Below are 72,089 nucleotides of genomic sequence, written 5' to 3'. Positions count from 1 at the left end.
GAAGCTGTGCCCACAGCTGCCCCCTTCTCCCAGGTGCTCTGTCCCAGGAAGATGAGAGTTTTATCTGTGAGCCCCTGACTGGGGCTGCTGCCTTCCTTTCAGAGATACCCTGCTCAGAGAGGAGGACTCTAGAGAGGCAGTCTGGCTACAGCAGCTTTTGCCGAGCTGGGGTGGGCTCTGTCCAGTCTGAACTTCCCAGTGGCTTTGTTTAGCCTGTGAGGGGAAAACCACCTCAGTAATGGTGGATGCCCCTCCCCCAACCAAGCTTGAGCATCCCAGGTCGACTTCAGATTGCTGTGCTGGCAGTGAGAATTTCAAGCCAGTGGATCTTAGCTTGCTGGGCTCTGTTGGGGTGGGATCTGCTGAGGTAGACCACTTGGCTCCCTGGCTTCAGCCCCCTTTCCAGGGGAGTGAACAGTTCTATCTCGCCAGCATTCCAGGCATCACTGGTGTATAAAAAATGCTCCTGCAGTTAGCTCAATGTCTGTCTAACCAGCTGCCCAGTTTTGTGCTTGAAACCCAGGGCCTTGGTGGTGTAGGCACTGAAGGGAATCTCCTGGTCTGCAGGTGGCAAAGACCACAGGAAAAGTGTAGTATCTGGGCCAAAGTGCACTGTTTCTCAAGGTGCAGTCCCAGAAGGCTTCCCTTGGCTAGGGGAGGGAGTTCCCCAACCCCTTATATTTACCAGGTGAGGTGATGCCCCACCCTGCTTTGACTTGCCCTCCATGGGCTGCACCCAGTGTCTAACCAGCCTCAATGAGATGAGTCAGGTATCTCAGTTGGAAATGCAGAAATCATCCGGCTTCTGAGTTGATCTCACTGGAAGCTGCAGATCTGAGCTGTTCCTATTTGGCCATCTTAAAATGTGATCTTCTTTACTTCATATTAGAATGTGAACTCAATGTGGTAACACTTATTATTATAAACATCTGAAGCACTAATTGACTGTGCTATGTGTTGGAACAGCTAAAATGGGAGAACAATTTAATTATTACTTGCTTAATGTAGTATGTTGTGTATGAAAATATTCTCAAACATATGCTCTTGAAAAAAATAAAAAAATAGATACCTGGTAATGAAAAGGTTGGGAATCCATAATCTAGTCCAAAACTTTACAAAAATGAAATGATAATGATGATTAACATTTAACAAGTGCTTGCTGTGTTACAGGCACTGAGCTAATATCATTTCACTCCACCTCTTACCCTCGCAAAAACTTGGAGGACAGATTTATTAATTTCTTCACTCTACAGACGAAAAGGACTTCAGTAAGGCTTAGAAACTTTAAACGTCTTGCACAGCTAATATTTGTCATGAAGAGGTTATGTGACTTTTGTAGATGCCATGACAATCTAAATTATTCTTATTTTCCAACTGATTGATGTATATTACCACCATTTTATGCTTTTTGCTACTTTGTTTTAGATCAGTCCTGTTAAGGAGAAATGAGTATATTATTCATCCCTTTCTTTCTTTCATATATAGTACCCACTTGCTAGGTAAAATCTCTGATGAAAGCACATTTTTCCTTTGTAATAAAGACAGCAGGATATAGCTTTCCTGATACGGTACCTGACCTCCTTTCTCCACCTCATCTGAAACACTTCCTCTGGCTCTGCCTTCTTGGTAGAAAGCACTAAGGGGGAGATGATGTATAATTACTTGTCTGGTAGGGTTTAAAATTATGTGAACAACTGTCTATCTACAAAAAAAAAAGTGTAGCTATCCATTCTTTCCTCAGTCAGTATATGATAAGAACTTTGGGAAGTGAAAAGAACTTTGAGGTAGTTTGAAATGAATGACCTAGAGATTCAATGATTTATGTCCACTATCTGATTTTCTTTGAGGAAATGACTGATTTCCCAAGCCTGCAAACAAAGAACATGAAACAAACAACAAATTTCAAAGATGAAGCTAAAAACACTCCAGAATCAGAAGGGATATGTTCAGTCCGAGCCAATCGTCACATCTTTAACCCTTCCATCTGTTGATGTACATTAGAAAAAGGAAGAGAGAAAAAAAAATACATCCAGCCTGTTAGCTGAGTAATTTAATTTTCATGTTATTTGTGAGCTGGTGAGGCATGCTTACCTCTCTCTGTGTGTAAGCATTGAGGCTGGCAATTAACCCTGTTCCCTTTAGCAATCAAATTTGTTTGGGGGCTTCACTCAAAGCCATCTCAGACTGAGCACTATGCTAATGACCTATACTGGGCTTGACTACTGTGGAAGTGCAAACGATGGCAGGCAGGATGGTGCGGGCTTTTCATTCCAAAACACCTTTATGTATATAACTCATTAGACCAAACAGAAAAACACAGTGGTTGGAGATATTGTTAAAACGGTATTTTAAAAGTTTCATCTCTGTTTTCTTTTCATTCCAGCTTTATTGAGGCATAACCAAAATAATCTTTGTGATATTTCATGTGTTCTTTATTATGTTTCTCTATGTTTCTGTTTTCCCATATCTCTTTGTGTCTCATTCTAGAAGATTATTTTGGTTATAAAGAAAAACACCTGAATCTTCATTCAAGATGTAAACCCAGATTTGGGGGAGGGAAGATTCTAGAATGTCTCCTCAGAGGCCCTTTTCTCAGCTGTTGAGGATCGCTTTTTAATGTTATAAGAAAAGCATAGCCCTGAGATGTTTGACCAATATGGCTCTCAGGTATATGAGTTTAGAGAACCTCATGTTTTTCATGGGTGTCCAATCTTTTGGCTTCCCTGGGCCACATTAGAAGAAGAACAGTTGTCTTGGGCCACACATAAAAGACACTAATGATAGCTGATGAGCAAAAACAAAACAAAATAAAAAACTAAACAAAACAAAATCCCGTAATATTTTAAGAAAGTTTATGAATTTGCATTGGGTCGCATTCAAAGCTGTACAGGACTGCATGCAGCACACGGGCAACGGGAAGGACACAGTTATTTTAGAGCTTTAATTCATTTTCACCCACAGTTTTGATTACTGGACTGGTAAGATTCTGAATTACTCTCTGCCTCTGTCCACCCCAAATCAGCACAGCTGTGAGGCATGTAAAGTCTTTTCACTTCAGATTTGGTCTACTCACCAGCAGCATCTCCATCACCTAAGAGTTTTGCAAAATGTTCAACATTTGAACATCTACCCCAGACATACCGAATTAGAATGTGCATTTTAACAAGATCCCCAGTGACTCATATACAAATGAAAGACTGAGAAGCACAGGCCTAGAAGACGTCTCCTCCCATTGACAAAGGGTAAAGAAAGGAGGTGTCTCAGAACTTGGAGTAAAAAAACTCTCCTGTGATGATAGAGAGAAAAAGTGTGGTGGGCAAAGAGGGGAGCCTGTGTATATATGTGTGTGTATGTGTGAGAGATAGAGAGAGAGAGATAGATGAAATGAGGTAACAAGATTCACCCGCACAATGAGTCCTGCCTAAAAGTTTTCAGCACATTCTTCATCTCAGCTGCTAGGACTTACTCTTAGTTGACTACTAGGCATATTTACTTTCTATATCCTGCCTGAGATGTTCACAAAATGTCCTAAGTAGCAGGAAAATAACCTGAATTTTTGTTCTTTATCCAAGCACTAGGTTTGACAGAGGTAGTCTGTCTGACATTGCCATCACTGGCCAAGAGTAAGGAAGCTCACTAAAAGTTCTCATGATTATTTGAAGCATGGTTTCAGCCGTGCTATTCTACCAAAAGCAGCACAGATCTCTCTCGATCTTTCGGCATTCTTCATATTACATCATCACACGTAAAACTGTTGATTCTCAGGTTAGAAGGAATCATTTTAAAAAGTACAATTTCTTACCTGATACTGGAATCCCTGTCATAATATAGCTAGTCATTGCCAAACTACACTTGGAAAAAATAAATGAAAGAAAACTCAAAACTCAAAATTCATGCTCATATGCTATTGAACATTTAGTGACATTGCAGCTACCTTATTTGAGAAGGCAGCATTCCACTGATAACATATATCACCCTCCTTTAAGTATGGCATGCTCCTCTTGAAAACAGTTAAACTTCAGAACAACAGTGCAGGAAGGAAAAAAGTCCCTTCATAAACAAATCCTTTTGCATAAATGAAAGAATATATAGTACTCATAAAAATGATAATTAGAGCCTAGCATGAGAAAGATACTCTCATAATAACAGTAATAATAATAGCAATAAAAATACCCTCTGAGATTTACTGATCCAGAGAAAATATTTGCTATTATTATTATTATATTACTGCTAATAATAATAATGGGTTACTTGCTAAGATATTGGGCCTTTGATGTAACTAAGTAAGCATACTTAGAAAGTGCTCCCCTGGAGACATTTCTTCAATTAATAAAGAAGACTGACAGATCTTCTCAAAACCTACTGCCAGGTACAAATTGATTGCCTCCCTGTAATAACTATTTAATTTGCTTTCCAGTACTAATCATGTTGTGCAAATTGTTGGCCTCTGCCATTTAGTGACAAGGCAGATGGTATTTGGATGGACCCAGTTGAGCTGCTCACCAGCCCCACCTCCCACCCTTGGCCTTTTCCTTTCTCCCTTCCCCAACCTTGCCCCTTTCCCCTGCTTGTAACCCAGGCACAGATCTGGGGCTATGTGTTCCTCTAAGAAGATGTTGAATAGCACATTGGCAATGAATGAATAAATTGGTCAGACCTCTAGAGCAGCAGCTATGGGAAGAGGCATCCCTTTGCCATGTATCATGGCCTCTCCCCTTGCTTAAAGAAAAGCTGTAAGTTTACAGTTTGAATTAGTAAGGCCCCATCACAGACACAGATTTAGAGTCATAGAAGGCCAAAGTGGGTAACTTGGTGATTAACAAAAAGTCAATGTCCCAAAAGCAGGGGAAATTGTACCAGGGTGCTGGAGAGGGAGAGGAATTGGCAGTAAATATGATGAAAGCACATGATGGAAACGAACACTGATATATCATTAGGCATATCAGGGAACTCTAGAACACAGTCACCTTTGATGACTGAAGTATAGTTTCCCCAACTCTACCTTGTTACCCATAGCTCCTCTGACTTGTTTGGGGGTATGCTTAGTTTTTGTCTTCTTGCATAGCTTTCATCTTTCTGCTTCACTGGATGAAAGGCCCACAAAGAATCAGGAATATTCAGAGGCATGCATTGTAGTTACGACCACTTATGTTAAAGTTCCCAAATGTACATTCACACCTCTGCATGTCTAGACATACTATTCTGCCATCTTGGTGGAATGTCCTTCACATTCTGAATTATCAAGACTCATTTCAAAGATCCCAGTTCTTACCTGAAGCTTTCTCTTCCTATGCCCTCCTAAGGCAGTGCTTTTTTCACATTCACTTGTTGCTTAGCTAAGAAAGAGCAGACCTTTCAGTCCTACACACAACACCCTCCATGCTATAACCTAAACATAGTTTTCTGTTCCATCTTCTACTACCTCTCCAGACCCATGCTATGGCCATATTTTACTGGACCACATACTTCCCTTTTGTCTGTGCCTTGTCTTTGTACTTTCTTCTGTCAGAAATTTTCTTACAGAGTTCAGTAATCAAATATTACATTTGTTAAAGATATCAGTAAAACCATTTCCTTCTTGAAAATGCTATTGGATGTGATATATCTCTCTATTAAAACTTATATCGCTTATATCATCTACATATATATCTAATTCTTTGGAGACATTAAGAACTACTTGATGGAAGATACTTGAAGACTTTCTGATAATCCCCCACAGAACTTTATTTCTCCTCATGGAACTCATAGTTTGCTTCATGTGATGAACACCATTTCCAAGGACACTTTTTTAAAAGAGGTTTACATAGAAAACGTCATAGCAATGTGAAATGTGAAAAATCTTTTTTAGCTTTAACTTTAAACAAAGTTACTTTCCACTATAAGGAGTTTAAAATTTATTTCCAATTTCCAAGAAATACATGACTGCTGATTTTATCAGTGGGAAATAAGCCAGCAAGGAGACCACAGATACAGGACAAAATGCTCACTTTAGGAGCACAGAGAGGTGTCATGGCATTCAATGATTTCTGAAACTGGTAAAGTGGACAGTACTGAAGAAATGTAAGGCCTGAAGAAGAGTTTCGTTAAGAGAGATTTGGATCTTAAAGATCGTAGTGTGAGAAGTACTTCTGAACCACAGCTCAGTACCAAGCTAATACTGATTACCTAAATGAGATACATTGAAAATGTAATGTTTGCAAAACTGAAGAGTGCATACTTTATTATTATTATTTTTTTTTTGAGATGGAGTTTTTTGCTCTGTCACCCAGGCTGGGTAGCAGTGCCACCATCTTGGCTCACTGCAACCTCCACCTCCTGGGTTCATGCAATTATCCTGCCTCAGTCTCCATAATAGCTGGGATTACAGAGGCGCCAAGAACAATGCCCAGCTAATTTTTGGATTTTTAGTAAAAATGAGGATTTCACCACGTTGGTTGGGCTGGTCTCAAACTCCTGACCTCAAGTGATCTGCCCACCTCAGTCTCCCAAAGTGCTGGGATTATAGACATGAGCCACCGCACCTGGCCTAAAGAGTACATACTTTAGGATGCTTAGTTACTAAAACACAATTTTTCTTTAAAGTATATGCTTGGAAAGCCAAATACCACAATACCATATGTTCTCACTTATTAGTAGTAGCTAAACAATGGACATACAGAGTGGAATAATAGACATTGGAGACTACAAAATGTGGGAGGGACGTGAAGGTTAGAAGATGACTTATTGGGTAAAATGTTCACTATTCCGAAGTTCCGATGACGGATATACTACAAGCCCAAACTTCACCACTATGGAATATATGCATGTAAGAAATCTGCAGTTGCACTCCCTAAATATATATTTTTAATGAAATATAATCAACACTTAAAATAAATTTAGTTTGAATAAAAACAAAACCAAACAAACAAACAAACAAACAAAAACCAACAAGGGTCTGCTGAATACCTGACATTGACATTGGGAGCAAGCAATTTTGGAAGTGGGATCTCCCTTCAGGGGAAAAGAAGAAAATAAGAAAAAATATAAAAAAGAAGAAAAAATATTATAGAACCCTGAAAAAAATAACCAACCAACCAACAAACAGACAGAAATCAAAACCAAGAAAACCTAACCATATGATGAATACACAGAAGATGGGCAAAAGGTGTTCCCATTCCCAGTGGCAGAAAATTCTATTCTCACTGCCACCATCCCAGTTTAAACTATCTTTTCTTGCCAGGGTCAATGCAGTCATCTACTAACATGTTTCCCCAAACCCTGCCTGGCTTTCAGTAAGTACATACTTCATATAGCCAGAACATTTTTCTGAATGAAAACCCAGCTTATGTCATCACCATCCCCTATATCCTATCCCATTCCTTCAGTCTCCTAGCTTATCCATTTACTCCCTGAAGACGTGTTCAGCCTTTATAGGCACTATAGGTACAGAAATAAAGCAGGATGAGTTACCCTAACCCCCACCTCAACTCCAGTAGCTTATATATTAGGGATCAAGTCCAAATTGCTCGATATGACATACCTGGCTCAGGCAATCTAGAAATGCTTCTCTCTCCAACCTCCTGCCCACTTCCCCTTGGCTTCTCCACTCCATTCTTTCTTTTACCAATACACTCATACTTACTTTTGTTTCTCTATTAGCACTATCCACATTCTCTTTTGACTCCCATTTTTCTCATGAGAGGCTTTTTGTGTTAAAATACCTTTCCTCACCCATCTTAGCCTACATTCCCATGGCTAATTACTACTTCTTTCCTGTATTCCCTTTATCACTCTTTTTTCTTTGTGTGTGTCTGCTTCCTCCAGTAGACTGACAGCTCCCTCAGATAAATCTAGTGTTATTCACTGGTAGGTAACTCATTACTCAGCACAGTATTCGATTTATGATGATGCTCAATAATCATCAATTGGGTGAACCAATTAAAGTTTGACTTTCTGTGGCTGGTTTCTACTATACTAAGGGGAGTAGTTTCTGTATTGTGCCTGAGGTCAGTGACTTTGTTTGGTTCCTACCTCTTCCCAATGGGTGAATACCAGGTACTCAAGAAATATTTATTGAATGAATAAAAGAAAGGATGAATTCAATCAAACCAAAACAAAGAAACCCAATGCTAAAACTATCTCTAGGTCAGGCCACAGTGGCTCACACCTATAATCTCAACACTTTGTGAGGCTAAAATGGAAGGACTGCTTGAGGTCAGCAGTTTGAGACCAGCCTGGGCAACATAGCAAACGCCTCTTGCTATGAAAGAAAGAAAAAGAAAGAAAGAAAGAAAGAAAGAAAGAAAGAAAGAAAGAAAGAAAGAAAGAAAAGAAAGAAAAAGAAAGAAAGAAAGAAAGAAGGGGGGGCGGGAGGGAGGGAGGGAGGGAAGGAAGGAGGGAAGGAAGGGAGAGAGAGAGAAAGAGAGAGAGAGAGAAAGAGAGAAAGAGAGAAAGACAGAAAAAGAAAGAAAGAAAGAAAGAAAGAAAGAAAGAAAAGAAAGAAAATGTCCGCACAAATACAACTGTGATCAGAACTGAAACTGGACATCAAGCATTATTTTGACCAAATAGAAATCTGGAACTTTCTCATAACTTAGGAAAAAAAAGATAATTTTTCTAGCCCCTTTGTGTATACTCCAATTTCCCGTCTCTTCTCATGGCATAGTAAAGGCACTAGAGTTGAAATTGTGAGAACCTCTTCACTTTTAAACCTGAATTATAAAATGTCACATCCACCTGCCTCTGCCAGACACAGGCAACATTAATATAAATGTTTAAAAGGGTCTTCAGAATAGCAGTGGGATGATTTAAAGAGAAGAATAATCAAGGACTGCATCTTAGTAAATAAATCCAAGGTCCAATTTGTTTAGTCTTTCACTCGCATTTTTTAAGGAAAATTAATATTCTTTTTAAAAAGCAAATCAATAAAGACTCTGAACTGCTGACTTAGTATGTGATCTTTGTGACCTACTCCCTGTTCATACGCCCCCTCCCCTTTTGAAATCCCTAATAAAAACTTGCAGGTTTTGCAGCTCAGGGGCATCATGGTCCTACTGATATGTGATGTCGCCCCCAGAGCCCCAGCTGTAAAATTCCTCTCTTTGTACTCTTTCCCTTTATTTCTCAGACTGGCAGACACTTAGGGAAAATAGAAAGAACCTACATTGAAATATTGGGAGCGGGTTCCCCCGATAGTTGATATACATCAGAATAGAGCCACTTGACAGCATAAAACATATGCAGCCAATAAAACAATAACACAATAAAGAAAACAAAGTATCTAGGTAAACATTAACACAATTACTGTAATGGTGCCTCACATCTCAATATTAATATTGAACACAAATGGCCTAAATGCTCCACGTAAAAGATACAGATTGGAAGAGTGGATGAAAAATTAGAAACCAATTATCTTCTGTCTTCAAGAGATTCATTTAACATGTAAGGATTCATATAAACTCAATGTAAAAGCAAGGAATATCTTGGAAACAAAATGAGCAGGAGTAGCTATTCTTATATCATATAAAACAGACCTTAAAGCAACAATAGTACAAATAATAATAATAATACAAGGAATGTCATTATATAATGAGAAAAGGATCAATCCAACAAGAATATGTTTCAATCCAAAATTTACATGCACCTAACACTGGAGCTCCCAGATTTATAAAGTAAGTACTACTAGACCTAAGAAATGAGATAGCGGCCGGGCGCGGTGGCTCAAGCCTGTAATCCCAGCACTTTGGGAGGCCCAGACGGGCGGATCACAAGGTCAGGAGATCGAGACCATCCTGGCTAACACGGTGAAACCCCATCTCTACTAAAAAAAAAATACAAAAAAAACTAGCCGGGCGAGGTGGCGGGCGCCTGTGGTCCCAGCTACTCGGGAGGCTGAGGCAGGAGAATGGCGTGAACCCGGGAGACGGAGCTTGCAGTGAGCTGAGATCCGGCCACAGCACTCCAGCCTGGGCGACAGAGCGAGACTCAGTCTCAAAAAAAAAAAAAAAAAAAAAAAAAAAAAAAAAAAAGAAATGAGATAGCAACACAATAATAGTGGGGGACTTCAACACTCCACTGAAAGCATTAGACAGATCATCGAGAATGTCAACAAAGAAACAATGGACTTTATACTACACTCTAGAACAAATAGACCTAACAGATATTTACAAAATATTCTACCAAAGAACTGCAGAATATACATTATTCTAATCAGCACATAGAACATTCTTCAGGATAGACCATAGGATAGGCCAAAAAAGAAATCTTAATAAATGTTAAAAAAAATTATCAAAATCATATCAAGTATCTGCTTATACCACAATGAGAAAAAAGTAGAAATCAACTCCAAAAGGAACTCTGAAAACTATACAAATAAATGGAAATTAAATAATTGGCTTCTGGATGATTTGAGGTTTAACAATGGCATTGAGATGAAAATTTAAAAGATTGACAATAGTGACACGAGTTATCAAAACCTCTGGGATACAGCAAAAGCAGTGCTAAGAGGAAAGTTTATAGCATTAAATGCCTACATAAAAAAGTCTGAAAGATCAAACATTGGCAACCTAATGTTACATCTCATGAAACTAGAGGAACAAACTAAACCAAAGCTAGCAGAAGAAAATAACAAAGATCAGAAGAGAGCTAAATGAAATTGGAACAAAAATACAAAAATCAGTGAAACAAAAAGTTGATTATTTGAAAAGATAAACAAAATGGATAGACCTTTAGCTAGCTTAACAAAGAAGAGAGAAGATTCAAATAAACTCAATTAGAAATGAAGCTGGAGACATTACAACCAATACAACAAAAATGAAAAGATTAATCAAGACTATTATGAACACCTCTATGCACACAAACTAGAAAACTTAGAGGAAATGGATAAATTCCTGGAAATATAAAACCCTACTAGATTAAATCAGGAAGAAATAGAAACACTAACAGACCAATAACAAGCAGTAAGATCAAGTCAGTAATTAAAAAAAAATGCCAAACAAAAAATGCCAATGGCCAGATGAATTCACAGCTGAATTCTACCAGACATTCAAAGAAAAATTTGTACCAATATTACTGAAACTATTCCAGAAGATTGAGAAAGAAAGAATCATCCCTAATTTATTTTTAGGAAGCCAGTATTACCCTGACACCAAAATCAGGGAAGGGCTTAACAGAAAAAGAAAACTATAGGCCAATATCCCTAATAAACATAGATGCAAAAATCTTCAACAAAATACTAGCTAATCCAATCAAACAGCACCTCAAAAAGATAATCCTTTATGATTAAGTAAATTTCATTTCAGAAATGAAGGGATGGTTTAACATATGCAAGTCAATAAATGTGTCCATGATACATGACATAAACAGAATTAAAAACAAAAACCATATGATCATCTCAATAGAAACAAAAAGGCATTCAATAAAATCCAGAATCCTTTCATAACAAAAATTCTCAATAAACTAGGAATACAAGGGACTTAAAATAATAAAAGCCATTTATGACAAATCCACAGATAAAATCACACTGAATGGAAAGGCTGAAAGCATTAACCCTGAGAACTGAAACAAGACAAAGATTCCCACTTTCATCATTTCTATTCTGCTTAGTGCTGTATGTTCTAGCCAGGGCAATCAGGCAAGAGAAGGAAATAAAGGGCTTCCAAACTGGATAGGAGAAACTCAACTATCACTACTCACCAATTATATGATTGTATACCTGGAAATCCCTACAGAGTACTCCAAAAGACCCCTAGGTTTGATAAACAAGTTCTGTAAAGTCTCGGGTTACAACATCAATGTGTCACTAGCACTGCTAGTCACCAACAATGACCAAGCTGAGAATCAAATCAAGAACTCACTCCCTTTTACAACAGCTGCAAAAAAGTAAATGAAATAACTAGGAATATACTTAACCAAGGAGATGAAAAAGCTCTACAAAGAGAAACACAAAAGACTACTAAAAAATTAATTTGTGCAGCAGCAATAGAAAAAAGAAAACACTACTAAAATAAATTGAAAAAGACACAAACAAATGAAACACACCCCATATTTATGAATTGAAAGAATAGCATGAAAATGACTTTGATGCCCAAAGCAATTTTCAAATTCAATGCAACTCCTATCAAAATACCAACATCATTTTACACAGAAACAGAAAATAAGGCAATCCTAAAATTCATATGGAACCAAGAAAGAGCCCCAAATAGCCAAATCAATCTAAGTAAAAAGAAGAAATTTGGAGGCATCACATTACCTGGACTTCAAATTATACTACAAGGCTATAGCTACTAGAACAGCATGGACTCTTATAAAAATAGACACATAGACCAAAGGAACAAAAACCAAAATCATATGATCATCTCAATAGACACGGAACAAATATTCAAGAAAATGGAACAGAATAGAGAACCTAGAAATAAAGCCAAATATTTACAACCAACTCATCTTCAGCAAAGCATAAAAAAAAAATTGGGAAAAGAACACCCTATTTAATAAATGGTACTGGGAAAACTGTATAGCTACATGTAGAAGAATGAAACTGGATCCCTATCTCTTACCTTATACAAAAATAAACTCAACATGGATTTAAGACTTAAATCTAAAACTTGAAACCATAAAAATTCTAGAAGATAACCTGGGAAAAACTCTTCTGGAAGTTGGCCTAGACAAAGAATTTGTGACTAAGACCCCAAAAACAAAAGCAACTAAAACAAAAATAAACAAATGGGACCTAATTAAACTAAAAAGCTTCTGTACAGCAAAAGAAATAATCATAAGAATAAACAGACATCCCACAGAATGGGAGAAAATATTTGCAAACTATCGATTTGACAATGGACTAGATATCCCAAATCTACAAGGAACTCAAGAAAAATCAGCAAGAAAAAAAACAAATAGACATCAAAATGTAGACAAATGACATGAATAGACATTTCTCAAAAGAAAATGTACAAATGGACAACATCTATATGAAAAAATGCTAACGTCACTCATAGTCAGGGAAATGCAAATTAAAACCACGATGAGGTACCATCTTACTCCTGCAAGAATGGCCATTATTAAAAAGTCAAAAAGCAATAGATATTGGCATGGATGTGGTGAAAAGGGACCACTTATAGACTCCTGGTGGGAATGTAAATTACTACGACCTCTATGGAAAACAATATGGAGATTTCTTAAAGAAGAAAGTAGATCTATCATTCAATTCAGCAATCCCACTACTGAGTACCTACCCAAAGGAAAAGAAGTCACTATATTAGAAAGAGACTTGCATATGTATGTTTATTGCAGAACAATTTACAATTGCAAAGATGGAACCAATCTAAATGCCCATCAACCAATGAGAAATAAAGAAAATGTGGTATGTATAAACAATTGAGTGCTACAGCCATAAATATGTATGAAGTAATGTATTTTGCAGCAACATGGATGGAGCTGGTGGCAATTACTCTAGGTGAGAAAAACTAAATGCTGTATGCTCTCCTTTATAAGTGGGAGCTAAACTATGGGTATGCAAAGGCATACTGAGTGGTATGGAGACTCATAAAGGGAGTCTCAGGAGGGATAAAAATCAAAATATTGTGTACAATGTACACTACCTGGGTGACAGGTGCACTAAAATCTCAGACCTCACCACTATATAATTCATCCATCTAACCAAAAGCCACTTATACCCCAACAGCTATTGAAATTTTAAAAATTAAAAACAACTTTAGGGTAGCCTTAAAAAATAACAGAAGAACCATTTACTACTTCATATCAATATATTCCTTGGTCTAATTATAGGAAGAAATAATGAGATAAAACTTCAGTAATTTAGGTTTTCCTTGCTTCTAGAAGCTCCTTTTGGCACCATCATTTGTTCATAAATTTAAGCCTTTCCCTTCTACATTTTTTTTTTCTCTCTCCAAATACAATCCTTGGCTGGGTGTAGTGGTTCACGCCTGTAATCCCAGCACTTTGGGAGGTTTAGGAAGGAGAACTGCTTGAGCCCAGGCGTTTGGGAGGAACCTGTGCAACATGGCGAGACCCCATCTCTAATTAATTTTTTTTTTTAATTCTTCCATTGAATATTAACCAAGGTTGTGAGACAATGTCTCAACTTATACAAGCTACAGGAAACACATAAACACAATCATACACACATACTCTAAAGCATATTAACTTTTATCTCAGAATGAATACATATTATAATAATATAATTGATAGTACTTTGTTTCATTTTTACATATTTCATGCTATTATAAGAACTGCATATGCATTATCCTGTGTAATCTTACTCATAAACAGGGATTATTGTTCCCATTTTACAGATTAGGCGATTGAGGATAAGGCTATACAAACTTGCCCAAAGTCGTGTGGGTATACATGGTAGGACTACAGTTAGAACCCAGTTATGCCTGACCAAGTATTAAGCATTTTTCTAGTTTCTAGGAGATTTTTTCACAAAGTAAGTGTCCAAAAAATCCTTGTTGAATCACTGAATGCTGAAGCAGTAGAAAAGCAACAAAAATGCTATATTGTAAAATAAACTCCTGGAAAAGTTTAGCAACCAGACTTTGAAAGAGCCGTTACAACAGAATCCCTTGTGATTAGGCCTATATAGGTTTGTGAAAGACCCTGAAGCAGCTTTGCAGAAACTGCACCAAACATGCAGTGGCGAATTCTGAAGAGGTTTTGAACACATTTTTATTGCCACAGAAGAGGAAATCGAATTTTTAGTCATAATTCATCTAATAAAGCAATCCAAGTTTTTGCTCTACGGAGACTTTAGGGGGAAAGAAGAATAAAAGTGTCACAGATGCCATCTGTACAAAACTTCAAGGCTTTGACCAAAATGTAATGCCATTGTTTAGTAAGAGGCACTGGGGTAGCAAATTCCAAGGACTATGTGTACGATTCTCTCATGTTAGTTTAGGCTTTCAAAAGACATCTGGATCACATTTCAGTATTCCCATCACCATCACTAGCTTAACACACACATGCACTTCTACCTGGAAATTTTCAAAGCTTTATCAATAAATGTACTGTTGGTTCTATACCTTTGCTCTTCAAAGTGTTTTCCACAGACTGGCAGTATTCACATCATCTGGGAGACTGTGAGAAATGCAGCTGCTCAGGCGTCACCCCCAAACTACTGAATCAGAATCCGCATTTTAACATGAGCCCCCAGTAATTCATGCGGACAGTCAAGCTTGGGAAACATTGACCTGTAGAAGGATCTGACCAAGGCTTTTCCTGCAGGTGCTAAAGCACAGAGTAATGAGCTACCAAGAGGAACATCTACAGTCATTTCAGCCATGTGCTGATTTCACTGATGATCAGCAATTCAGTTTCATGTGAGACTGAAACAGGGTCTTGCAACCTTCTTTCACTTCCTGTGACAATGCAGTGTCCAAGCACACTCTGGGTATTCAGTGTGGTGGGTTCACTTACAGTGCTGAAGTCCTTGATTTGCATCATGAAAACACACCCATTGCATTCTTTCAGATGCCTACCTTCTCTAGGAAGATATTTCTGTCCCATTCTAAAGAATTAACATACGTGCATCAAAGCACTAATTTGTTTAAGTCGTAGTGCTACAGTTTGCTTAGATAGCTTACATTGCTTTGTATTTATCTCAACTTGATTAGATCCTTTGAAATTGGGCTTTGTAATCTACCATTATTTAAGAGGAAGAGGGGAGAGCTGGAGAAAAGTAAGTATTGGAGGGAATTCAAGTCTACTTTGGCCTTCATTTCTTATTTTGTGTTTTTAATTTTTTCCTGAAGAAAAACTATGCTTGGATTTCCCCTAATTACATGAGGATTCCAAACCTTTGTTCCTGATGGAAAATCAAACTGCGGGAGCTGGAGTCATGTTTGAAAATGAAAAAGAAGCAAATCTTGCTCCACTGTGAATGGGAGCTGGTCCAGCAGATTTGCAATCCGTCCTCATCTCAGGACTTCAGTCAGGTTTGTGAACACTACCACAGCTGTGCAAATCTTGGGGTAGAGAAAGAAGGACTAAGCACTTTCTGTTTGCCTCCTGTGGCTTTTGTTTCATTTAGGTTCCTGTCCTATAAGCTTCACTTCGTAACGCCAAGGGTAGGGAAAAGACATTCAAAGTGGAATTTGCTCAGAACCACAGCATTTCTCCTCATTTTCAGGTCACAACTGAAATTGGGTTTTAATGTGAAATTTGCCTTAGGCTCAGCAGATGGTTCTCAAATATCACAAGCAACAGTTTGCCTTGTGTACAGTGATGTGGCTATAAGTAAGCATAAAATTTCAAGGGGACAAATGTTGTGTCCTAACCTGCCCTTTTTCTCTGTCTCCTGTTCCTCTCATTTTCTTTTTTTTTTTCTTTCTGTTTATATTATTTGGTGCTGCAACATACTTTGCTGCATTGAGCCCATATTAATCATACGTGATTATGACAGGTGAGTATGGTTGGAAGAAAAAAAGGAAACATCTATGCTATACTTAGTGGGCTCAGATCATATGCTAATTTTTCTCTCTCTTTAAAAATAAATTTCCTTTAAAAATTTGGGGTGAAAAGGTAAGCAAATTGTATAGTGGATTTATTTACTGGAGTGACGTTCCTGATAATTCTCATCTTTAAATCTTCCTGCAGCTGCACTCCCAACGTTTTCGGACATCAATATTAATGTTCCGGGATCCTGGCAGTAGCTAGTAGAGGTGGCATTTCATAATTCAGATGTAAAAATTAAAAGTCAAGTAAGTGCTAGAGGGGGTTTACAGTAGTAGAGTACATCCATCCAATTGCTGATGGAAAGCCCTTCAGAAAGCCAGCCTTTCCCAGCCCTCCCTTAGCAAGGGAATGCAACATTACCAGGTAAATAATGGTGGCCCCCAAATTCACTCTCCTTCCTTATTTGAAGAAAAAGTAACTATAAAGGGCAGAGTAAGTTTCCAGAAATATTTCAGAGCTGTAATGACTCAAACTTTGAGAAGCTTCCATCAGATCCCCAGTCATTGCACATGGGGATAGGGCTTTGACAAGTTCCACCTGAAAACAAAGCTTGAGCAACAGATGCACGAGATTAGGTGCTGCTTTAGGCAGCAGGGAGTTAACTTCACCAGATAGTCCAGCAGTTTGCCTCTGATTCCTATTGGTAGATAACTCCACGGAAAAAAAGTCTCACAATCCCGCTCACTAGTCATCTGTGCTAAAGTCTTAAAGCTTTTGTGAAAAATCTGTCTGTTAATGTTATATGTTGTAGGGAATCCAGATCCTCAATTCTCTGCAGAGAGAAAGACTACCTCATCATTATTCTCTTCATATTATTCTTTTCTTCCTTCAAAATGAAGTAGACATTTGCGTTTGAGAGATGCAGGAACTTGGAAAGAGTATAAGAATAATTTAATTAAAATGCAAAGAAATGCGCATTAAATAAAAATAATTTAAAAAGACAACCCACTATAAATTCAACACTATGAGTCTACGCAGTGAAAGAAAGATAGCCACACCCAATGTTATCAGCATGTCTTACTAGAGTTATTGCCTTTCTCCGGTGATCTGATATTATTGTAGGGTGGAAACAAAAGTAAAAGAAGGTAGAAAAAAGAAAAAAGTGTTCTGTCTTTAATTTCCTTATTTCTCCTAGTATTTTTTGTTTGTTGCTCGTTTGGGGTGTTGCAGTTGTTTTATTTTCATATTTGCTTGTCTCTTTTAAAGACGAGTAAGTGGCCTCTTGTTAATTCTAGCCAAGGTTCTATTTCTTGACCACTTCTTGACATTATTTAAGATGGAAGTCTTAAGTCTCCTTCAAAAACAGTTGATTTCTACAGAAACTGTTGGCTAATGGCTACATCCAAATATTTATTAGAGAACTGATTGTGCGAGAAATTTTCCATAGTTACTTAAAAACCTTTATTTTAAATGAGGCTTTTTTTTTTTTTCCCCTAAAAAAGGATATGGCCATAACAGGTGTTCTACAATTTTTTTTTTTCATTACTCCTAAAATAGGTAAGCACCTTTTGCTTGCTATTCACTTCATTCTGGTAATTTCTGTCGTAATCATGGCTAAAGTGATTTTTCTAAAGAACCAAAGCATGAATTGCTTTTTGTCTTTGTCTTCTGTTTTATTTTCTTTTTAAAAACTTTGCAAATGTGGTTTTATTTCCTATGACTCCAAGGCCTTAAGCAACTTGTGAGGCCAAACAATTTATGAGGGAGAGCATACAGACAAATTTTCATAAGTTACAATAATTCCAAAGCTTGAAAAAAAATAAAATGTAAAAGAAAGATGAAAACAGCCTGTTCATTAGCCTGTTTCACGTCTGGATGGAGACTATCATTAAATTTTAGTTGCTTTATATTTTGCAGGGCAGGTCTCTCAGTTTAAAAAACAAACACTTTCAGGGCCGGGCGCGGTGGCTCAAGCCTGTAATCCCAGCACTTTGGGAGGCCGAGACGGGCGGATCACGAGGTCGGGAGATCGAGACCATCCTGGCTAACATGGTGAAACCCCGTCTCTACTAAAAAATACAAAAAAAAAAAATAAACTAGCCGGGCGAGGTGGCGGGCGCCTGTAGTCCCAGCTACTGGGGAGGCTGAGGCAGGAGAATGGCGGGAACCCGGGGGGCGGAGCTTGCAGTGAGCTGAGATCCGGCCACTGCACTCCAGCCTGGGCGGCAGAGCGAGACTCCGTCTCAAAAAAAAAAAACAAACACTTTCTAACCTGTCTTTTAAGCCTCTCATGAATAAGAATCCAGGGACCCAGGAAGCTTATAATCACCGCAGGCAGTGTTTGTGCTAACCAAAGTATGGCAAGGAGGCCAATTCAGTGAAGCACTGCAAATATTTGTGTGGCTCAAAGAAGCAAGGGGATGTCCCTGGTTGGGAGCAAGTCTGTAAAACAAGGTGAACAAAAGACTGTACGAAGCTTCAGGAAATAAAATGGAAGATGAGTAGCTGAAAGGGGAGACACAAAGAGTTTGAATTCCAACTTGGATTTAGATTTTATGTGCAGACAGTTCAAAATGCATTCAGAGATGAAACCCTTTCATAGTTTTTGCAAAGAACAATAAAATAACTTTAGACTTCAAACATCCTGAGAGATGCTCCTACTCATGTCAGATTCTGGCCTCCTTCCACCACTTACCCTGTCCTATCTGATGTACCTTCATAGTCTTCAGGCACCACAACAGACTGCTCACCACCTACATACGCTTACATATGTGAAGGCAGAGAAGAGAAATTTTGGTGACTCTTGCAGAAATGAAGAAGAGACTAAAACAATAAAGCTATGCTTACTGGGATTATACTTACTGAGATTAATCTGTGTAGCTATGCAATTTATTTTTTATTCATTTGATGTTTTTTTGAGTGTGATGATTTTAAATAATAAAATGCACAATTCACATTATTTGATTAGCTCAATAAAAATTGCCCTCATTTTAGGGTAAGTATCAACATGGAATCTAAAGGGCGGTATCTAGTTTTCTTTGGCTCCAGTGAGCATATTTGTCTTCCACAATGAAATATGGCAATGGTAATGTACTGCTCTCCTGAGTTCGCTTGTTTAAATAATTTCCCCTCACCTTCTCATGCAAGGCATCAAAGAGCACAACAGGCAGCTGCCACTTTGGGGACCTCTTTAGTATTGCTGCCATTTCTCTTCAGTATGCACAGCCATCTTTCCCTCGACTTCCTGAAGGTGCACTCAATGTTATTACAGTCCCGCCACAATAGTAGTCAAAGAGTTTGCTGCGGTTCAGTGAAATCTGGGGATGTTTCATCATCCACATAGATATCAGGGAGATTGGCAAAAACATGCCATAGATTTCTTGGCTGTAAAAGATTAAATAAACGTAGGCTCCAGTGATACAGCTGGCTTTCTGAAATAATGGGGACAATGTTCTTTGCCAAACAGTCTGATTTCTAGGTCTATACAGAAATTTGTATCCGAATTTGCATTATAGCCCCATGGAAACAGTTTGGGTTTCTAGATAGAGAGTGTGTTAGGTCAGAGAATAAGCGACAATTGGCTTACCAAAATACAAGTCTTTCCCAATAGTCAGGATAATGTAGAATAAGTTTTCCTTGTGATAAAGTATTAGATGTGCTTTCACTGTTGTTTGGCGTAATTGTAATTCCAAGCATGCCTCAAGTCAAAATAGAGCATTGTTAATTCTTCAAAAATTATGCAATAACTCCAAGCAGCAGGCTGTTGAGCATTAGGGTTCTAGAGCCAGGAAGACTTGACCTCAAGTCCCAGTCTTAACATTTACAAACTTGGTGACTTTGGACAAGTTAATAGACTTCTCTTGGTGTCAGTTTTCTCTTATATAAATGGAAATAATTGTAATTTCTGTCAACGTTGTTGTGAGGATCAAGTAATATCATGCCTAACACAACATTTCATGGTTCTTTGACATTTAGTAATTGCTGAGATAAACAGTAGCAGGAATTAGCTAGAAAGTGTCTTATATTTTCTAGTATTTAGCTGAAATCCCTAAAAGCTGTAGCTAAAAATCTGCCTTAAGCCCTATTACTTTAATTCAATATTGAACAAATAATGAAGGGGCAGAAAAGCATGTCAATGATAATTATCTTAAAAAGATATTTGTTCATCTTTGAACTTGATACTTGATGATTTTCACCATAGAACAATGAATTCATTTCAACCATCTATCCAACAAATCTGTACTGAGAAATTCCTGTTTACAAGACAAAACAATAGGATCCCTTTCCTGTGTGTTCCATGCCTAGTATCTGACATATCACATACAAAATAGAATCCATATCCATAAAAATCTCCATGTGCACTAAAGCTAACTGAAAGCAGTGATTTCATTTTGATTTCTAGGATCTCCAGGAAATAAAATATGTGTATTTTCAAGAAATGAATGACCTTGGAAATATCAAGTATTTCCAATGATAAAATAGACATTTATGAGTCAAATGATAAAGGTCATGTAACAGTAAATCCTACACAACATTCTCTGTTTACTGTAATTTGAAGAACTCTGCAAAAGGTAGAATCATTAATACAGTAATTTTTACACTGAGCTTTCCAAGGCACTAGAATTTCAATAGGAGGTGACTTGGGAATTGGAGTTGAGCAGGGGAGGCTCTGGATCCCTTATCCCCACTTCATTCAAAGCAGCTCATCCTCATAACGGTTTTATATACTAGGTTCTATTTTTTTTTTCTTTTAAAAAAGAGTTCAGCTGCTTAAAAAAAGAAAAAAAGTTTGAAAACCACATTAAGAAAGTTCAATTCAGTGACCTTTTTTTAACTTTTTCAAAGCCTACCTGTCACAAAATTTACAACAGTTTAATATTTCAGCATTGTGTCAAAGGCTGCTCTAAAGTTAACATTAAAGCCTAACCAGTGTATAACATTCATCTTGTCTGCTTGTTCTGCCCAGGAATCGTTGTATTTACATATTCCGGGCGAGGGCAAGGAATTGCCCATCTTACAGAGGCATGCACTGTACTTGAAAACAAATCCAGTAACTACATTAGTGTGTGTGTGTTTACACCATTGGAAGAAAGAGGGTGAAATGCACATATAAAACATTACATATATTTTTTAAGGTTTCTTTTTCTGCTTCAAATTTTTTAGCTTAAGTAGATCTTCATAATAACTTTATAAAAATACCTATAAATAACTATAAAAATCCCTATAAATATCTATAAAAATCCCTAACACTGTTGCAAAGATACAAGCACACGTTCTCTATTACCTCTCTCTAGGCTTTATTCATTCATTCCCTCATTATCCACATAATAAATTTGCAGAGTTCCCATCACATTCTAGAGACAGCAGAATGAAGAAATGAATAGGCAACATGTAGAAATAGATAGAACACAGGCTTTGGGGTAAGAGCAGTCATCGTGGGAGTCTCATTTCAGCAATTATGAATTATGTGCACTTTAATATGTGACTTATTCTCACCAAATTTCTTTACTCATCTGAAATAGGGCTTTGGAATACTGTCGTCATAGAGTTTTGATGATTAGATGTGGAAATATATTTTCAGTAATTTACGTCCATTACTTAGCACAAAATAATAACTAGTAAGGATTATTTGTTCGTTGAAAGGCTGTTTAAGGCCATGAAATACAACCACATCTCTGCTCCAACCCATGAAGGAATACCCAGGTGGCAGTGCATTTGTGATACTACATATTTGGAAAAAGGCCTTGAAGCAGTCTCCATTGCTTTCAACTTCTTAGGGAAAATTGTGCTGTCTCCAAGCACTTAGTAAATTAATAAAACTCTAACTTAGTTTAGAAACATACTTAGTATAAATTGGCCTTTATTATAGAAACGAGTGCCATGTGAACCCAGGTGTAAAGCAGAGACGGTTCCAAAATGCTCTACAAATATGGTTTCTAAAAGTGATAATATGAAAGATTAATCTAAATTGATACTTTTCCCAGTACAGGAGCAATTCCCTGGGAGTGACTTAGGAGTTTTAGGCCATCATCATCAGGATAAGAGCTAACACACTGAAGCAATAATGACTAAATGGTACCCTGAGTTATTAATGCAATTTCTAAAAGGGCCTAGCTCATTATGAGGATATGGCTATCAAACAAGGGAAATTTGGCTCCATAATACTTGCACGTGTTGCATATTTTTAATGTTTGGGCCCAAAAACCTGCGAATGCATTTGGCTTACTGTTTGGGCTTGTCTGGTGTATGTTTTCCATTGCTGCAACTTCTATTCTGCTAACAAGTTACCCAAAACTTAGTAGCTTAAAACAGTACACATTATGTTAGTGTTCTGTAGGACAGAAATCTAATATGGGGCATCAGTATGCTAAACTCAAGGAATTGACTGAGCTGCATTTCTTTCTGGAAACTCTGGGGGAGAATGTTGTCCTCACTCCTTGGCTTTTGCCTCCTTGCTGCACCTTCAAGACCGGCGATGTTGCCTATCTCTGGTCTTTCTTCCTTTGTCACATTTTTCTCTGACTGCATCCAGAAAAAAATTTTCTACTTTTAGAGATGCATGTAATTAGATCAGGCCTACCCAAATAACCCAGGGGGGTTTGAACCATAATCACATCCGCAAAATCTCTTTTGCCATGTAAGGTAACATATTTATGAATTCTAGGGTATGGGACATGCACATCTTTGGAGAGTCATTGTTCTGCCTACCACATATGGCACTAGGGAAACTGGGTTATTATAGAGAGTATTAAATGACATATGGCTACAGGCCTTCTGAATGTCCCATTGTGTACATCCCTTAAGGAAGATGTGAATTTTTCAGAGAGCTCTCCCACTCGGCATATCTTGTTAAATTTCCCTACATCTGTAAATGAACCAGTTAGACTAAATGGTCACTAGATACTCTTCTAGCTTCAAAGGCTGGGGTCCCCTAAGTCTGTATAGACAAAACTTTATGCACTGTTCCATGACACATTTTGATGATTCAGATTTCAAGGCAAATTAAAGACTCACAAAAAGCAAAATAGGAAAAGAACAGAAAAAGTACTATTTAGATTACATGGATGACCCAGTCTTATGTTCTATGTACCAGCCAGTCCCTACATGCGGTACTGTGTTCCTTTGGCACTGCCACTTTTTAAAGCAACTGCTGACACACTGGAGTGAGCCTACAGGAAAGCAGTCAGGATTTTATTACCATCTCTTTGATTTGAGATATAGTGGAAGAAGCAACAAAAGTTAACTGAGAGAACTGAAATTGGAAAATAGAATAAAGAAGGGGATGTGATATCTGTCTTTAAATAATTGTGCTTATTGAAGAAAAGTGAATTTTATTCTGTGATGCTCTAGAGAGCCAAGGTTGGATCAGTGGGTGGAAAGCACAAGAAGTTTTAATACAAGATGAAACTTTCAAATCATAAGACTTGGAGCAAAATGAAAGCAGCTGTTTGTGGGGGCAGCCACAAATTAGACCATGTATGATTAGACCGTGTGATGCTGGGCTAGATATACTGGAGAAGCAATTCCTCCACTGGTGCAAGCTTTATCTAGTAGTCTTAAAGGTACTCCCCTACCTCCAAATTGCTAGACATTTTATGAATCTGATTACTATAGAGACATTATTTCCATTTCAATAAAAAGTAGATTAAGAAGATAATTATGCAAGATGTTTGATTGACATTATACATAAGAAAGCCATTTCTACTAAGCAAGGGTAGACAGATTTGGAAATACGCTAAGTTCCAGGAAGAAAGAGTTGGCATTACATCATTCTTAAGGAGATGGACTACAGCCACAGAAGCTCCACTACAGGGCTCCTCATGAAATTCCCTTTGAAGGAAAAAAAAAAAAAAAGAAAGCTCAAATACTTTAAAAAAAAAGGTGGGGGGGAATCTACTGGCATAGGGTAATAATGAGACAAAAAGTAGAAAATTAGAAATGAAAGAAATGTAAAATATTTCACCATAGTTCAGAGCTTTATTTACTAGATGGGTAGTTTTTAACTTGTATATATTTCTACATATATTTATGTCTTGTCATGCCATCCTTGGGTACAGCTTTCTGGCATGGCATGGTGGAGATGGAAAACATGAATTTTTAACATTTAACCTGTAACCATAATGTATTTCAAGAAACTCCATAGACATGTCTTGTGGAAGCCTGAGGCTTCCTGCAACTTAGATAAAAACTTGCTGCTCCAGAAAATACTGCCTTTAGCTAAGTTCATTTTATCAATTCCTACGCGAATGGTAGCCAGTAACAACAAACTTTGGCAACTTTTTAAAATAAAAAGTTCACACACACACACACACACACACACACACACACACACACACACAATGACAAACTGGCAGGAGGGGAAAATAAAACGTTAATCTTTTGGATAAATAAAGGACTCTAAGACATTGATTATAAAAGGCTTACAACCCAATTTTTTAAAACATCGGCAAAGACCACATATACAGGCAATTAATAAAAGGAAAACACAAATCACATTTAAATATATGAAGATGACAAATCTTACCTTCCTTAAGCCTATAAAATTGGCAAAATCTAAAAACGTGGTAACAATATTGATGAATTTGTAGAAATAGACATTCACATATATTCTTATATGCTCTTTTATTGAAGACTCTCTGATAATATTTATCAAAATTACAAATAAATATTCTTTGATGAAGTAATCGTAATTTAGAGAATGTATCCTACAGATATACAAGCATATACAAAAAGACATATATAAGGTTACTCACTGCACTTATTTATAATAACACAAGACTGTAAACAAACTAAACAGAGTTGCTAAATACATATGGAAATCCATATAATGAAATACTATGTAGCTTAAAATCAATGCAACAGCATTTCAACCACTGATATAAGATCTCTAGAAAATCTTTCAGATTAAAAAACTGAGATGCAAATCCTTATGCAGAACATTCTACTTTTTATGTAAAATGTATGAAATGATATGCATTCATGTTTGTTTTTATATGCACCAAGAAAAGTCAAAAGTATACACACAAATGAATAAAAATGAGTATTTATGATTCAGTAGATGGTGGCAGGGATGGAGAGACAGTTATTTTATTGTATCACATTTTATACCACATGAATCCATTACCTTTTCAAAAATAAAATTTTAAAAATAATTAAATTGACAATTTCTGACAAGCTGAGGAGATTCAGTAACTATTTACTTTTTTAAAGTAGCCTGTTTCTTTAAAACAAAACAGGTTGAGACCAATGAGAATAAGATTGTATTAAAAATAATGAAAACATAAATTCATGTTGGTGAATGAGAAATATATCATCCTCCCCAATTAATATGGATTAAGTGAGTAATTTTTAAATTCAATTTTGAACTTTCAGATAAGCATGAAAAAGAAAAAAATTATCAAGTTATATAATTCTTGTTATCTGATAAAACACAGGCTACCATTTTTTTCACAATGAATTAAAATTTCCATAACCTACTACATTATCTAGAGATGGAAACAAAACCACAAGTTTTATAAAAGTTTAAGAAAGATTTTATCTTTGAAATATGTAGCAATTTCAAGTCTACAGATTATGCAGAAGCACGAGTCATATAAAACAAATATTAGCGATTTGTACTTCCTAAAATGGGTCATTTCAAGTAGTAAAAATAGCTAATATTTATGTAATTCTCACCATAAGCTACGAAGTGTTAAGTGTGTTTCATAAATGTGTGTGTTACCTGCACAGCAACCATAAGAGCCAGTCACTTAATATTCCTTTATGCAAATGAGGAAACTGAGGCTTAATGGGTAACTTGATGAAATGTACACACCTTTTAAGTGAATAAGGTGAAGGCAAGCCCACAGGTAGCCTCCAGAGGCAAGGCTCCTAGCCACCACACAATGCTGGCACTTATCCAGCATTAAAAAAGTGGGCAGTCTATTTATTGCATCACTTAAGAATTTCTGCATTAGAAGAAACAGAGGTTAAGGTAATAAACTTTCTCATAAACCAGTATAAGCTTGGAATCTGTATTTTAGTAATTTCTCTGTATATTCTGAAATAGCTGGTATAAAGTCCAATGTCGAGAATGGTTGCCTTAGACTTCCTTCTAGAACATATCACTCAACTGGAGTTCTGAAAGGAGCCAAATAGCAGTCACTTCAAGGACACATTGTCACAAGAGCCTGGTGTGCTGCTATTTTCTGTTGTTGAGGAAAGAACGATCCATATGCTTTGGCTACCACACTCTCAGTTGGCAAGGTCAACATTCTATTTTTAAAAGTTTTGAAGGCTGACTTCATTCCACTGTAGGGTCATCTCAACAACTGTTTTCCTCTGTTGACCTTGCACTGTGATAGATTTGTGCAGTATAGTGAAGACACAATCTTTGTCCTTGAGAAGGTAGAGAGTTGTCAACTTGAGCAGATGAGATTTACATACTTTGAAACAATTGAAGAACAACAAAAGACTGCATAATGAAGGGCCAGATTGTGTGGTATGGCTCAGTTAGTTATGAGAACTCAGGTAAGGAATATGATGAAGACCAGCGAGAGAAGGCTTTGCAAAGCTCAGTTAGCCCTGAATGTTAACAGAGGAAGAAGAAGATAACATTGAGGAAATAAAATAACTTCAGAAAATGCTGATAGATGAACATGGTATTTTCAGCAGTTTCAAGGAGTCAACAGAGTGTTCATATTAGTTTATTCATGCATTATTTTATTCTTGTTTTGGTGGCCCACTACATGCATATACTCTGCTAAGAATCCAGAATACAAAGAGGCGTAAGATAGGGTCCTTATTGTCTGAAGATGAAGAGTTTACTTTTAGCTGCGATAGGATTTGTACATGTTGAGAACGGAGATGATGTTTATGGTAGAGGAATAATGGGAGCAAAGGCAGTAAAGCTCACAGAGTGGACAAGGAATGTTGATTGTGGATTAAAATGCAACAGGGATCTGATAAAAGAAACTGCAGAAATGAGACTGCATAGTGTTTTGTTTCATGTTGTGAGGAGTAACAAATACCATAATTCAACATTAATATGAATATTAAGAAATATAATGAGGGCAAAGGAGAGATAGTCAATGTCAGTTGAAATAATCTGGAAATAATCCTTTGGAGTGTGGAAATAATTAAAGGAACAATATAACAGCAACATTCTTAAAGATTAAACTGGAGAATGTAAATACAAAGAACAAAATACAGGATAGAGTGTAGCCTGGGAAGACGTCTAGGAGGCATCAGAAAGAGTCGGGACTGATGTAGCAAGGAGACTAAAGTTAACAGAATTGGGAAGAGATCCTCTAGGATGAAGAATCTATGAGATTTGTGAGTGATCTGACAAACATTAAGAATTGAATTGCCTCAAATTCATTCCCAGGTACTCAAGTCTAGTTTTTATTCAACTTTCTGTGTAGGACAAAAATACGGAAGTCTTTCTGGAAGTAAAATAGTGAGTTCAATCTTACACATCAAGGGCACATGCACACAGGGTGAGATTCCATCTTCAGTATGAATATTTGTCTATATCTGTATTAATTACCTTATGAAAGCTGCATCTCACACTTGCACCTTGCACTTAGTTTTCCATTTTCTACATCTCATGGTTCACCAGACTACAGTTTAATAATTAAAGATAAAGTAACATTGAAAGTGAAATTCTTTGTTTGTTTTTTAACGTTCTAAACTACAATGAGTCAAATCCAGGAGGGAGGTTTAAGTGGGTTGGATGAAAAAATCTCCCAAAGTGATCACATCTAGAAGCATTTCTCAGGAAAGAGTAAAGACCTGATGGATGGTCCAACCCTCTGTGCAGGGTTTGAAATAAGAAGCACATGTTAACTATTTAAAGTGCCTGGGAATGTGATTCTTAATAACAAGACCAGGTGACTGCTAACAAGTCCAGGTGAGAAAAGTAAACAAGCTGTGAATCAAACCCAGTTTACCTATGGAATTAAGAACTTGCTCCCGAAGAACCAGACAGAAAATCCAAAATGGGTCAAAAGCAAAGCAGGAATTTTAGACAGTTTGTGATTACCTCACAAAATAAAGGCTTATATCACAGTGAATTCCATTTTCTGAAGGCTACAGAAAGCACTATGGGCCAGAAAGTGCTGTTCCCTTCCCTTTCCAAACCAAGACCCACAGGAGCCGCTAGAAGTGAATGTACAAAGTGAAACAAGTGGAAGAATAGCATTAATTTTCTGAATTAATTGAGAATATTCAAAACCCCCATGGATCCCGGCAATCATTCCAGTTCTAACACTGAGACCAAGACAAAAGAACTTAAAGCTTAAGTCGGTGTAGTTTGGTCAGACAAAAGCTTCAGTACAGATAGAAGCTTGGCTTCTTGTGCCCAGGCCACTGCCAGCCAGTCTGGGTTGAACTTTAAAACTTAAAAGAGCTATTATCTGAAAATGTGTCTGTTTCTTTATGTTTGTCCTTTCACTTGGGGCTTTGTTTTGTTTTCTTTTTTACTTTTCTAATAAACTTCCCCTTGAAAATGTTCCACCTTGTGATTAGAAAGCTGGAGGGCACAGGCAGGGTGGTGGCAGCTGCCATCTCAGCTGGATAACATTCCCTCCCGTTCTTTTTCCCTAGCAGCTGATGAGGCTGGGGCTGAAACAGACAAGAGGTGAAACCCCTGGAGGAGAGACAGACAGCTGTGATCACTAGTTTCTTCCTGCCTGAGGTGTTCTCTCACTGTAAGGCAACAGTACCTATTTAATGTGAGGTATAATACATATAATCTTTTGTGTTAAAGACTATGAAACTGTGCAGTATCCACTGATAATTTCACTACTGATGAATTGAGCACTGCACAGTTTCTTAGTCTTTAATACAAAACAAGTATTGCTTTTGAACTTGTATTCAAATAATCTGCACCTAAAATAGAGATATTACATATAAACTACATATAAATGATATTGCTAGAATAATGTGTTCTAACATAACATTTTGCCTCAAGCAAATTGCATTCCAGCATATTTATTTCCAATTTCAAATCATGCTGGGAAGGAATATACATCCCTGGGCACTCTATAACCCCAGGTACAATGCATACAGAGAAAGCCCTGAAAGTAGTACTCAGTTTCTTCCATTCATCTGTTGAGCAGTGTTGTTATGTGCCTTTGTGCAAGTTAGAAGTGGCTAGATTTCAGTGTTAGCACAGGGATTATAGGTAAAGTTATTTCTGCATGTTGGTTGGATGGGGTTTTTGTTGAGCCAACTTTCCCCTGATCTCAATGCAAGTGTTGCCTGAGAAAAAGTGGTAGAATTAAGCCTCATAGTTTACAAAACACTTGGACTGTTTTTTTTTTTTTTAATCAAATATATTCACATTCTATTTCATACTGCTGTGACTCTTCTATGCACTAAACTATTATTGACTTTGGAGGTAATGCGGGACATGGAAAAGATGGGGAAAATCCGAAGCAAATTGAAGATCTAGCCAATATCATTATGCGTGAAAGAGCAAATGCTAATGCCTTTTTTTAAGAGCAGAGTCTAATGCATGTCTTGACTATTTGCTCCACTGAGAAATTGAATATTGAGAAATCAATCTTGTAGCTTTACATGAGCTGAGGTTTATGGAATGGGACTGAGCCAAGCTGATATTGTCTGATTTATTTTGCATATAACCTTTTTAATCCTATAAATATGCAATGCAACAGTGAAAGTATTCACTGTTCAATAAAGACTTCTATTGCTTAGAGAAATAGTCAATAAACATCATATTCTTCCTGAGCCAAGATATTATCATTAAAGCCTCTTGAGACTCAGGCTGCCCACACAACCTTTTGGCATAGCTTCTTAAAATAATCACAAGATGCCCAATAAAAAAATTAGACTATGTATCAATACAATCAATAAAAACACCATGTCATTGTATATGTCATTCCCTTGCTGGAGGAGGCAACATTAGCATGATTTTTTGGATGATATAAATGGTAAAGGGGTTCAAGGAAGAATATAAGAACATGTCATCTGAAAACGAAATCAGCATCTTCATTGGGGATCAGCAAGAGAAATGGAGTTTTGTGATACCACATGTATCCTTCTCACGAGGGAACATTACAAAACACCAAAGGGCTTGACAATTATGAGGGGCAGCTCTGTTGTTCAGAACTATATAGATCCCTCCATAAAACGTGTAACTAACTAATAAACATGACCCTTTTCTGGGAGCTTCACGTCTATAGGAGAGCCGGACAAACTCAAGGGACACCACATATCACATAGAGTGTGTTTCCTTATCTTTCAGGATATGTGGCTATAATTAGAGGTAAGCCCAAGCATATACCAACCTATGCAGTGTAATTGTGACAATTACTGAAGAAACTATCATTAACTGAAAGTTTTTGTGAAGGCTATGTGTTCTAGGGAGAGTTTTGAATGAAAAGAACCATAGCTCACAATAAAGACACCATGTGAGACTAGAGGAATTAAACATGTGGAAGGTCATAATACCATAAAAATCCTAGAGGAAAACCTAGGTAGTACCATTCAGGACATAGGCATGGGCAAAGACTTCATGTCTAAAACACCAAAAGCAACGGCAGCAAAAGCCAAAATTGACAAATGGGATCTCATTAAACTAAAGAGCTTCTGCATAGCAAAAGAAACTACCATCAGAGTGAACAGGCAACCTACAGAATGGGAGAACATTTTTGCTATCTACTCATCGGACAAAGGGCTAATATCCAGAACCTACAAAGAACTCAAACAAATTTACAAGAAAAAAAACAAACAACCCCATCAAAAAGTGGGCAAAGGATATGAACAGACATTTCTCAAAAGAAGACATTCAGACAGCCAACAGACACATGAAAAAATGCTCATCATCACTGGCCATCAGAGAAATGCAAATCAAAACCACAATGAGATACCATCTCACACCAGTTAGAATGGCGATCATTAAAAAGTCAGGAAACAACAGGTGCTGGAGAGGATGTGGAGAAATAGGAACACTGTTACACTGTTGGTGGGATTGTAAACTAGTTCAACCATTATGGAAAATAGTATGGCGATTCCTCAAGGATCTAGAACTAGATGTACCATATGACCCAGCCATCCCATTACTGGGTATATACCCAAAGGATTATAAATCATGCTGCTATAAAGACACATGCACACGTATGTTTATTGCAGCACTATTCACAATAGCAAAGACTTGGAATCAACCCAAATGTCCATCAGTGACAGATTGGATTAAGAAAATGTGGCACATATACACCATGGAATACTATGCAGCCATCAAAAAGGATGAGTTTGTGTCCTTTGTAGGGACATGGATGCAGCTGGAAACCATCATTCTTAGCAAACTATCACAAGAACAGAAAACCAAACACCGCATGTTCTCACTCATAGGTGGGAACTGAACAATGAGATCACTTGGACTCAGGAAGGGGAACATCACACACCGGGGCCTATCATGGGGAGGGGGGAGGGGGAAGGGATTGCATTGGGAGTTATACCTGATGTAAATGACGAGTTGATGGGTGCAGCACACCAACATGGCACAAGTATACATATGTAACAAACCTGCACGTTATGCACATGTACCCTACAACTTAAAGTATAATAATAATAAATAAATTAAAAAAAAAAATGTGGAAGGTCACAGTCAAGGATGATAAATTCAGAGTTGGAGGACAGCTAATAGATGGGAGATGAAAACTAAAAGAGGTAAGAAGGAGAAATTAGTAGAGGGCCTGCCTGGAAGCTTAATTAAATTAATAAATCAAACTAATAACTCAAAATATTTGTTAATAAATTAAACTAATAACTCAAAATATTTGTTAAATAATTATCAAATACACATTATATTCTATCATATTAACAAAAATCATTCTCATTTATTGAATCCATGTCATTTCTCAAGCAAGTGTAAATTTTTGTGCACATATTATCTCTTTTGACCATTTCAACACTGAAATAGTATTATTTTTATTTACAGAATAGCAAACTGCATTCAGGGAAATTAAATAACTTCCTAAGGCATTTTGGTTTGATTAAAATAAACAATGAAGAAATGTAAAGCTATTACTAGAGAGTGACAACAATTCAAAGACTCTAGAGGAAGATGCCCTGTTGTTACATTGGGCTAGATCAGAGAGCGCAAGAGGCTTAATAAAAGAAACTTCTAGTAGTTTAAACAAGAAGTGAATGTTGTGCACTGTACCTGGAAAGGCATGTTCTGAGAAACTGCAGGGCAAATACAGCAAGGGCATTGAATCCCTAGTCTAAGCAACAGTTAAAGCTTATAAACTGGTCCATAACTCACCATACAGGATGTTTGATCTAAAAATCCTATAGCATAATGGTTCAAGGCACAGGTTCAGAAGTAAGCTTTCCTAGGCCTGAGTTTTGTCTCTTCCCAATGCAAACTTTGACATCTTTGGCAAGTTATTGGGTTTCTCTAATTGTTAGTTTTCTCCTTGTAAAATATTTATAATTAATAGCCCTATCTCATGGTACTGTTATAAAAATTAAATTAAATCTTTCATGTAAAATGCAGGACACAGGGCTGATTCAGATAAAATGTATTGATAAATGTCAGATATTATTGATATACTATAAACTCAAATCCTCCTCTCCTTTCCATATATTAGTGCCTAGAGAAACACACTGTCCATTCTTCCCTCCCACTCTAAATTCTGTGTCTTTCACAAGTTTTTGTATATGTAGCTACTCTGGTGTGCAAAAATAAAAAGTATACAAAATATTTTGTAAATCACAAGAAGAAAAAACGTACACCATGATCATGTGTGAGTACATGTGCTCACATGTACACTTGCATGCACATACACATTTCAATAAAATATGATTAATGCCATAAGAATTCATATTCTATTCTAATCCATTCTATTTCTTTCATTTCAAAAATAATGGTTGTGACTCACCAAACTGACTTTATGACTCACCCATGGGTGTCAATCACAGTTTGAAAAATATTTCTAAATTTCTCCTTGGGTTAAGCAAGATTATTACAGAGTTGTGAATCTGCATCTCGTTGCCTAGCCCCTAATAGATTTTTTTTTTTAATTTTACTTAGGCATTATGCTATTATACTACTTTGAGGGGCATTATAAAAATCAGTCTCATGACAAGAAATAACTAGTGTTGTTGAAGATATGGAAAAAGGAAACCCTTGTACACTATTGGTGATAATGTAAATTGGTATAGCCATTATGGAAAACAATATGAAGTTCCTCAAAAAACTTAAACATACAGCTACCAGATGATCCAAGAGTTTCACTTCTGGGTATAGATCTAAAGGAATTAAGTTACTATTTTGAAGAGATATCTGCACATGCCCATGTTCATTGTAGCACTGTTCACAATAGACAAGATATAGGAATGATCTAAGTGTCCATCAATGAATGAACTTTTAAATATAGTATAATGACACAGTAAAATATTATTCAAACAGGTTCATCCATGCTGCCATTTGCAACAATGTGGATGAACCTGGAAAGAATTATGCTAAGTAAAATAACCCGAAAAGAGAAAGACAAACTATGACATCACTTATATGTGGAATAATAATATATTAAAAAAACAGTTCAACTCACAGAAACAAAGTAAAATGATAGTTACTAATGGTTGGTGCATGGGGGAGATTAGGAGATGTTAGTCAAAGAGTCCATACTTTCAGTTTCTGAGGATCTAATGTTTAATATAGTGGCTATAGTTAACACTACAGTTAACCATCAAACAACAGAAATTAGAACTCTGTAGGTTCACGTATACATGGAGTTTTAAAAATTATTATTATTATATTTTTGAGACAGAGTCTCGCTCTGTTGCCCAGGCTGGAGTGCAGTGGTGCGATCTTGGCTCACTGCAACCTCCAACTCCTGGGCTCAAGTGATTCTCCTCCCTCAGCCTCCTGACGCACCCAGCACCACGCCCAGCTACTTTTTTGTATTTTTAGTAGAGATGGGGTTTCATCATATTGGACAGGCTGGTCTAATTTTTAACACTCATAATTTATCCTCATGAAACACGAGGCCTCAAAAATTGGATAAAGACTCATAACTGTTCCTCCCCACAGAAATCTTTAGTAAAAGGCAAAAGATTTATATGATCTGAAGAGAAACCAAAGTTATGCATGGATTTTTTAAAATAAATATACCAAATTTTTTTTTGGAAATTTAAAACAATTTGAAAAAACCTGCAGGGTAACCATGGCCCCTGAGATAATAAGACCAATCCCTGTTCTTCTTCCTCCTCCTCAGCCTACTCAATGTGAAAACAATGAGGATGAAGATCCTCATGATGATCAACTTCCAGTTAGTGAATAAAAAAAAAAATTATATATATATATAGAAATATATTATCTTTCTTATGGTTTTCTTAATAATATTTCCTTTTCTCTAGTTTACTTTATGTAAGAACATGCTAAAATATTCTGATAACAAAAATACATATAATAATACATATAAGAAAAGAGTACATATCAGAAAAAAATAAAATATGTGTGAACTGACTGTTCATGTTATCTGTAAATCTTCTGGTCAGCAGTAGCCTATTAGTAGTTAAATTGTGGGGGAGTCAAACGTTATATACAGATTTTTTTTTTTTTTTTTTTTTTTTTTTTTTTTTTTTTTTTTTGAGACAGAGTCTCGCTCTGTCGCCCAGGCTGGAGTGTAGTGGCGCGATCTCGGCTCGCTGCAAGCTCCGCCTCCTGGGTTCACGCCATTCTCCTGCCTCAGCCTCCCGAGTAGCTGGGACTACAGGGGGCCGCCCTGTCTGTTTTTAGTAGAGACAGGGTTTCACTGTGTAAGCCAAGATGGTCTCCATTTCCGGACCTCGTGATCCATCCGCCTTGGCCTCCCAAAGTTCTGGGATTACAGGTGTGAGCCACCCCGCCCGACCTGTTATATACAGATTTTGATTTGTGAGTTCATCTAACCCCTAAGTTACTCAGGAGTACACTGTACTGTGTTGTATACAGGTATATCTCACAGATATGCGGATTTGGATTCAGATTACAACAATAAAGAGTATATCATTTAAAATAAATCACATGAATTTTTTGATTTTGCAGTGTATATAGAAATTGTGTTTACACTATATTGTAGTTTATTAAGTGCGCAATATAATGTGTGAAATGAAAATGTATGTATATATCTTAATTAAAAAATGCTTTGTTTTGCTAAAAATGCTAATAATCATCTGAGCCTTCAGTGAGTCATAATCTTTGCTGGTGGAGGGTCTTACCTCAATGTTTGATGGCTGCTGACTGATCAGGGAAGTGGTTGCTGAAGGTTGAGGTGGCTGTGGCAATTTCTTAAAATAAATAAAAATGAAGGTTGCCATATCAATTGACTCTTCCTTTCACAAAATATTTCTCTGAAGCTTTCATGCTGTTTGGGAGCATTTTATCCACAGTAGAACTTCTTTCAACATTGAAGTAAGTTCTCTCAAAGCCTGCCACGGCTTTATCAACTAAGTTTATTCGATATCCTAAGTCCTTTGTTGTCATTTCAACAATGTTCACAGCATCTTCACCCAGGAGTAAATTCCATCTCAAGAAACCACTTTCTCTGCTGATCCACATGAAGCAACTCCTCATTTGCTAAAGTTTTATCATAAGGTGATTATCATTAGTTCAGTCACATCATCAGATTCAACTTCCAATGCCAGTTTTCTTGCTCTTTCCACCACATCTCCAGAGACTTCCTCCACTGAAGTCTTGAGCCCCTCAAAGCCATCCATGAAAATTAAAATCAACTTCTTTCAAACTTGTTTATGTTCATATTTTGACCTCCTTCAATGAGTCATGAATTTTCTTTATGATATCTAGAATAGTGAATCCTTTTCAGATCCATCAGAGGAATCATTATCTATGACAGTTATAGCCTTACCAACTTTATTACATAAATAATAGGGCTTGCAAGTTGAAATTACTCCTTGATTCTCAGACTGCAGAATAGATGTTGCATTAGCAGGGATAAAAACAACATTAATCTCCTTGTGCATCTCTCTCAGAGCTCTTGGATGACAAGGTGAATTCTTGATGAGCAATAATATTTAAAAAGAAATATTTTTGTCTGAGCAGTAGATCTAAATAGTGGGCTTAAGGTATTCAGTAAACCACGCTACAAATAGATGTGCTGTCATCCAGGCTTTGTTGTTCTATTTACAAAGCATAGGCAGAGTAGACTTGGCATAATTCTTAAGGGTCCTAGGATTTTCAGAATGGTAAATGAATATTGGGTTCCACTGAATGTCACCAGCTGCATTAGCCCCTAACAAGAGAGTCAGCCTGTCCTTTGAAGCTTTGAAACCAGGCATTGACTTCTCCTCTATAGCTATAGAAGTCTTAGATGGCATTTTCTTCCAATATAAGGCCATGTCATCTTCACTGAAAATCTTGTTGTTTAGTGTAGCCACCTTCATCAGTTATCTTAGCTGGATCTTCTAGATAACTTGCAGCAGCTTCTACATCAGAACTTGTTCCTTCCCTTGTAGTTTTCTTAAACCTCATAAACCAACCTTTACTACCTTCAAACTTTCCTTCTATAACTTCCTTGCCTCTTTCAGCCTTCACAGAATTGAAGAGAGTTAGGGAATTGCTCTGGATTAGACTTTGATTTAAGGAAGGGCTGTGGCTGGTCTGAGTTTCTATGAGGACCTCTAATATTCTCATATCTGTCAGAAGGCTTGTTCTGCTTTCTTATAATGTGTGTGCTCACTGGAGTAGAACTTTTAATTTCCTTCAAGAACTTTTCCTTTGTATTTACAACTTGGCTATTTGGCATAAGAGGTCTAGCTTTTCATCTGCCTTGGCTTTCAACATACCTTCTTTACAAAGCTTAGTCCTTTCTAGATTTTGATTTAAGAACATTTGAGACATGTGAGTTTTCTTTTCACTTGAACGCTCAGAGGCCATTGTGGGGTTATTAATTGACCGAATTTCAATATTGTTGTGTCTCAGGAAATGGAGAGGTCTGAGAAGGAGCGGAATGGGGAAAGGCCAGTTGGTAGAGCAGTCAAAACACACACAACATTTGTCAATTAAGTTCACCATCTTATATGGCTGGGGTTCATGGCATCCCAAAACAATTTTGATAGTAACATCAAAAATCACAAAGATCAAAGATCAATGATCACAGATCACCTTAACACATATAAGGAAAACAAAAAATTTTGAAATATTGTAAGAATTGCCAAAATGTGACACACAGACATGAAGCAAGCACATGCTATTGGAAAAATGGTGCCAATAAAGTTGCTCAATGCAGGGTTGTCACAAACAAATTTGTAATAGAAGTGCAATATCTGCATAGCAAAATAAAGTGACGTGCAATAAAATGAGGTATGCCTATATAAGAAAAAACTTCCAAAACAAGACGTAAGAAATCCAAGCTGTAAACAATTTTCAATGCATTGAACTACCCCCAAATTAGAAACACCATAAAGTTAAAAATAAGCTGTAGACTTTTAGAACTTTTTTCCAATTGTGCATAACTACAGAAGATCAATTACTAGACTACATAAATAAATCATAAAAATCACTAAGAAAGAGGTAAATAAATCCAGTTAAAAATGAGTAAATGTTATAATTAGGGGCTTTTGGAAAGAGGACGCTCAAGTTTTGTTGTTGTTGTTGTTTGTGGTGGTGGTGGTGGTAGAGACGAGGTCTCACTATGTTATCCAGGCTAGGCTTGAACTCATGAGCTCAAGCAATTGTCTCACCTCAGCCTCCCAAAATGCTGGGATTACAGGTGTGAGCCACTGCACCAGGCCTAAAATGTTTACTAAACATAAAAAGATGACCAAACGTAATTTTACTTGAAGAAACACAAAGTAAAATATTGAGATATTTACACACAGACTAGAAAATAATTTATAACTCTAACAATACCAAGTGTTGATGAGAATGTAAAGAAGAAAATACAACATATTGAAGAGAGGTCTTGTTTTAACCACATGTGATAACAGTTTGACAATCTGACAAGATGTTAAACTATCATGTAGCTACATCTTATAGATTGGAGAAACGTGCTTCCGGATATAGCTGCATAGGTAGAGTAACACTCTCAGTGTGCACACAGAAACATGTAGATCATGTTCCATTTGACATTGCTTATTTTAGCAGAAAATTTTGACAGACCTAAATGTTCATCAGAGAGGGAGTGGATAAATCAGTTGTGGCATATGCATACAGTGGAATCCTGTGCAATGGTTAAGTGAAGCACAGCAAAATGTATCAACATAGAAAAAAATAAAAACAAGTTGCTGAATGATTTGAAGGTGGTTTTATTAGTTTGCGAGGACTGCCATAACAAAGTACAATGGATTGAACGGTTTAAACAACAGAAATTTATTTTCTCATAGTTCCGTGTGCTAGAAGTACAAGGTCAATGTGTGATTGGGTTTGACTCTGTTTTCCCCCAAATCTCATCTTGTCGCTCCCATGATTTCCACGTGTTTTTGGAGGGACCTGGTGAAAGATGATTGAATCATGGGGGTGGGTCTTTCCCCTGCTTTTCTCATGATAGTGAATGAGTCTCCTGAGATCTGATGGCTTTAAAAACAGCACTTTCCCTGCACAATACTTTTTTTTTTTTCTTGGCTGCTGCCATCCACATAACATATGACTTGCTCCTTCTTGCCTTCTGCCATGATTGTGAGGCCTCCCCAGCCATGTGGAACTGTAAGCCTAACAAACCTGTTCCATTTGTAAATTGCCCAGTGTTGGGTAAGTCTTTATCAGCAGTGTGAAAACAGACTACTACAGTAAATTGGTACCAGTAGAGTGGGGCACTGCTGAAAAGATGTCCAAAAATGTGGAAGCAACTTTGAAACTGGGTAACAGGCAGAAATTAGAACAGTTTGGAGGGCTCAGAAGAAAAGAGAAAATGTGGGAAACTTTTGAACTCCCTAGAGACTTGTTGAGTGACTTTCACAAAACTGCTGATAATGATATGGACAATGAAATCCAGGCTGAGGTGGTCTCAGATGGAGATGAGGAACTTGTTGGGAACTGGAGCAAAGGTAACTCTTGTTATGTTTCAGCAAAGAGACTGGCAGCATTTTTCCCCTGCCCTAGAGATTTGTGAACCTTTTAACTCAAGAGAGATGATTTAGGGTAACTGTTGGAAGAAATTTCTAAGCAGCAAAGCATACAAGAGGTGACTTGGGTGCTGTTAAAGTCATTCACTTTCATAAGGGAAACAGCATAAAAGTTTGGAAAATTTGCAGCCTGACAATGCAATAGAAAAGGAAATCCATTTTCTGAGGAGAAATTTAAGCCGGCTTCAGGAATTTACATAAGTAATGAGGAGCTGAATGTTAATCACCAAGACACTGGAGAGAGTGTTTCCAGGGCATGTCAGGGACCTTTGCAGCAGCCTCTCCACAGAACCGGGGGCCTAGCAGGAAAAAGTGGTTTTGTTGCCCAGGCCCCGTGTCCGCATGCTGTGTGCAGCCTAGGGACTTGGTGCCCTGTGTCCCAGCCACTCCAGCAGTGGCTAAAAGGGGCCAATGTAGAACTTGGACTGTGGCTTCAGAGGGTGCAAGCCTCAAGCCTTGGCAGCTTCCACATGGTGTTGAGCCTGCAAGTGCACAGAAGTTAAGAACTGAGGTTTGAGACCCTCTGCCCGGATTTCAGAGGCTGTATGGAAACACCTGGATGCCCAGGAAGAAGTTTACTGCAGGGGCAAGTCCTCAAGGAGAACCCCTGCTAGGGCAGTGCAGAAGGGAAATGTGGGGTTGGAGCCCCCGCCCCAACACAGTCCTTACTGGGGCGCCTCCTAGTGGAGTTGTGAGAAAAGGGTCACCCTTCTCCAGACCCCAGAATGGTAGATCCATTGACAGCTTGCACCTTGTGCCTGAAAAAGTCATAAACACTCAAAGCCAGTCTGTGAAGGCAGCCGGGAGGGAGGTTGTACCCTGTCAAGCCACAGGGGCAGAGCTGCCCAAGACTATTGAAACCTACTTCTTGCATCAGTGTGACCTGGATGTGAGACATGAAGTCAGAGGAGATCATTTTGAAACTTTAAGATTTGACTGCCCCTCTGGATTTTGGACTTGCATGGGGCCCATGGCCCCTTTGTTTTGGCCAATTTCTCCCATTTGGAATGACTGTATTCACTCAATGCCTGTACCCCCATTGTATCTAGGAAGTCACTAACTTGCTTTTGATTTTCAAGCTCACAGGTGGAAGGGACTTTCTTTGTCTCTGATGAGACTTTGGACTGTGGACTTTTGAGTTAATGCTGAAATGAGTTGAGACTTTGGGGGACTGTTGGAAAAGCATGATTAGTTTTGAAATGTGAAGATATGAGATTTGGGAGGGTCCAGGGGCAGAATGATACGGTTCGGCTCTGTGTCCTCATACAAATCTCATCTCGTACCTCCCATAATTCCCACATGTTGTGGGAGGGAGCTGGTGGGAGATGACTGAATCATGGGGGTCTTTCCTCTGCTGTTCTCATGATAATGAATGGTTCTCACAAGATCTTATGGTTTTATAAATGGGAGTTTCCTTTCACAAGCTTTTTTTTTTTTTTTCGCCTGCTGTCATCCAGGTAATATGTGACTTGCTTCTCCTTGCCTTCTGCTATGATTGTGAGGCCTCCCAGCCATGTGGAACTGTAAGTCCATAAACCTCTTTCTTTAGTAAATTGCCCAGTGTTGGGTATGTCTTTATCAGCAGCATGAAAACTGAGTGATACAATGTGTTGCAGTTTGGTTTTTGTTTAGGACTTTCTCCTTGGCTGGCAGAAGACAGCCCTGCCGCCTTGATGTATCCGCACATGGTCTTTCCACTGTATGTTTACATCCTTGGTGTCTCTTCTGTGTCCAAATTTCCTTTCCTTTCCTTTGATTTTTTAGAGGCAAAGTCTCACTCTGTCACCTACGCTGGAGTGCAGTGGCAGGATCACAGCTCACTGTAACTTAGAACACCTGGGCTCAAGCAATCCTCTTGCCTCAGCCTCCTGAGTAGCTGGGACTACAGGTGCATGCCACTACCCCTGGCTAATTTTTCAATTTTTTTGTAGAGACAGGGTCTCTCTGTGTTGCCCATGCTAGTCTTGAACTTGTGTTCTCAAGCAATTCTCCTGCCTCAACCTTCCAAAGTGATGACATTACAGGCGGGAGCCACTGCACTCTACTTTCCTTGGCTTATAAGGACACCAGTCAGGTTAGATTAGGGCCTAACCTAACAGCCTCGTTTCAATTTAATCACTTTTTTAAAGACTCTATCTGGAAATACTCACATTCTGAGATATGAGAGGTTCCTACTACAGCATATACAATTCTGGGGGTGAGGGGACACAATTCAGGTAACAGTTAAAAATGATTTTTTGGTTTTATTTTGAGATGGAGTCTGCTCTGTCACCCAGGCTGAAGTGCAGTGGCATGATCTTGGCTCACTGCAACCTCTGCCTCCCATGTTCAAGTGATTCTCCTGACTCAGCCTCCTGAGGAGCTGGTATTACAGGCGCGTGCCACCACACACAAAAGTAACTTTTTGTATTTTTAGTAGAGATGGGGTTTCACTGTGTTAGTCAGGATGGTCTCTATCTCCTGACCTCGTGATCCACCCGCCTCGGCCTCCCAAAGTGTTGGCATTACAGCCTTGAGCCACCATGCCCAGCCACTTTTGTAAAATTTTAAAAAACAAGGAGCTCAAGTACAGATTGTTTACCAGTAAAAGCACTTTACCAGTAGTAAAAGTTTACAATGACAATTATGTCTCAGGGTGGAGGAAAAGAAATGTCCTTGCAATCTTTTTATTTCTTCAAAGTAAAATATCTGAAGCTAATGTGACAAAATATTAAGATAAGTAAAACCAAACAAAACCTACAGCTGCATTTGTAATAATCTTCCTTCATTTTGGTATTTTTAAAATTTTTCATTAGGAAACTGACAGTGACCAGTGAGATCGTCATACGAAAACAGTAAAGCTGTGATTGAGGACAGAAAGGAAAATGTTTAGATTCCTCACTGGCTTTCTAGATTCATTTCCTCAGTCCCCTAGTACAACCCCAGACATAAATAAAGCAAATTTACTTCAAGGATTAAAAGGAAGTATTATATTATCTCAGGAATTACTTGCAGCACTCCTCGATTTTTCTCAGATCCTAAATCCCCATTTTACACTTTTTATGAGAAATAAAAACATGCTCATCCATTTTTAAAAGCCAGGTTTACAAATGCAAATACTTAAGAGGATTTAAATTTTTATGTGATGGTGTACTGGTCTAAGTTTAAATGTTGACATCAATGTTTTTGTGTTTTGATTAGGTATGGCAGAACTTTGAAAAGTTGGAAGGCACATTGTATTTATAGAAAAATAAGGTTGAAGTCTTAGATTTGAAAGGGTAGCAAAAAGTGAGGCTGAAGAGATCCAAGAAAAGTGGTCAACTTCACAAGTATCACCAGTTGCTCTATTTATATGCACCTGAACCTGGGAAAATACAAACTGTGTATAAATGCTTTTGGTGTCCGGCATGATTACATGAGCAGGTATCATCCTGGGAACCTGACTCAGGGCAGTCCAAACCTTTGAAAAACTGTGCCCTCTGGCACACTATCACCAAGAGCAGGCTTCAAGGTCATTCTGTGCCAGCCCTATACTCCAGGGAACTCCTCAGGCCAGCACAGTTAATTACACTAACAGCCAAGGAAATTATATTGGCCCACCACAGCCTAGGAAGATGAATATCTCTTCCTTAGTCACAGGGGGACGTTAATGGTATTTTTATTAACTTGTGACCTGTTGACTGCTATTAGAATATAGATTGTATGCAGAAACCAGGTCAGGTATTGCAGATATGATTATGGAGCAATTACCGTGGCAGCCACTGGACTTCTAATCATTGTTGTCAAAGTGAAATTGTAAAACTCAAAACTGCTTTTTGGAATCCTACAAGAAACGCTTGAGATCAAAGTTTATATTGTCTCTTTGTGTCTTCTTGAAATTGCAATTTGTGATTTCCGTGATCAGACTGGCAAACAAGGGCAGATTTTAAAAGAGAAGAAAACTACAAAGGACAGATGATGATTGGGGTTATCTTAGATTTTGGCGACTCAAGGTTGAAAACTTTCCTTGTTGAAATTGTTTTGATTAAAAATAAATGCAGTTTCCTAGCAATTCTATTTGTGCAGGTATCCCTAATAATCAGTGACCAGATTATATTCTGATCTATTACTTTATTAATGTGAAAATTCACTTCTGCAATTATGTACAATGTGATATGAAATATAGCATTAAGTACTTCAGTCATGCTCTTTCGAGTCTCATACTAATGGTAATGCCATCAAGGTTGCCAAAGTGTCTTCAGAGTCAATATCCACGGATGCTGATTTATATTTTGCAAAGTGCATTATTTATTCTGTGAAGTGCATTATTTATCCTATAAAGTGCATTATTTATAATCACAACCTTTCTACCCTTCGTTGAAGCAGAGTTTATGCAACCCCTTTTAAACTGCTGCCTTTACATATGGGGTGAGAGCAAAAGGGACAAATGGTACCATTAACACAGTAAATTACAGTATTAACTGACTTGACTAGAAGCAGAAAATACTATATCTGAAATCTTGCCATCCTAATTTGAGAGCTCACAAGTGGTTTAGATTAAAAATAAAAAAAATAATAATCTGCCCTTCAGGTTCTTAGCTCTACTAAACATTTGAACTCTCTGTGCTAGAGTTAGTTCTACATGAACTTTAGACAGTCAAGTTTCAGATGGGACTATTTAAGCTCAGAGAGAAGGGAAGCATTGAAAGTAAAATTAGATTGCAGTTGAATCTCTGGGACTCTGGTCAAGAAGAACTCACAAAGGCATAAAATTGATCTTTTGTCCCAGGACAGACATTTTCACCGATCTCTTTATGATCACCATTGCAACTTTTTGTTTTCTATACACTGCATTAGAAACTACTATGGTTTGAATATGATAACAAAAAAGTGTGTGTTAGTAACTTTATCCCCATTGCAACAATGTTGTGAGGTGGTGCCTAAAGAGAGGTGATTAGGGCATGAAAGCTGTGCCCTCATGAATAGATTAATGCTGTTATTGAGTTCCCTATAAAATAACGAGTTTGGCTCTTTTTGTCTCTTTCTCACCCTCTCCCTTTCTGCCATGGGGTGATGCAACAAGAAGGCCCTTACCAGATGCCAACATTATAATCTTGGGCTCCCCAGCCGCCCGAATTGTGAGAAATAAATTTATTTTTTAAAAAAGCTATCGGTCTATGGTATTCTGTTATGCAGAATACCAGTATATTTTGTAGCACAAAATGTAAGTAAGCCAAAAACTTAGGATCATCTTAGTGACAAAACCACTTATGTGGGTGTAGTTTACATTAGAAACGAAGCTGCATGCTTCTATTAGTGTCCTGCTGAGAAAAACTATGTTTTCCAAGGTTTTAAAATGAAATATTAATTATATTCTAAGGTAAATTTATTTTCCTGACAGTATAAGAAACAGCACAAAATGAAAATTGGATAATAAAGTGACTTTCAGGGACATGTACTTTTCAGAAACATGTATTATAAAAATCATAGGATTTGGATCACACAGCCAGTTTACAATTCAAACTTTGCTATCTATTAACAGTGTAAAATTGGGAAATTATTAACATTTCTGACTTTAGCAAGAAGTATTATTTTCCTATAAAATTATTCTGATAAGTAAATGAACATCTGACTTAGTGTCTGGGGCACAGCTCAACTTCAACTCAAGAAATACGCTTTTTCTTTTCCCCACATTGCTCCCTCTTGCTAAAGTTTAAAGCTTTAAGTGCATAGAATGCCACATTTAACTGAATGGCTGGAGTTTAGAAAGAGGTCAAATGAATTGCAGCATGATTTGTAAGATGTAGAAGAAAAACACATTTGCAGGCTGAAAAAAAAAATGGAATCATTCAGTTTAACTGCTTAACACCAGCTTCTCTCTGTTTCCCCTTTTCTGTAACTTCAGCAAAAGGGCCAGGGAAAAATTATTCCTATCTTTTGAATCTCACTCATAGTAGGAACAGCAATAGTACAGATATCTGACATTAAAAGAAAACGTGCTAACGTTTGAATAAATATTTACTTCACTGGTTTGGCTTTACCTCCTACTTCACTTATCCTCTGGTGCCTACTGCCAAACAAATAAAACAGTAAAAAAGAAAAACCCAGAGAAAAGTATAGAACCCTATAATACAGAGATTCATGCAGCCCTGAAAGAGAAAAGTAAATTTTATACCAATAGAGTGGCGTCAATAAGAACAGTCAGCTCATAATTATTTTAGTCTCTATTAACATAATTAAGTAGGATATAATATCATGTACAGAAACAATTTACTCTCTCTTGCTTATTTTTATTTACCCAGCTTGTCTGCAACCCTGCAGGAAGTCTTTTAAAACAAAACAATCAATTCATTCCCCTAGTATTGGAAAGGTGAAAATGCAGAATGCTGGCACAACATAGGCAGGTTTTCTGCATCAAATGGAAATATAACAGGAATTTTTTAAATGTCAAGAATTTGACTGGGAAAAAGACCCTCTTTGTTTCAGCTCTTATAGGTCAGATTTTACCCCATTGTATGTGGGTGTGTGGATGTGTGTGTTATGACTTAGCAAAAGATCAAATACATCAAAATTCTGAGACTATCTATATATTCTGAATTTGGGGTTTGCCTATGACATTACTCCCCTCTGTAAGCGCGGATATGGGCACTGAATGGACACTGTCTTGAATTGAAAATGCCATAAGCTAGCTAGTTATATGTAGGGAGGGACCCTTCAGATTCAGCATAAATTGCCTTCCCACTCCAGAAAAAAAAAAAAAAAAAAAAAAAAAATAGTGCTATTGCACTTTAATCATAGCCTGGATGTCAGGCCTGTTATATGAATGGTTTTTGCATTTAAACAGTGAAAGTGGATTCAACATAGGGAAAATGAGTTAGCAGCTAACCCAGAAGAAAGGTATCTTCTATCCACAATGAAGGTGTGTCATTTCTCCCTGGAGTGAAAACTCACTGCACGTTCGTTCCCTCAATGCTCAGGGACCTGCCTTTGAAGAAGTTATCCGTTGTGAAGACAGGCGCTTAAATCCTTTCTGTGACCTGAAATCTTTGGTTTCTGCTGCAAATTCTGATACTGGTGTCCTTAAAGGGTAATCTATTAAAACTAATTTCTCAGCTCCTATCCACCAAAAACCAAGCTCAAAGGTTACAGTTGCTTAGCATTGATTCCAAGTAGCCTGCAAATGACAAATCAGAGCAAGGACAAAAGAGAAACAATGGCTTACATATTTTAATTTAGTTATCAAAGATTTTGTATTTCAATTGTGATTCAAACTGCTCCTATATCTGTTAAGTTTTATTAAAATTTTAGGTGTCATTCTTTTTACCTTTACTTATGTAGTAAAGTTGTGATTGTTCATTATCTCGTGAATGCATTTTTGGTCGACATGTATAACAAGGCCAGACTGGAGGTTAGGACTTAGAGCTTTGAGTCGTCAACCATTAAGTAAGGCATATATAGGTTGTTTTAATGAGTGTGCACACTGTAATAACCATTATGTTCATGTGTGATGAAAATGACGATGCCAGAACATAATGGCACATACTTTAACAAAGCAAGAATTTAGAATGATCACCACCAGTTCGTCTGCTTTTCTTTTTTTTCAAGATTCTCCCATTCCACAATAGAGAATGACACACAAATATTTGCTAAAATAGCCAAGAAAGCTACTTCAGTGTATGATGTACATGTTGTATTACAAACTACCCCACAGTAAACTCATGTGTGCGAGAGTAGAATAGAATTCTACATTATTTGTCCTAGTCGTCCTCCAGAGTGATTTCTGGTTCTCAGAAGGCTGAAGTGCCGGGTGTTTGACTGCACCGCACCGTTTGGAATGAAATACAGCATTTTGAAATGACTAAACCTCTTGATGGCTTCACTTCCATTTCACATTTGCAATGTCTTTACTTTTCCATGATATTTCACAGTTTTCAGTTACTTTTCAAATTTAGCAAACTTGTTACTGAAATACAGCATACATATGGGAAAGTATACAAATCATGAGTAGACACCTTGGTGAATTTTCATGAACAGAGCACACACATGTAACCACCACTTAAACCAAGAAAAAGTACTTGGCCAGCACTTTGAGAACCCGCTCTTGCCCCTCCCAATCATTGCTCATTCACCCTCTATTCTGATTTCTGGTACAATAGTTTGACCTGTTTTGAACTTTATATGAATGAATAATACTCAATGTGCTCTTTTGTGTTCAACTTCTTTTGCACAATACTGTCTTTAGTAGATTCATCTACACGGTTGTATGTAGTGACAGTTCATTCATTTTCATTGTTATATTGCATTCCATTGTGGAATATACTGCAGCATATTTATCCATTCTTGTATTTATGAACAATTGTGTTGCATGGAAGCAACGCAGCATTGGGGCTATTATAAATGCTATGCATACTTTTATACATGTATTTTCATTTTATGCACACAGTTATTTAGAACATTTGTAGGATTTGCATTGTTGGGATAATAAAGTGTGATATATCCAGCTTTATTAGGTAATATTAGACAATGTTTCAGAATGGTTTTGCCAATTCACACCACCACAATCAGTGTATGAGAATTCTAGTTTCTCACCAACAACTGGCACAAACCATATTCAGTCACTTTTCTTTCTACTTAATAAATAAAAGTTAATGCAAAATTTTTGCAGTACCACATAATGATGCTACAGATCACTAGCACCTTATGAAAACACCACCATTTTGTCCATATTAATATACCTCATCATCATGATCCTTTCATTCACATTGTCACTATTTTTAAAAAGAATCTCCAAGTTTTTCTCCTCTTCTTCCGCGATTCCAAATAATTCTAAACAAATTCTCTCATTTTTTCTTCTTTTTTTTTTTTTTTTTTTGAGACGGAGTCTCGCTCTGTCGCCCAGGCTGGAGTGCAGTGGCGCGATCTCGGCTCACTGCAAGCTCCGCCTCCCGGGTTCACGCCATTCTCCTGCCTCAGCCTCCCGAGTAGCTGGGACTACAGGCGCCCACAACCGCGCCGGCTAATTTTTTGCATTTTTAGTAGAGACGGGGTTTCACCGTGGTCTCGATCTCCTGACCTTGTGATCCGCCCGCCTCGGCCTCCCAAAGTGCTGGGATTACAGGCGTGAGCCACCGCGCCCGGCCTTTTCTTCTTAAAGTGTGTCTCTAAGCATATTAACCTCTTCTTCAAAATTCTGAAGGCTCTCAGTTATCTTCAAATCTTTACTCCACAAAATTACTGGCCCCCTCCCCCATCTTAACTTATAAGCCTTAACTACTTTTTCTTGCATGCATATATATTTCATTCAGGGGCAATCAATCTTCATACAAGTGTGTCAAAAACTTCCCCACAGCCAGTTGTTAGTACATACTATTATTCTTTTATAGTGTCTCTCTCTTTTCCCCACCCATATTTTCTGTCTTACTTCAAATGTTATTTCTTTCAGAAGCCAGATGTGCTTCTTTCCTCCATTCAATTCTTCTGGCACTTTGTCTCCATGAGAGTTAAATCACCCCCCTCCACATTAAGTTACTTAATTATTACATTGTTTTACTACTGTTATACTAGATACTAAATAGGTTCCTTGCTGGAGAAAAAAGACACAGTCTAGGAAAATGCTTTGCATGTAGAAAGTACCCAATAAATAGTTGTAAAATTGAAGTGAACATGCAAAGTGTGTATTGTTTTACTGAAATTCCCTGGATTGTTGGAACATTTATCCAGTAAAAATGACAGATTTTTCTAGGCCAAATAATGACAGCAGTATCTGAGTGTAAGAGAGGAAGTAAAGTTGGCCAAATAATCCGTTCAAAATCTGTTTTAGTGACACAATCTACCTTGTCCAGATTGCTGCTTATTACATTTTAGGGATCTATATTTTCCATGGAAACTGATTTCTGTAAAAAGGGGGGAAAAAAAAAAGATAGGAATCAATTGATCAATTTGTGCTCATCTAAGATAATGTAGATTTGTACTGGATTATTTTCAAAATTCCCTTGGCACAGATAGTCTTTATCAGACAATGTCAAATGAATCACACTTAACATACTTAGGATCCTTGCAGGTTTAGCAAATCAGTGCAGCATAATTTGTCAGACTCTTCATGGCATTGCTGGGAACAGGTGAGGAAGAAGGAGCACAAGTTTAAGAATCTGATAGACAGAGATTGAAATATTAATAATGCCTCATGTAAGCAGTGTGGATTTCGACAAATTGCTTAATCTTCTAAAGTCTCAGTTTTGTCATCCATAAAGTGGGGATAAATAAGATGTAATTTTCAAACCTGATGTGAAAATAAAATAAGATAATGCACTGAAAGTAGTTAATACCATGGCTGCACCTGAGCTTAGGTCTTTTCTCTATAATCTTCCCTGACTCTACAACTGGGTTAGGGCCTCCTATGTTCTACTTTTCTAGCACACTGTATTTTTGCTTCAAAATTTTATCACAGTTCACATCTGGTAGAGTCATTGTTGTAATTACTGCATTTGCTCTCTATAAGCTCCGTTAGAATGGTTCCATGTCTGTTGTATCATTGTGATATATCAAATATTTACCATGATGCCAGACACACAGTTCATGATTAAAAATATTAAAAAATGACTACATTGAAAAAAACCCTCTCACACCACCCAGTCCACACTGACAATAAGGTTCCATGAGTTTGAAAAAAAAATACATTAAAAAGTGAATAATATTTTTTTCTTTCAACTTCATAAATAGTTAGAATATAGGGTCAAATGGCTGAGTTTTTTTTTTTTTTTTTTAAACAAAACAGAATTTATATTTTCTAATGAGTACTACCCTTTCCAAGGTAGTCACGCTTGCAAGCTGTAAGCCCATTTCTGAGATACTGACATAGCTGGAACAATTCTTTGAAGGGCCTATTAAGGTCCTACCTTCAAAGCCCAGTGCCCCTTATGCAGAAGAATATCATCAAAAGTGGTTAATCTGACTTTGAAGAGAGTATTGTATTTTTGAGAACTGTTAAAAATCATTTAGAATTAACTGACAAATTAAGCAGTTTATTTTGCATCTGAATCAAAGTTTAGAAAACATTCATAAAACTGACGTTCTTCTATCACCATAAATTTAAGGACTTATTCTAAAGAAAAAGAGTTCCATAAATGTGCAGTGAAAGACCCTATGATCTCCCAAAGTACATATTGTGAAGTGAAATATTCTTAGTAATGTATATTTGGTGTATTTGTGAAACACACATAGCTACACACAACAATCTCTCACCTCATCTCCTCTGAAAATTACATTTCTTTAAAGCCATGTCTGATATAAATTCCATTTTAAACTCATTTTCCACAGCTTTTTCTAAGGAGTATGATGAGAATAATAAATCTCTCTCACTGAATAAAGCACAATACACATTTAATAACATTACAGTTAACATCTCCAAACCTCCCGCTGATCCTAATGCAGCTTCCTAAAGCAGTGGATTTTCCATGATGTTGTCACTATAGGGATTTTATGTTAGAAATGCAATCTAAATAAGCTTTGGCCTTAAATTTTAATCATATAACCATATAATAAAGAATAGAAAATTATAGTAAAAATACAAGTTTGCATATAACTTTTACAGTCTGTAATAGTGAATTCCTATGATACTTTGTTATTAGGATTATATATATACATATATATACACACACATATATATACAGATACACACACACACACACACATACACACACACACACACACACACACATATATACAGATTTTTTAAGATGGCTACCATAAAGTGAAAGTCAAAGAAACATCAAAAGTATCCGTGGCACCTCTTGAGTGCTTTTGAATTGTAGGAGGAATAGGAGCACTGTTATGATACACATGGACAATGTTCCCTAGTCATTTCTATTCCAGTGGCAACTATGTTTGTAACACCATTGACTGTAAGTGTAGCAGAACTGGACCCAAAAAAAAGTGATCGGAAAGGATGGAGTCAAAGACAAGGAACATGAAAGAAAGAAGTTGGAAGCTAGCGGAGACTGGGAAAATTGTGTGCAGTCTGATGTAACTTTGGTCATTCTGCTAAAATAAGCTTATTACCTTGATAAAGTCATTGGCAACACCCTGGAATTATGCATTTTTATTTGTAGGGTGATTTCCAAATAGTTGGTGCCCTACCCAATTAAACGTCTCTTGGAAATTCGAGTTAGAATGAGGGCTGAGCTATTACTTGTAGTAGTCTGTCCTCAAAAGAAGAAATTATTGAAGAAGGTGATTTGTGCATTTGAGCAGTTAACTGCAATCTTTTAAAGGACATGCTAAAAAAGGTTTTGCCTATGCTTCATCCACCAGGTGTAGTCTGGATTATACTGAGTTTCCTTTCTTTTTTGTTTACCTGGACTTATTTATTTTACTTTCTTTCTTTTTTCTTTTTTAAGAGACCACGTTGACTGAGACATTTAAAATACAAAATGGTAATTAAGAGTGTTTGAGGCAGCTCCAGCTGGTTCTCAAACAGCTCCCAATAGGTAGGCTGACATTTCCACCCTCTAAGAATCCCTGCTTGGATGCAGTTCAGAGCAGCCAACCTTGATTCCACCCAACATTTGATTAAACAACAGACAAACGACAAATAGTGAAAGTCGCTTCTCTTGGGCTAGGTTAAAATGACAGAAAATGCAAGAAAAGAGAATGATGGAAAAGGAGATCATGAATTAACATAAAAACGTCGTATCAAATTTCATTCTTCAAAGTGTGCATCTAAATGGTCAATGAGCCTTATAAATGTAGAAATTGTATTAGCATCTCTAGAGCTGAGTATCTTGAGGGCAATTTGAAACAATTTAACTTTCCTTCAGAATTATGCCCAAACAAGGATTGAGATAAACAGCCACCTGTCTACAAATCTTTAGGAACAGCCTTACATTGTGACTGAAAACCAGAGATATTGCTAGGACAAGAAAATTAAAAAAAAATAAATAAAACAATAATAAGACATGGTTTCACCCTTCTGAGGAGTTTATAAGGTAATTGAAAAGACAAAAGTTGTTCAACTGGAACAACTAAATAAAAATGCCAAGTGGTGTAAAATTAAATATCAAAATGTTTCTGTGTGTGTACCAGCTTTGTGGTGTAAATAAGGACAATTGGATAATTATCTAGGGGAAAAAATTTTGTTAACTTTACCACTAGCCAAGTGTAGGCATATGCACTATTAAATTTATGATTGAAAAGTTGTTATTCAATATGGAGAGACTTCAGGGAGGTTACTGGGAAAGTGGGAAGGTTGCATGGGGTTAAAGAAAACGATCACTACTGGATTTCTACTCAGGATTAGGAATCCACAGTCCTAGGTCATAGTTCCAGTTTTTCAACAAGATAATCAAATGTCAATAGCAAATTATTTTCCCTCTCTGGATTTTGATTTTCCCACATATAAAATGAGAGCATTGGACAACGTAATCTCTAACATGTGTTCCATTTTCTATGATGCTTTCATTATGTGCGTCAGCTCCCATTTATCATATCTGCACCGTCCACTGCAGTGGAAGCCTCTAGTGGTGGCTGTTCTTCATTAGTTACTACTAGGCTGAGACCAGTTTCATGACACAAGTTTTCTGGAATCAAGTGCCAGCCTTGTCGATCTCTTATTACTTAGTGATTTATCACATGTCCTCTGATTCCCATTTCAAACAATTCTCTTTCCTCCTTGTTATTTTATCTAATGTTCATTCTCTACAATTAATCTTATTCCTCCTTTAGACCTATTCTTCTTCCACATATTTTTCCTCCTCTCAAGTCTTCTTGAAGGCTTAAAGGTTACACAAAAATATTTTTAAATATTAATAAGAAAGTACTATAATTAGTTAAATCCTTTTTGTCCTTTTCTATTTTGGTAAATATCCCCATGTGGATTGGTCAATACTTTATATTGGATCTGGACTACGAGAAATATATTTCCTCCTCTCAAGAATAGTCTTTCTAACTGTGCGAACTAAAGGTTAGTATTTATAAATAATACCTAGTATTTAATATATTCATATTTGAAATTAGCATATTCCATAAACAATTTGGTCACCTTAGTACAAGATGTCTACGGAAGTTTATATTACTTATATTGCACAACTATGGAGGCTAAAGCAACTGAAGTCTTTGCCTTGACATATAATACCCTTTCTTTGTTGTGTGATAATTATACTCCAGTTATGTAGAAAATATAATTAGATTCTGTAGTTCTCTCTGCTTTAGAAAGAAAGTTTTAAGTATCTTTTTAATATTTTGAATCATGTAACACATTCCTGGAGCATCAACTTAGCATTTGCAGTCAGCATCCACAGAAAACCTTGCTGTTTGTTTATCTGCTTTCATTCTTTCTCATTGCCCTGAAGCTGCATTTGTTTCTACATTATCGTTACTCTGGCTACACCCAGAGATTTCTTCCGTATTCTTGAACACTACAGACTTGCCTTTCATTAGATTTTTCTCCTTCTTAATGCTTTTTCTTAACCTGGTATACATGTATTCCCCTATTCTTTGTTATACTTTATTAACACCTCTTTTTACATTTGTTTTGCTGATTTACTCTCCTTCACTACCAACTGGGGAATTGCTGTTGGATCTCCTGTGAATCATATATCAGTGTATCTATCTATCTATCTATCTCTATTTATCCATCCAACCATCCATCCATCCATCCATCCATCCATCCATCCATCCATCCAACCATCCATCCATCCATCCATCCATCCATCAATCCACATATCCAGTGTAGTTATCCATTCTAAGTTAAAACTATAGTTGTATGTTGGCAGTTACCAAATCCTTCGCTTAGCTTATATATTTCTCCATCAACATAATCATGGAGAAGCTTCATTGATTTTTAAACTTTACTGTTCCTAAAACCAAATTGAATTTTCATTTTAAGTACTTACTTCAGTCAGATATCTATTCCTCAACATTTTAAAGAAGGATTTGAGATGGCTTACAGAAGCGTGTAATATGGTCAAACAAAATGTAGGACAACTTGACAATATTTGTCAAATCACAAATGTCCACATTCCACAGCCATAAATTCTACTTCGAGGAATCTGTCCTGGGAATATACCTATACATGTACTAAATGATGTATGGACAAGTGCAATTATTGTGATATTATTTGTAATTGGCAATGTTTGTAACTACACATATTGAAAACAACATACCACAGCAGGAGATTGGATAAACACATACAGCATAGTGAAGTATCATTCCACAAAATATTCAAGAAGCCATATACTAATATGGAATAATCTTCAATATAGATTAAGTAAATGTAGACTCTTATAACTTTTGAGGGAGAAAAAAGGAGGGGGAGAAGAGAATAGCTAACTAGTTAGGTAAGTAGATCACACATACATTTCATTATAGATGAGCTTACCTGTCTATATCCTGAGATACTGTATATCTCTGGAAGGATACACAAGCAATGCTTATGTTGATTGATTCCAGAGAGGACAATGGATGACTGCGGGACAGAGGTGAGAGAAAGACTTCTTCTCATGACTTAGCGATAGAGAGACCTTTCACAGTGTATCCTTTTAAACCTACACCATCTCTTCAAAACTATTTCAAAAAGTGAAGTACCTAAGTAAGATATCATGAAAATAAGAAATGAATTGGAGCAACAGCAAATAAGTATAAAAATATAAAAAGATATTAAGATAAAGATAGCGGTAAGGCCAGTACATAAAATGTTCATTGCAAGGCCTTATTTTCTCTCAGGATGGCTAGACATTTTTATTTCCTTGCTTTGAATGAACTATAATTTCTATTTTAAAAAAAAGAAATTGCATTGGGAGTTATACCTGATGTAAATGATGAGTTGATGGGTGCAGCACACCAACATGGCAAAAGTATACATATGTAACAAACCTGCACGTTATGCACATGTACCCTACAACTTAAAGTATAATAATAATAAATAAATTAAAAAAAAAAAAAAGAAAGCACAGGGAAGGTCCATTCATTCCTTACCTGGGGCCTGAGAGGCATGCAGGGGCTCTCATCAACAGACCACTGTATGTGATTTTGTACCAGGCCCTCCAAAAAGTCCCAAAATGCATGCAATTCTAAATTTAATTAGGCTGATTTTTTTTTACATTTCAGCTTTATAGAGATACGATTGACAAGTATAGTAATACAAAAGTCTACAATGTGATGATACGATACACATACAATTACAAAATGGTTACCACAATCTATTTAATTAGCACATCCATCATCTCACCTAGCTAACTTGTATATGCGTGTGAAAACACAAATATCCACTCTCTTAGCAAATCTGAAGAATAAGCATACCTTGTTTTAGTGTGCTATGATTTATTGCTCTTGAAGAGATTGCACTTTTTACAAATGGAAACTTTGTGGTGACCTTGCATTGAGAAACTCTATCGGCACGATTTTTCCATCAGCCTGTACTCACGTGTCTCTGTATCATGTTTCGGCAATTCTCACAATATTTCAGACTTTTCCATTATTATATCTGTTACAGTGATCTTTAATCAGTGATCTTTGATGTTACCTATTGTAAGTGTTTTGGGGTGCCACTAGTCATGCTCATATAAAATGGCAAATTTAATGGATAAATACATTAGTTCTGACTGCTCCACCAACTACCCATTCCCCTATCTTGCTCCCTCTCCTCAAGCCTTCCTATTTTATGAGACACAACAGTATTGAGGTTAGGCCAATTCATACCCAGAAACGTTCTCCAAGTGTTCAAGTCAAACAGTTTCATACTTTTCGCTTTAAATCAAAAGCTAGAAATGATTAAGCTGAGAGAGGAAGGCATCTTGAAAGCCAAGATAGGCTGAAACTAGGCCTCTTCTGCCAAACAGTTAGCAAAGTTGTGAATGCAAAGGGAAAGTTGTTGCAGAAAATTAAAAGTGCTACTTCAGTGAACACATGAATGATAAGAAAGCAAAGCAGCCTTCTTGCTGATACAGAGAAAATTTTAGCCATATGGATATGAGATCAAACCAGCCACAACATTCCCTTAAGCCAAAGACTAATCCAAAGCAAGGTCCTAACTCTCTTCAATTCTGTGAAGGCTCAGAGAGGTGAGGAAGCCATAGAAGAAAAGTTTGAAGCTGGCAGTGATTGGTTTATGAGGTTTAAGAAAAGTACAAGGGGAAGGAGCAAGTTCTGATATAGAAGCTGCTGCAAGTTATCCAGAAGATCCAGCTAAGATAATTGATAAAGATGGCTACACTAAACAACAGATTTCCAATGTAAACGCAACAACCTAGTGTTGGAAGAAGATGCCATCTGGGACTTCAATAGCTACAGAAAAGTCAATGCCTGGCTTCAAAGCTTCAAAGGACAGGCTGCCTCTCTTGTTAGGGGCTAACACAGTAGATGACATTCAGTGGAAGCCAATGCTCATTTACTACTCTGAAAATCCTAGGGCCCTTAAGAATTACGGTAAATCTACTCTGTCTGTGCTCTAGAAATGGAACAACAAAGCCTGGGTGACAGCACATCTGTTTGTAGTATGGTTTACTGAATTGCCCAATTTGAGACCTACTGCTCAGAAGAAAAGATTTCTTTTAAAATATTTATGCTCATCAATAAGGCAACTGGTCACTCAAGAACTCTGATGGAAACATACAAGAAGACTGTTTTTATGCCTGCTAATGTAACATCCATTCGACAGTCCATGGATCAAGGAGTAATTTTCACTTGCAAACAAGGGGATGGAGGGCACTGTGACAAATAGCTAATGCATGCAGGACTTAAAACCTAGATGATGGATTGATAGGTGCAGCAAACCACCATGGCACATGTATACCTATGTAACAAACCTGCACATTCTGCACGTGTATCTCAGAACTTAAAGTAAAATAAAATAAAGAAATACAGTTTGTAATGATATAGCTGCCATAGATAATGATTCCTCTGATGGATCTGGGCAAAGTAAATTAAAAATCTCTGGAAAGAATTCATCATTTTAGATAACATAAAGAGCATTCATGACTTATGAAATGGGGTCAAAACTACCAACGCTAATAGAAGTTTGGAAGAAGTTGATTTCAACCCTCATGAATGACTTTGAGGAGGTTAAGACATCAAGTGGAAGAAGTAATTGCAGATGTGGTGGATATCGCATGAGTAATAGAAATGAAACCTAAAGACGTGAATATAATAGAAAATTAGGATAGAACAGAATATGACTAGAATATTACATAAACTTTAGTTTGACTTTAGTTGATAAAGTAGGAACAGGGTTTGAGAGGATTGACTCTAATTTTGAAAGAGGTTCTACTGTGGGTAAAATGCTATCAAACATCATCACATGATCCAGAGAAAGCACGGTGAAAACAAGAGTCAATTGTAATGCCAAACCTCACTGTTGTTGTATTTTTTCCTAATTGCCATAGCTGCTCCCAGCCTTCAGGAACTACCACCCAGATCAGTCAGCAGCCAACAAAATCAAATCAATACCCTCAACCAGCAAAAAGATTATCACTCCCAGAAGGCTCAGATGATCATTAGCATTTTTTAGCCATAAAGTATTTTTAATTATGGAATGTACATTTTCTTTTCACATATAATGCTATTGCACATTTAATAGACTACAACACGGTATAGACATAGCTGTTATATGCACTGAGAATCCAAAAAATTCATGCAACTTGCTTTATGCAATATTCTCTTTATTGTAGTTATCTGAAACCAAACCTGAAATATCTCTGAGATATACCTATATAAGGATAAAAATACAGGAGGCCAGGAATGGTGGCTCACACCTGTAACCCCAGCACTTTCGGAGGCCGAGGCATGAGGACTGCTTAAGCCCAGGAGTTCGAGACCAGACTGGGCAACATGGTGAGACCTGTCTCTCCAAAAAATTTACAATATTATCTGGGCATAATTGTACATGCCTATGATCTCAGCTACTTGGAAGGCTGAAACAGGAGGATCACTTGAGCCCAGGAGTCTGAGGCTGCAGTGAGCTGTGGTTGCCCTACTACACTTCAGCTTGACCAACAGAGCAAAACCTTGTTTCAGAAAAAAAAAAAAAAGAAAAAAAAAAACATGAAAATACATATTTCTTCATAAACATGATCTTTAATAGTTTATTCTTTAAGCACATGGAATTTATTTTACTATAATATAATGCAAATATTGAATTTTGCCATTTTTCTATGTTGCTTTTGGTTCACATACCATTTACTGAAAACCCCTACATTGCTTTTCTAATTAAAAACATCACACCTCAGACCAGGTGTGGTAGCCCATGCCTGTGATCCCAGCATTTTGGGAAGCCGAAGCAGGAGGAATGCTTGAAGCCAAGAGTTAAAAATCGGTTTGAGAAAAATGATGAGATCCCATTTCTAGAGAAAATTTAAAAATTAGCCAGGTATGGTGGCATGCACCTGGAGTCCCAACTATTTGAGAGGCTGAAATGGGAGGATCACTTGAGCCCAAGAGGTGAAGGCTGCAGTAAGCTATGATAGCAAAACTGCACCTCTGTCTGAAAGATAAAGTGAGACCCTTTCTCCAAAAAACACCCAACCAAACAAACAAAAGGCATCCCACAACCTCATATACTAAATCCATACACAATTGAATGTGTCTTAAAATGTTAATCCAGTTCCCTATGTGTCTATCATTGACTCAATGCCACACTGTCTTAATAACTATAGCTTTAGTATAAACCTTGACAAGAACAAGCCTTCTCCCGCAAAATTGCACCATATTCTTTTTTTCAAAATTGTATCATGTGTTCTTGGAATTTTGTACTTTTATTTCATTTTTTACCCCAGCTCTATTGAGATATTGGCAAATAAAAATAGTATACATTTAAGGCATATAATGTGATGTTTTGCTATAGTCATACATTTTTATGAAATGATTACCACAATCAGGCTAATTAACATATCCATTACCTCACACAGTTACCATTGTGTGTATCGGAGTGTGTGGTGAGGCACATAAGATCTACTGTCTTAGCAAATTTAAAGTACACAATAGTTGGTATTGTGAACTATATTCACCATGCTGTACAATAGGTCTCCAGAACTATGTTATAACATAGCTGCACTTAAAAAAATTATATCTCATATAAGTCTTCTATTTTACACGTTGTTTTGTTTCATATCTGCCCAAAATTGCTGTTGAGAAATAACCAGGTATGTAAAGGCACAAACTGACAGTTTTATCTAACTTGGGAGTCAATTCCATCCTGCCCACTCCCTCTTCACCACACCCCATCCCACCCCCAGCCTAGCCCTGCTCCTGCCCTGAGGGGAGCAAGGGAATGTAAACTCTCATGCTCTTCTTCACAGCTGCTTAATTCAAGTTTGGATTAGTTCCAGCCACCAGCATCCCAGAGACTCCATGCCGGAGAACAGGACAGAAGCTGCCGTTCAAGGACATTGGTTCAGAGGTGTCAGTGTGGCTGAAGGAACAGAATAACAATAAAGGATTTAAAAGATTAGATGTGAGAGGACTTCACGGAAGACAGTGGACTTCAGCCAAGCAGCATAGTGTGGAAAGGACAAGGGAAGGTCTGCAAGCCCTAAGTCCACAATATCACTTAGTACCACGGCCATTTAATGTGCATACGATAAATAACACATGGCATCAGGTAATTTTGAACACAGATGTTGACTTCAGAATGACAGATAAAAAGTATAAAAAATTATTATTTGGTCTTACAGAGAAACAATTCACTATATTTCAGGATTTTGGTCACATGAAGTATGCTACAGAATGTACTTGATTATAACAGCAATTGTTTATATATATTCAAGGGTCACGACATATTGTTTGTGTGAAAAAGTCAGCTAATATAATGAAAGGGAGAAGTCTAGAGGAAACCTGACTCTGTCGCCCAGCCTGGAGTGTAATGGCACAATCTTGGCTCACTGCAACCTCCACCTCCTGGGTACAAACGATTCTCCTGCCTCAGCCTCCCAAGTAGTTGGGCTACTCCCAAGTAACCTGCCTCCACGCCTGGCTAATTTTTGTATTTTTAGTAGAGAAGAGATTTTGCCATGTTGGCCACGCTAGTCTCGAACTCCTGACCTCGTTTAATCACCGGAGCCCAGCCCCAGTCATTTGGTTTTGAGCATGACTTTTATTCCCTTATATTTTAGCTCTGAGGATTTAAACACTAATCTATAGCAAATGCATAAATGCTGAAGCCTTGGACCCATTTTTGTTCAATCAGTTGTTGAATGATGAAGATTAGAGCAAAAGCATTCTGATAGGAAAAAACATGACCCACATTTTCTATCAATTACACTAATAAATTGTGCACAAAAATGAAGAGACGTGGCAAAAGAGACAGTTTACTGTTCATTTCAGACTGCATCTTTGCCATTCAAATATGTGGGGTCTTGTTTATGTTACCTAGTCTGTATAAGAAGAGAGAAAATTGGACTAGAAGCTAGAAATCACCGGATAATCAATGCCATTCCTCTGTAATGTCATGCTATGAAGCAGTATTCCTGCAAACAAATATCGCTTACAATAGCTTCATGGTATTACCAATTGAACATTAGAGAAATGACTTTTCTATCAAATTCTTTGAATTATCAAAGTATTTTCTTATCTCCTTAAATATTACTCCTGTATTTCTGCCCTTTGAACTCACACCAACTACTATCACCACCACCACAAAAACTCCTAACAATGTAACAGCTGTTCAATTGTTAAGGAAGAAACAGAGGTTCAAGAGCTTTTTCCTGAGTGGATCTATTCCAGGACAGAGGTGTTTTAGAGTCAATATTTTGCAGCACAGTAGTATGTTAAAGTACTTCTGAAGCATCAGGGAGCTGTGAACCAGCAAAATTCCTGCCGGGTACAACCACATCCATTCCCTTTGAGCCATGCTGTTTAATTCTTGGAGCCTGCTATTTGGGTAATGTCAGCACACTAGTGAAATGACTGAAAAGCTGAAATTGTTTTTTTAAAAGTATGCATGTATGGGTTGGGCATGGGCAGAATGGGCGGTTTTATTTAGAAATGTGTTCATTTTCAGTAATTATGTGGCTTGGTCAACAATAAAGTGCTATGAAGAAATACCTCAAAATACCTGCAATAACATATTTTAAAAATACATAAAGTAGGCCGGGCGCAGTGGCTCGCGCCTGTAATCCCAGAACTTTTGGAGGCCCAGGCGGGCGGATCATGAGGTCAGGAGATTGAGACCATCCTGACTAACATGGAGAAACCCTGTCTCTACTAAAACTATGAAAAATTAGCCGGGCGTGGTGGCAGGTACCTGTAGTCCCAGCTACTCGGGAGGCTGAGGCAGGAGAATGGCCAGAACCCGGGAGGCGGAGCTTGCAGTGAGCTGAGATAGCACCACTGCACTCCAGCCTGAGTGACAGAGCGAGACTCCATCTCAAAACAACACCAACAACAACAAAGCAAACAAACAAAAGCATAAAGCAGCACAGAGAAGATAATACAGGGACATTGCAGTGCACTTCCCAGATAATTCTTTAGGATCAAGGCACTTCCTGCTCCACGTGACTGGAGTCTTAGCTCCTGATTGCTCCTAGCTAGGTCCCTCTCCTGTAGTCGGCATTGATTAAAGGAAAGTGCTTCATCCAAGGCTCTACTCCTTTCCTGAGGACAACCTGCACCCAATAATTTGTCAATGTGAGGATACAAAGGTATGGACCCCTTGTATCAGGTGGGAAAGGGAGTGATCCTGGCTCCAGAAATCCCCCAGAGTGTTGGTGGAAGCCTCTGTTGTACTTCATTGCTGTTCAGCCTCACCCTCTGCCCAGTCCTGTATTCCTCTCTCTCATAGGTGTTGTTTCCAAGAGCTCTTCTAAAAGCTTTCATTAGTAATTTTCTGTCTTAGATTCTCTTTCTCAAATCACCTGACCTAAGAGCTATATGTATCTCTGGCTTGCTGGCACTGAGTCCCTCATTTCTAGTGGTAGGTGGGGCACTGATACCCCCTGACATGTGGTTGCGGTGAAATTCTTAAAATTTCCATCAGTGTAGAAAATGTCCCTTCAGTGTAGAAAATTTTACAGGAAATATCACAGGTGTTCAAGAAGTTTGGAGAAATCCTAATTATAAAGATTTTGGAATAAGATGACTTGCTAGGCACCATCAATGCCTTGAAGAAAGACAGCAAAATGATAAAGGTGATTAATCATCAATATAAGGCACAGTTTGAGTGCCAGAAGGCCTTCATGGCAACATGTAAACTCTCTTCTACTATAGCCAGAGGACAGAAAGAGCTGAGGATTGGACCTAAGGCTTAATTATAAGAGTAGCAGAACTCAAGAGAAACTTGAATTTCCAATGCTCACAAGTTGGCTAACAAAATTAGGAGTGGGACTCTGGGACTGAGTGTGGGGACGTCTGGGTTGACATACTCAAAAATATTGAATCCCCAGGATCCCCTTAGCACTCTAGGCCTCCAGAAGAATCTCATCCTTACTTGTTAAAAACTTTGTGCTCATTTCTTCTTTGAAGATAAGGCAGAGGCTATGATATTGCAAGACAAGAAACCCTCTGAGAACCCACTTCTAAATATCAGACAAATAACTAGGATTAATCTTCAACATAACCCAGACAAGGGTGTACTGAGCCTGTTAAAGAAATACAGGGATGATACTCTGAAGGAGCTGCAGGGCCTACTAACAGGCTGGCAGGAGCTGGGTTTGTATATGTGGGCTTGGATCACATGAGATAGTACATATGCAAGTATATCCTGAAGGTCCTGACCAGTAAGAATGGAATACAAAGTTGGATATGGGAGATTTTATTCATATGAAAGCATCCCCCCATGGTACAGAATTTAACACTCTAGTAAGAACACTGAGAGACAATATTCCTAGGATAACTCTGGAAGCTTGGATAAAGTGATGATCCATACAAATGAAGTAGAAATACTAACTCTTTCATGGTAAATGGTAGAAAGTCTCAAAGAAGTGGATAGTATAGTAGAGTGTATATATTACTTAAGGCTAGAATAGCATGAAATAGCATCGCATGCTATTTCATGTGATGCTATTTCATGGAAGGGACTGGAAAATAGTTCCTTTACTAAAGAAATATGGAATTTGCTGGTTTTTTTAAAAAAGCACCAGAATTAATAATCACAGTGGTGGAAATTCTGTGTAGGCCAGAGCTAATAGTAAGAGATGATACTAAATAACTGGGCTTCCTGATAGCAACAAAGATGGTTGCAAAGATGATTGTCAGGTACAAGCATTTAATCACCAGGAGCAAGATTGTATGTGCAATTATTGTAAAATGGCTAATAGAAATAATGCCTCCAAGAGCAAGATAGATGGGCATCTAGCAAAGATATTGCTGAATCTTTACAACAGTAACAACAAAAGAATCAAGGATAGATGATTTGGAGGCTGAGGGGGTCTGCTCAAATAAAAAGCCCACTATCCCAAACCCAGTTTTCACACCTGAGCCAGGTGGCAGACCTGGTTCCCCCTGACAGAAGGAGAAGCTGAATCCCCATCAGAATAAATGTTTCAAACATAGCTCTTATCTATGGCTTGTAGCCATTTACTCAAGTAATCATATGGTGGGGAAATGGGGATATCCATACTTTTCAAGGACTCTTGGACAAAGATCGAGATGACATTAGTATCCACTGACCTTAAGCTTCATAATGGTCCTCATGCTAGAAAGGTGGCACACATGGTCCCAATATCAAATGGAGTACTGGCAAAGGTCAACTCACATTGAGCCAACTGTACATGGTTGAAATGAACATACTCAGTAGTTAACAAAACCTCTATATAGATTCCTTGATCTGAAGATAAGAGCTGTCATAGTAGGGAAGGCCATACAGAAGCCTCTTAAAGTGTCCCTGCCCTAGCCAAAATTAAAAAAATCGTAAACAATATTGGATCCTGGGAATAATGACAGAATTAGGGTTACCATTCAATTATGCAAAGGTGGTGGTTCTCATCATATCTCCCCATTTATTAACCAGTTTGGCCCCTACAAAAAAACAGAAAGATTCTTAAGTGTGACAGTAAACCATGAAGACAATAAGAGATAGTCCCAACTGCAGCTGCTGAGCCAGATGTGTTATCTTTGTTAAAGCACAGTAACATGGTCTCAGGTATGTGATATGTAGCCAATGATAAGCCAGACTGATTCTTTCCTATCCCCATCAGTGAGGAGAGCCGGAAGTAGTTAACATTCATGTAGGAAAAACAATAGTATTATAGTCTTGCCAGAGGCCCAGTTAAATTTTCCACCCTCTTTCATAATATATTTCAAAAGGATTTGGAGTGTTGAAACAAACATTCCACAGATGGGATTTGTCCACTATTTTGAGATTGTTATTTAAAATGGACTCAACAAGTAAAAGTTGTCAGAAGCCTTGGTAAAACATATGAGCTATGAGGAATCAAGGACATACCATACTAATAATGTTTTTAGGGATCCAGTTATGTTGGGTATGCCAGGACATCTCCTCCAAAGGAAAAGACACATTATAGCATCTTGCACCTCTTTTCACTAAGAAAGAAGCATAATGTCTGCTAAGCCTCTTTGGTTTCAGTCAGCAGAATATTTCACACTTAAAAAACACTACCCTGCCTCATTTACTGAGTGATCTGGAAAGCTGCCATGGAGGAGGAGGGCCGAGTGTAAGAAAGGGCTCTGCAGCAGCTGTAGGCTGCAATGCTTGCAACCCTGACACTTGGACAATATGATCCATCAGACTTTAAGGTATTAGAAGTATCTGTCATGAGAAAAGACACTTATGAAGTTTAGGGCAAGCCCCAAAACAGGAGAAGCAAAGTCTAGACACCTGAAGTTCTAGAACAAGACCATGTTATCTGCAAGCAGAGATTTGCACACCATTTGAAAAACACTTCTGATCTATAGTAGAAACGGAGTGCCTGGTGGTGGAGAATCAAGTGACTGTGAGGTCAGAGCTGCCCATTATGAGCTGGGTTCTGTCAGAACCAATTCATAAGGTAGATGGATCCAGCAGTAATTCGTCGTAAGATGGACGTGAGGAATCTGGGATCAGCATAAACAAGGCCAGAGAGTACAGATAAGCTACATGAACAGGTGGCCCAGAACCCATGTCACCCACTGTGCTTCATCAGTAACTCTTCCTTAGTTTATACCTATGGATAAATATGTGTGTGGAGGTAGAGAGGAGTCTCTTATGAATAGCTGACAGAGGAGAAAAAAGTCTGAGCTTGGCTCATGGATAGGACATCTCCATATGCTGAAGATGGACTGCTGCTGTATTATCCCAAGTCCCATTCAGGGGTGAACATAAAAGAGAAGAGTTAGGCAAAACTCTTTAACCGGGTAGAGATTTGAGTGGTACACTTGACATTTTGTAAGAAAATAAAACTGTCCTGATATAAAATACACACACACACACACACACACACACACACACACACACACACACACACACACACACACATATATATATATAGGAATTCAAAGGAAGCATTGAATACCTTACCTAATTGGCCAGAGGCCTCCTGAGACACTGAAAGATAGGGCTCGAGAATATCTAGAGAAGAAGTAGATGGATGGATTCTGGAATTCCATGAAGTGCGAAGAACTTTGAATTACATATTAACACATATTGGAGAGCAGCTAACAAGTAGGAGACTACTACTAAAACCAATTAGAGGAATTCAGCCAGTGACATTGAATGTCACTTGACATTAGTCATTCTCTGTCATCAGCCATCCCAAGCGCTGACGCAGTGTGCACACGAATTGAAAAGACATGGTGGCAGGAAGGGAAGCTATGCATAAGCCCAACACAATGGGGTCCCATTCACCAAGTCTGATCCAGCTATTCCTGCCACCAACTGTCTAAACTATCAGCCACAAAGACCAATGCTGACTTTCTGATATGGGACCATATCTCAAAGAAAGTAACAAGTCACGTGGTAGAAATTGGGTACAATGGGCCCCTACCACTCCTTCCCTCAACTGACACCAGCATGAAATGCTCCCAAATTACCTTTAGAATGGTCTGAGATCTTGAATGCAGCTACATAGCAGTTCTGCTTCTCCTTTTGCCCAACCTCACTTCCTTCACCCCTCATGGGTATTGTTCTGAGAATGATCCCCAACAAATCTCCTGCAAGAAAAAATCTGTCTGATTGTTTCCCAGGTAGTCCAATCTAAGACAGATGGCAAGATCCAGGATTTTCCCAATGATCCAAAGTAATTACCTTCAGAAGACAACATGAGTTAATATCAATGGTCATTTTTCCACATCTGCAAATTCAGCAAGATGGTATTACTTCTTAAAAATTTTCTTTCTGCTCAAGGGTGAGTTAGTAGCAGTAATTTGGAGAAATAAATTATTGTATTTACATTCTATTGAAATTACTTAATGTCTCCCTGTTGTGACCTAGAAAGTCATAGAATTGGGTCTGAGAAAAGCCCCATAAATATGTACAGTCTACGAGAGGGCTTCAAGCAAGTAATGCTGTGTCCTTTTATATACTATGAATGGGAAGTTCAGAGATTAGTTGTCTTGCATAAGCTTCATAGTTAATAATAAAGGAGAAATGAGAAAATAAATCTAGCAATATTTACTACTGTGTTTCATTCTATTAATATGCCACTCTTCTAAGTCTTTGAAACCTATTAAAGTCTAAGTAAAATAAATTATTGTAATAAAGAAATTCCATCTACTTCTAAAGAGCTACTTGCTAAAACATTGTTTGCATTTCTCGGAATATGATAATACAACGTTCATATTTCCACCTTGGAAGAGGAGAGTTGTAACTTGGATAACTTGTTGAAGAGAGAAGTGGAAGGATTTGTCTTCAAGAACTTTATAATAAAACTACTTTAAAAATAGGAGAGTCCATCTGGTCCTAAATTTCTGTGGAAAACAAAGGTCTTTCAAATAATCAAGATCTCTTACTGACATTTCAAAATAAAGAATTTTTTATTCTAAGAAAGTTTAATAGACACAACCTTCATAATCAGATAAGCATTCTTGAGTTGCAGTTTATGCTCATTGCAACATTTTCCATTCTTAGCAGCAATGATAAATAAACCTAAGATCCATCAGTATGTTCTTTTAACTACAGTTAAGAAATGAAAATTCAATGTGACTTATGTATAATTAAATTATTCACTAACTATAAGCCATACTTTTTTATATTCCAATGAGTTAACTAGATTAAGAAAATGCAATATACATAGTTGATAAATAGCCCAGCTAGAATCCACTCTCAGAATCCATCACATACTGGTTTTACCATGTTGAGAAAAATATATAATGTATAAAAATGTACAGAATGTATAATCACAGCTTAGCACTAAAAAAAGTGGAAAAAAGAACAGAAAATAAGAAAAGGATTGGCCAAAAAAATTAAAAATAAAAAGGAAATGACATAATGAGAAAAACAAAAGTATCTTTGTGTAAGGGTAGAAACAAAGAAACTAAATTTTAAAATACAGAAGACAAAGCAGTGATATTTCAAGGGCAATATTCTGTCTGCCTTTCTTAGAATAAGAGTTTTTTTTGAATGGTTCAAGTATTTGATTAATTGTGAAAATAGTAAAGGGTATAGTATACTCAAATGTACATTAACTGAGCCAGTGTGGTTGTGCTGGGAAAAACAAATAAACTCAGAGTCAGAGGGACTAGCTCAGAGAACTGGCCCTATTCCTGTCAAATGGATGTCATGAGAAAACTCACTTAGCTTCTCTGTGCCTTGGCATTTTATTTTAAAAATGAAGCCATGGGGATAATTGTTTGCAGTCCTTCTAGTCCTATAATTCTATAGCAATTCTTATTTCTCCAGGCTTGTTATTTTAGGAGATATAAAATATTTAATATTTTTAGAAATATTTCTTGAGTACAGACTATATTAATAACTGTTTCCATTTATACACAATTTTATACTTTTAAAGGTTGTTTTCACATTTCTTTACCTCATTTAATACAATGAGTAAGATGTGAGACAAGTAATCATATCTCCATTCTACAAATGAGGGATTATACACTCAGAGAAGTTAAGTGACCTACCCAAGATTACAGAGGATTGAAAGGCAGGCAGAAAACTCAAAGCTGGATCCCCTCATTACAGGGCTGCTCCACTGTCTAAGCTATCCACAATTGCATATGAAGAGCTTCTTTGAAATGAGGTTTCACTGGATATAAAAAGTACTCATTGCTCCCAACCTATTTCAGAATTATCTTGACTCTATGCACTGGAGGACTTGAAAAGATGAAAATGTTGGAAGCCCAAATGTACTTATGTGTATATATAGATAATTCCATTTGTGTACATTTTCTCACAGTTTCAGATTGTCACCATTTTTCAAAATGTAGTTTAGATTTAGAAAAATAGAAAACATTATAGAAATCAATATTTGTTAAAGCACAGTTCCTCCTAATGCCTACTTATTGAAAGATTAAGATATCTTTTGTAATTCTTAACCTCCCACTGTCACCCCAGAAAAGATAATCTATGGTTCGAAAAGGTTAGGAAATGCTTCCCTGAGTTAATTAACAGTAACCTTAATTAAAGCTATAGTTGATCAGGGTATCTTTAGTACAGGATGTTTCAGGGCTTTTAATATGCTACTATGCATTGTGAATTTCCTAAAGGAGGAGACAATACTTAACATTTCTCAGACTTATTTAAGAATTAACTTTTTAAAGGAAAAATCTAATAATTTATTGAACTTCTGTTCTATAGAAAACAGTTTATGAGTTTTGTCTCCTTACAGCTAGAAAACGCCTTAGAAATTATTGATTTCAACTTCTACATGTTACAGATGAACAAAATGAAACCCAGAGAGGTCAAATTACTTGCTCAGAGTCACACAGTTACTGAAATGGCTCATGATTAGAACCAAGATCTTCTGACTTCCACTACAGTGTTGTTTTCATTTCACATAACAACTTTCTGTAAATAAATATGAATTGGAATTGTGAAAATAGTTTTGCCACCTTTTTCATATTTGGCAAAGCCAAAGTCAATTAACATTGATTTAAACAATGTGTAAGCAAAATGTCTTTCCAAATATAAGGTATGTAATTACTAGAGTATGTTTTACCCTGAGTTCAACATGTTTTTAAACACTTTGATTTTCTCTATTCATCAGGGAAATTGAACTTTATAAAACAATATTTTGATTTCCTTTACAAATGTTAGAATCTTTATAAAACTAAAAGATATATTCTAATGGAGAAAAGAAATCATATTGATTATCTACAGTGTACCCAGCATTTTATCTACAATGTATTTAGTTCTCAAGATAACTAACAATAAAAAGATATTAGCTCTGTTTCCAATACTAGATGAAAATTAGGCTCAGAATGTCACTTACAATGTCCTAGACCACATGACCATCAAGTAGAGGAGTAAAGACTTCAGTAGAGGTGTGGCACGCCCAAGATGGCCAAATAGGAACAGCTCCAGCCTCCATCTCCCAGCATGAGTGACACAGAAGATGGGGGATTTCTGCATTTTCAACTGAGGTACTGGGTTCATCTCACTGGGAAATGCTGGACAATCAGTGCTGGTCAGCTGGTGTAGCCCGACCAGTGAGAACTGAAGCAGGGCGAGGCATTGCCTCACCTGGGAAGTGCAAGAGGGAAGGGAATCCTTTTTCTTAGCCAAGGGAAACTCAGACACACAACACTTGGAAAATCAGGTAACTACCACCCTAATACTGCACTTTACCAAGGGTCTTAGCAAATGGCACACAAGGAGATTATATCCCACACCTGGCCCAGAGGGTCCCACCACCACAGAGCCTCCCTCATTGCTAGCACAGCAGTCTGAGATCTAACTGCAAGGGGGCAGTGAGGATGGGGAAGGGGCGCCCGCCATTGCTGAGGCTTAAGTAGGTAAATAAAGCCACCTGGAAGCTTGAATTGGGTGGAGCCCACCACAGCTCAAGGAGGTAGGCCTGTCTCTGTAGACTCCTCCTCTGGGGACAGGGCATAGCTAAACAAAAAGCAGCAGAAACCTCGGCAGAGGTAAAGGCCCTGTCTGATAGCTTTGAAGAGAGCAGTGGATCTCCCAGCACGGAGGTTGAGATCTGAGAATGGACAGACTGCCTGCTCAAGTGGGTAACTGACCCCTGAGTAGCCTAACTGGGAGACATCCCCTACTAGATGCAGACCAACACCTCACACCTCACATGGCGGGGTACACCCCTGAGACAAGCTTCCAGAGCAAGAATCAGACAGCAACACTCGCTGTTCAACAATATTCTATCTTCTGCAGCCTTTGCTGCTGATGCCCAGGCAAACAGGGTCTGGAGTGGACTTCAAGCAAACTCCAACAGACCTACAGCTGAGGGCCCTGACTGTTAGAAGGAAAACTAACAAACATAAAGGACACCCACATCAAAACCCCATCAGTACATCAACATCATCAAAGACCAAAGGCAGATAAAACCACAAAGGTCGGGAAAAAGCAGTGCAGAAAAGCTGAAAATTCAAAAAATCAGAGCTCATCTACCCCTCCAAAGGAACGCAGCTCATCGCCAGCAAAGGAACAAAGCTGGACGGAGAATGACTTTGACGAGTTGAGAGAAGAAGGCTTCAGTGGATCAAAGTTCTCAGAGCTAAAGGAGTAACTACATAACCAGTGCAAAGAAACTAAAAACCTTGAATAAAGAGTAGATGAATGGATAACTAGAATAATCAATGCAGAGAACACCTTAAAATAACTGATAGAGATGAAAACCGTAACACAATAACTACGTGACAAATGCACAAGATACAGTAACCGACTCAATCAACTGGAAGAAAGAGTATCAGCGATTGAAGATCAAATGAAGGAAATGAAGCGAGAAGAGAAGCGTGGAGAAAAAAGAGTAAAAAGAAATGAACAAAGCCTCCAAGAAATATGGGATTGTGTGAAAAGACCAAATCTATGTCTGATTGGTGTGCCTGAAAGTGACGGGGAAAATGGAACCAAGTTGGAAAACACTCTTCAGGATATCATCCAGGAGAATGTCCTCAACCTAGTAAGGCAGGCCAACATTCAAAAACAGGAAATACAGAGAACTCCACAAAGATACTCCTTGAGAAGAGCAACTTCAAGACACATAATTGCCAGATTCACCAAAGTTGAAATGAAGGAAAAAATGTTAAGGGCAGCCAGAGAGAAAGGTCAGGTTACACACAAAGGGAAGCCCATCAGACTAACAGCAGATCTCTCAGTAGAAACTCTACAAGCCAGAAGAGAGTGGGAGCCAATATTCAACATTCTTAAAGAAAAGAATTTTCAACCCAGAATTTCATATCCAGCCAAACTAAGTTTCATAAGTGAAGGAGAAATAAAATCCTTTACAGACAAGCAAATGATTAGAGATTTTGTCACCACCAGGCCTGCCCTACAAGAGATCCTGAAGGAAGCACTGAACATGGAAAGGAACAACCGGTACCAGCCATTGCAAAAACATGTCAAAATGTAAAGTCCATCGATGCTAGGAAGAAACTGTATCAACTAGCAAGCAAAATAACCAGTTAATATCACAATGACAGGATCAAGTTCACACATAACAATATTAACCTTAAATGTAAATGGACTAAATGCTCCAATTAAAAGACACAGACTGGCAAATTGGATAAAGAGTCTAGACCCATCAGTTTGCTGTATTTAGGAGACCCATCTCACATGCAGAGACACACATAGGCTCAAAATAAAGGGATGGAGGAAGATCTACCAAGCAAATGGAAAACAAACAAAC

At 37.5% G+C, this 72,089-nt stretch overlaps 1 non-coding gene across 1 annotated transcript; it reads right to left on the bottom strand.

Moving 5' to 3' along the window:
- Positions 1–34,371: 34,371 nt before the first annotated feature.
- On the bottom strand, positions 34,372–34,486 carry LOC126949386 (U5 spliceosomal RNA). Its single transcript, XR_007723693.1, has one exon. It is a non-coding gene; the product is annotated as a U5 spliceosomal RNA (small nuclear RNA).
- Between the last annotated feature and the right edge of the window lie 37,603 nt (positions 34,487–72,089).

Source organism: Macaca thibetana, chromosome 2 (genome assembly GCF_024542745.1).
Source record: "Macaca thibetana thibetana isolate TM-01 chromosome 2, ASM2454274v1, whole genome shotgun sequence".
NCBI lineage: Eukaryota > Metazoa > Chordata > Mammalia > Primates > Cercopithecidae > Macaca > Macaca thibetana.
The sequence above is the reverse complement of the archived record's forward strand: the minus strand, read 5'-3'. Positions and strand labels throughout refer to the sequence as shown.